The following is a 60,948-nucleotide window of genomic DNA, read 5'->3' as shown; positions in this document are numbered from 1 at the left end:
CCTCATTATAATCAATATTATCAAAACATATTTTTTAAATAAGTAATTAAATAATTATTCATCCATATTTGTTTTAAATAAGTAGTTAAACAAATATTCATCCACGAATATTTCATTTGAAAGCACAATCTCTTTTTAACATTCATTGAGAAAAGTCTAGCCACATTCGCCTAGTGAAGAGCATTTTGGAGAAAGACCTTATGAAAATCGTCAGAATAAGTGACTGTATAAGAGAAGAGATGCTTTGATGTAATGAAAGATAACCAAAACGCTTAAATTAAGGTTTAAATTTTTAATTCGTTTAAACAGTGGAAGAGACAATCTTTATCCCTCGTATAGTATTTACTGGAATTAAGGTTTCATGCTTTCAAGAGAGATGGGCAAGCATCTCTTGAAAAATAATGAGCATATTATATAACATTGTAAATCCATATTTTATTTTATTTTAAATGCTATATCAACATTCATTACTTCAAAACCAGATTCAAAATCACACTTACGCTGAAGCAGCAGAACTAACCGAAATCTTTGAATTACAAAACATTAGTAAACAAACATTAAACAAAATCTTTTGTGCCTTGTTTGGTTTCAAAGTAAGATTTTAAAATATCATTTTAACTTAATTATATCCACAACAAAATAAAATAACTCATACAAAGTTAAATGGTGGATCCCATTTATACCACTCTTTTTCAAGATCAAAATCAAATAACTCATACAAAATCAAAAGGTGAGGTCCATACATAACCATTTATACCACTCTTTTTCAAAATTAAAATCTAATTTTAAAACGTTATTTATAAACCAAACGCAGCATTATATTTCTAGAGATATATGTCACAATCTATTATTGCCAGATCACCAGGGACCGAGAGATGAGCCGGATGGAATTCCACTTTTCAAATATGAACTGCATTGCAAACACTTCAAGGTAGAGATTGGCTGTTCAATTCCATCTCCGGAGGAGGAGGTTGATTTTGTTTTTGATTCTGGCTCTGGTTGAGGTTCCTCTTCTTGGTGTGCTTGATCTCTCCGTAGAAGTAAGAAACGAATCCCCAAAGAGACAGGACGAGCGAGACTCCTTTCTCTGCAGTCAACTTCTCCTTGAAGAAGATGACGGCGAGAACTTCAGTCATGGGAAGCATAACCGCGATGATAATCCCAGATGACAAGGACGAGGCACAGAATATGACTCCAATGGCTCCTAGGAAGAAGCATTGCCATATGATGGCACTGCAAACTATTATCATGTAGTACTTGAACTCTCCAAGGCCAAATTCCTTTGCTTCTCTTGGAATCACCTGCAAAAAATAATTTTACGGAGAGATTAGTTATATATCTTTTAAGGTAATGAAGAACTACGGATAAAGAAATTACAATCGATTTACTGGCGGCCGGATCAAATATATATCTAACTAGGTTTTTTATTTGCTCCACATCGAATCATATGATTCCCATGTTAATAAGCCAACTTTCCATCTTATGGGTCCCATAATAAGCCATGTTTAACAACTTGCTCCCATATTTATTGTCATGAAATTTCATTGTTCAGTTACATCAGAGACACATCCGCACATGCGTTCAGTACAATAAAATAAAAATCCTAATAACTAATAAATGAGCACAGGTAAAGGTGTCCACCACTATATTATAACTTTTTATTATTGTCAGGAAATTTCCTTGTCTTGGTGATTTGATAAAAGCAGCAAACCAAGCAAAACAGTTTTTTTTTTTGGGTAGGAAACGAGGGCAAATGCCCATTACAAAAGGATAATTTACATACTACCGATAGGGACGGACCCAAGGTTTGAACTTAAGAGGGATGATATTCTAGAGAGGGCAAATTATATGATGGTTTTCCCGAGTTGAGGGGCGAATATAAGAAATTTCATTAAAATATGAATGACTGTATGTAAATTTCTTTAAGATGTGAAAATTCTAGGGGGGTTATTGCCTCCCTCAGCCTCTCCTTGGTCCATCACTGACTACAGAAGCGGTAAGACGAGCTTAAAAAATCACCAAACAACAGTGGTCCAATACCAAAGGAGGGAACCGCTAAATGTGAGACCCTATAGGCAATTATAAAGCTTTCCGAGCCAACCAATCGGAGCATGCATTGCCTTCTCTATATATTAGATCAATTTTAAGTACTTTTAGTTATTAAAGTCAGTATATATTTATACTTTCAAAATACTAAGTGATCAAACCATCAAAATAAGTATTTAGAATTTTTAGTTCTTTAACTGCTGATGAAGTGCCGACTTTTGTACTTTTTTTTATTGATATTAGTATTTACTTGTACTCCCAAAATACTAAAGGTTTGGATTTAAATACTAAATACTTGAAAATTGCAATACTTCAAGTGCTATTGTAATACTGAAATTAGATTGAGTTAGTCCTTTTAGTTATGCTATTTATGTAATAACTAAAAATAGTAAAATCATTCTAATTTCAGTACTTTAATAGTACATGAAGTACTACAATTTACAAAAAAAAGTTTAGCATTTTAATTCAACGTTCAATATTTTGTAGGTACACGCAAATAATAACATAATAACTAAAATTACTAAAACCATTATAATTTCAGTAATTCATTAATATTTGAAATAGTGCAGTTTTTAAATATTTAATAATTTAAACGTTTAGTATCTTGTAAACATGTCTAAATACTAACATTAATTACTAAAAGGACTAAAATTTGTCGAATTTCAGGACATGAATTTTTATTTGAAAGTAGAAAAATCTAAAAATGTTCATTTCTTTAAATTATTTTTAATAATAAAAAATAATTTATAAAAAAGGGGAGGAATCAGATGAATGGCAGAGGAAAGGAAGGGGGCGGCCGGGGAATGACGGTGCTGCTCGATGGCGCCACAACCCACCTGTGCAATGTCACCAGTGGATTCAGAGGACACCAGTCACCTCGAACTTGATGGTGGTCGCCATCGATGACCCCATCCCCCTCAAATTAGTCGACATCTCAACTTTTTAGTTGCCAATCGCTTGAGGGGGTGAAACCCTCGCCCGACCTCTGTGGTCTTCGGCGACAACGAGCGGCTGGGTGGTGGCACCGGCGAGCACGACTTCCCCCCTCTTCTTCCTCTTCCTTTGTCGTTTCTTCGATCTTTTTTATCCTATTTTTTAATGTTTTCTTTTTTAGAAAAATGGGGTGACCGATTGCATTGGCTTTCTCACCCACAAATCGACAAAACTGTGTCTTACAATGTCATCCTAGACGAACCGAGAAAACCAAGATTAATTTGTAGAAACCTGACAAAATTGTCAAAAGAGAAAGAAAGAAAGACAAGGACACATTTAATTTATTAGTCATATGTCGCATGAGTCACAGGTTTTTGACAGCAGCAGACGAGATTGACGATTGTACAGCCTGGACCTTTGTCTCCGTTGCGTTTGGAAGTACCCCTTCTCATACATATATTAGCTAAACCTTTGACCAGCAAAAATTCTTCCATTTGTCTGAACCTAAGTCATATATTTATGCATATATCATATATGGAAACTTCTGTGCGTAGGCGAGGAATATTAATCTCAATTCAACACGTGCGACATAAAAATCTTCTTTGGTGCGTGAAAAACTTTGTATAATTCGAGAATGGACAGTCAGAGGATAAAAAAAAAAAGAAAAAGAAAAATCAAATCGAGACCAATTCTAAAAATCAAAATTCTGCAAATATGGTTTGATTGTTTGGTTTTTCCTGAAATTTGGGACCTGGTTTGCTTTCGGTTAATCTTATCAAAATCCAAATTGGACCCTATTTCTTTTAGGATTAATAATAAAAAAAGTACAAACTTTCGATATAATAATAATTTTAGCACGGCGTCAAATTTTTTGTTAATTTGAACGGAATCATGACCACAAACGGCGCTGACGGCCCCAACCAGGGGGAGGTCGCCGGCGACCCCAATCGGGGGATGGTGGCTAGAATCGAATCCCCCACCTTCCGGAATCGGGAGAACCCTCAAATTGGGGATTATTCCGATTCTTGTGGGTGGAGCCACGATCCCGATCATCATCCCCCGACTGGAGTCGTCGGCGCCCTCTGTGATCTCGATTCCGTTCAAATTAACGAAAAATTTGATGCCGTGCTAGAATTGTTATCAAATCGAAAGTTTGTGCATTTAGGTTAAGAAAAAAAGTTGGTGTTAGAATTATTTAAATGTGAAAATTTTGTATTTTTTTTTATTACCAACCCTTTATTTTACGTTATTTAGTGGTCTAGTGTCTGTCTTTTTTTGGGAGGCATGATGTTTACTGAGTTTATTATTAACTATGTTGTTGTTAGAGTGGATCTAGTTTTGGTTGTTTAGGAGGCATGATGTTTACTGAGTTTATTACCATTATTTTTTTATAAAGAATATTCATGGATCTAATATAATGAAATAAAAATCATAATAACTAATAAATGTACTTAATTCATCAAAAATAAAAGAAATAGAGGGGCACGTGTAATCCCATCAAGTTTTTGATGACTAAGTTTATTATTAACTATACGTTGTTGTTGGAGTGAATCTTGCAACTTCGTTAATTATGAATTTTCTAGTTTTTTGGTCATGTCGTTGTTGGTTATATGTTTTATTTCTTAATGAAATTAGCATTTATCAAATTGGTTTCATTAGTCAATTTGCAAATTAAGTGACCTATAATATATTATGGCTCAATACGATAGAAAAGAGAATTTGGTTATTCGGCTGACCGAACTAGAAAAGTCGAGTTTCACGGTTTTTTAAAATGTTTTAAAATTTTTTTTATATAAAAAGTGGTTTGAATATTAATAAGGATTTTCATTATTTTTAAAAAAATTATGATTGAACTTTATGTAACATATGCCATGACATTTATAATAAGCCAACAGTTGTTCAACATGTCAGAACAGTTGATTATAAATCTGTAATATAATACCGTGTAAGGAAAAAATAAATAAAACTTTTTTCTTGAATTTTATGACATATCATATGGTAATACCGGTTATGTATCTATTTGGGTTACGTTTAAATATGTCACATGGTGCATATATATATATATATATATCAATAGAGGTGTTCGGGTCCGAGTACTCTATTTTTTTCACGGTACTCGGACCTACCCTGTAAGGGACAAGTTCCTAGATTTTGGAACTGGATCATACTTTGTTGAATCATGGAACCGGAACTTTTATTATACCATAGGTTCCGGGTACCCTGTTGGAACATGTAAATTTTTTTTCCTGCTAAATAAAACCAAATAATGTTTCATTTATAATTAATAATCACGCAAAACAGAATGTCGACATAGATTTAGATTAATCCACAATACATTAGGAATGGAGAAGATAGCGGGTAGTGGCTAGGTTTGAAGAGCTCAGATTAGAAATTGAGAAGGAGAAGGAGAAAGGGGGAAATTGAGCTAAGATTATGTTTGGAGAGCTTAGACAGAGAGGAGAACGATGGGGTGTGTTTTGGTTAGGTTTGGTTTCAGACTTTCGGTTCAGTAGGTTGCTTTTTTTTTTAATTAGTGAATCCGGGTCTGGGTACCGATTCCGATTCCGGTTTTTGGTATCCTATATGCAATACCCGGAATTGGAATATGTTTTTACCGATTCTTTATTTTAATACTCGGACCCTACTCTATTTTCAATACGAGCTATCCGGACCTACCCTAACGGGTAGGTTCCGACCGGTTCCGGGTATACCCGGTATCCGTGCATACCCCTATATATCAACAACGGCTTCACTTTTGCCAGAATGATCTGGGTGATATTGTCAAGACTGAGCAAATTGAGTCTAGTTGAACCGAATGAGAATTAATTTGAATGGTAATTAAACACAGCGCGTCAGCGCTTATAATAAAATGTACCTGAAAGTCTTTGTTGATAAGCATGCCCACTGTGCAGAAAGCCGTCGCGAAGAAGCACATGACAAGCTGATACTCCAACACCAGCGAATAGGTTATGGTCTGCTTGCCCTTCTGGTAGCACAACTCCACCAGCGGCAGTATGAAGCCATAGAAAGCCGCCGCCGCCACAGTCATCATGAACCCCACTGCGTAAACCCTGTCCGACTCCCCCTCCGGCCTGTCACTTCCTGCGTGAAGCCCCAGCACCACCGCCGCCAGTGTCAGCAGGAACACCGAGTTTATCGAGTACGACGTAAACCTGCATGTATATATCCCCAGCTTGTACGAGTTAAGAGAATGATACATGTTGTCATAATGATCTAAATTGTAAGGTTTTGAATCCGTAGAGGAACCTCTGCTTCACGAGGAGGAATGCGAAGCCAGCAGTGAATGCGAGCTGGCTGGCGATGATGAGGGATGAGGTCGAGACGGGGAGTCTGGCAGCACCATAGGCATAGAGGTAGTCGTCAAGCCCAGTGAGAATCCCAACAACGGCAGAGGCGACGAAGAGGAAGGGCTTCATCAGGACTGGCCTTGGAGGAAGGCCGCTGCTCGCCCCCTTTGCAGTGGCGGCGGCCCATTGGCGACGGCGATAGATGTAGGAGATGGCGAGGGGAGCAATATTGATGGGCCAGCCGGCCGTCTCGAGCCAGCTCGAGAGCCAAACTCGCTTGCCACCATGGATGAAGTAGAGGCGCATGATGAGGGGCCCACCGGTTGTCCCTATGGAGAGGATGATGATGCTGAGGACTAGGAGGATCTTCTTGAGAGTTGTGTTGTCAGGGATTGCTTCGTGTTCTCCCATGGCAGGAAGAGAGCTGTAATATAACCTAGTCTCCCTGTGGTTGATGATGACGATGATCTCTCCCCAGAGCTCTTTGTGGGGGTGTGCAGGGTGTGTTGTATTCCCTTATATATCATACAAATATTAGTGTTTTAGATCAAACCTGGGTGCAGTGCAGTGGCGCTCGCTTTCGTCTGGTAAGTAAAAGGTTTAAAGCTCGATAATCAGTGAGAGTATCATTGCCCTTTTATTATTAAAATTTCTATTTTATTGTACTAAGCCACGGGTCTTCCTTGTAACGAGAAATATTACTATTTTAGGTATTACGTGTCAATAAATTTGGGGTGTGTTTGTCATGGTATTTTAATTAATTAACTTTGCCATACTATGGGAGACTCATGCATATGTGACCCCATTCATCCCTTATCTTCTTAAACTACTAATTGAAAAGCTGCGCGTTGCGCAGAAAATGTTTCAAATTTTCTCAATTAAAATAATTATGTTATTATATTATATTGATAGTAATCATATTACATGTCATAATTTAATTTGTGTTGGGGAGTATGGCTTTTATTCCGCCAAATAGATAACAAACAAGTTTAATATATACAGGTTGATTTCCCCCTCACAACTTTGTATGGTTCCAGGTTAGAATTACATAATCTAAAATATTATTTTAGAAAAGAAAAACAATTGGAAAGTATATATTTGAATTGATAAAACTACTTTTTCAAATATATTACCAATACTAAGTAGAATTAAAAAATTTGTAACAATTTTTCATGATATTATGCATGGATAAGATATATCATGGTGAATTCTTTAAAAAAAATTGTATCTTCCTCAGTGGAATCTGATAAGTGAGATTTTGAGTCGTGAAAACACCAGTTTCTTCCTTATTTTGGAGCTTAGCTCCACGGAGTCGAATTCCATACTCGATCTCAAGGATACATATAGAAATTCTGTGTGAAGCCGCATTCAATGAAAGTCGTATGTACAGCTTGGAGGGAGATCTTTGGGTAGAAGAAGCAATGTTACTCGATCATTATCAAACCAACTGCAATCTTTTTCTGTCCTCGAGGATCCCACCAAAGCGCCTTCTACTTCTAATAGGCCATGAACTTTTTCAATGTTCTTCGGATTTTATTTATTGTACATCTCTAATTAAATAATAAAATAAAAAGGGTTCGAAGGATTGGAATTTGAAAGATAAATAAAATACTGAGTCATCAACAAAAATGGAAAGAGCGGGATTCGAACCTCGGTAAGAAAAGCTCAAAATAAGATCAATTCAGAATATTTTATGACTTGTAGTTGGATATATGTATATAATTATTATAGATTATGAAAAATAAACCATAAGAAGTAAGATCTGTTTGTATTCAATATTTAATGGATAGTGAATATTCGGAATTATATATCTTTAACTTCACATATATCGAATCTCGTGGAATCTTGCGCTCAGAGGTTTTTTGGGGAAATGTTGACGTCCGAACTCCACACCATCCACTCTCAGCAACCCCAGGGGCTAGGAAATCATTTCGGCTCGAACCAAGCAAATCATATCGGTCTTTCGAGTGACGTTTCAATGGTCACGAACGCCTCCCAGCAAACCTTCGGGACTCGTTTCTGACAAACGGAGATCACAGTGGTCTCTGAACACATCATAACACTTGGGAAACACTGAGAGAACCCCGTTCGCGGATTCCTAGGTCATCTTCGGTTATCGATCTTCAGCCGGGGTCGACGAGTAAACCGTTCCGCTCAATGCGAAAAATACACCGGTGCGAGCCTTACAACACGCAGAAGTGCAAATAGGCGTCAGAAGCGGACAACTTCGCTCCGATCATCCAAACGAAGCAAAACCGACTTTCGAGTTCCCGAGTCACCCGAGCATTCGCTTACAAGAAGCATGTCAATATTAGGCTCATTAAAACCGTATTCGTGCGCACATTGATAATTCGTCGTTCAAGCGAACCACGGAAATCGAACGCACGATCAATCGAGCCCTGAACTTCTTCCGGCTTTCTTCCTAGTCAAGTGGGATCCTTGAGCTAGTCAAGCCAAGCCGCAAGCATGGCTCTACTCCAGAGTTGAGCCAAATGAACCTCCACCATACATTTTAAAATATCTCTTACACACTTTTCATCCATCCTTCCATCCATCAACTCTCATTTCCCTTCTCTTCCTTTCCCCACACTCAACAAGAAAACTTCCCCTCCCTAATCTTCCCTCCAAAAATTCGGATGCCCTAAGCACACTCTAATTACACTTAACTTCTCTCAATCTTGTCATTAAGTTCACCTTTATATGCTCTTGCATCATTAACCTTAATTACAACTCAATTCCCTTTCTCTTTCAAGCTTTCTCACTCTAAGAGAACCTCCCAAAGCCTCTCAACTCCCTTCATTAGCAGCTGGATGTCCAGCCCCTCCTCAGCCCGGATACAAGGCCGGTTTGCCCGAAAACTCAACCGTTTTTCGGCGACCGCCATTCAACTCAAACCAAATTTGACCAAACTTCATATCCTACATGTATTCGACCCCCCGAGTCCATTTCCGAGCTTAGTTTTTTAGTTTGAAGTGTCCAGTAGCCCGCTTTGCTCCAGCACAGAATCGGTCTCCTAGGTGCTCCCCGGGACCTAGTTGGATTCATCCGGCGTTTCCTCCTTCCCACGACTATGGCGAGTCATGCCATCACTCTTTAGGGGTTCTTTACAACCCTCACTCTCCCCTGTGACGAAGTAGTCACAGCCCGAGAGCCACGCATCCGAGCACAACCGCCATTTCTCTCATTTCTCCCTTCGCAGATTTTTTTTCCAGTTTTAATCGATTTTCCTTGCATCTTCTAGGAAAATCTAGGCATGCAATCCTCAAGAAACTACCACAGGTACGATCCTTGGTCAGTTAGGAGTCCAACGCCGCCAACCTTGTAGCGAAATACCATAGGAAGCCTCCGAGAGAGCCGTTTCTTTCCGACCTGCTCAGTCAGGACAATTCCGCCCAGTCAGGTCTGTACATTTTTTGACATTCTTCACTTTTCTTGCAGATCGGGACAACCCGAGTCACTTCTCATAAAACGACCACTACAGCCACCTCCGGGTCTCTTAGGAGTTAGGAGCCACCGACTTTGCATCAAAAGACCACCGGGAGCCTCCTGTATATTCGTTTCTTCATCGGGCGCCAGTCGAGTCTATTTTGCCCCGACTGGGTCTGTCATTTTTTACTGATCCGACTTTACTTTTGATTTTCAGAAAATCTACGCGTACAATCTTCACGAAACCATGATAGGCGTGATCCTCAGTCAATTAGGAGTCCAATGCGACCGACCTTGCATCAAAAGACCACCGGGAGCATCCCGTAGATCCGTTTTTTCATCGGGTGCCAGTCGGGTCTGTTTCACCCCGACTAGGTCTGTCATTTTTTATTGATCCGACTTTACTTTTGATTTCTCGAAAATCTACGTGTGCAATCTTCACGAAACCACCACAGGCGTGATCCTCAGTTAGTTAGGAGTCCAATGCCACCGACCTTGCATCAAAAGACCACCGAGATCCTCCTGTAGATCCGTTTCTTCATCGGGTGCTAGTCGGGTCTATTTCGCCCCGACTGGGTCTGTCATTTTTTTACTGATCCGACTTTGCTTTTGATTTTCAGAAAATCTACATGTGCAATCTTCACGAAACCAGCGCAGGCGTGATCCTTAGTCTGTTGGGAATCCAACGCAACCGACCCCACATGAAAAGGCCACCCTAATAAACCGATACAGCCCCGAAAAATCGAACTGCTAGTCGGGTCAGCCAGCCAACCCAACTTCACTAATTCGGGTTTGTTCGTTCTAGGGGGCAGAACCGACTTCCCGAACTCATTTTTTCAACCATTCTTGACTTTTTCCGCATCCCGGGGCTAGGTATAACCATTTCCGACTTAGAGAAGTTAGGTCTTTTACGTTTCCTTCGCATTTGTGGGGCGATAAGGCGGTCCATGATCTATTAGCATGCGAGTTTACATTTTTATGCCATATTATACATGTCTCCATCGTATAAAATGCTAGCATGTCGGGAAAATACTTGAATTGAAGTTGAGGAGACCGTATTGGCTCGAGCAGCCTCACTCCAAGGGAAGTTGCCGAGAGCCCCTCTTGGCTTCCTCGGGCCATGGATGGCCTCCTTCCCCCGACTTAAGTCGTTTTTCGAGTTTTTACATTTTTCCGCTTCCCATGACTCGGTGTCATTTTATCGATTCCTTTAAATATCGTGTTTGTGCTTGTTTGTATGCTTGATTGTGTTTCTAAGATCATGGCAGCCCCGGCTATGTAAAAATGTGCGTTGTTATCGTGTTTGATATTTTATGCATGCATGAAATGGTCGAAACCGATACGGGAGACAATCCATGACTTAAGCCGGGTCAAGGAGGTTTTCGGCTTCCTCCTTAGAGAGTGGCCGAATTCCTCTTGACCTCCCTCTGGTCGGAGATGGCCTCATCTATCGCTTTAAAACCAATTCTTGGAATTGATTGTAATCACATTTTCCATTTAATCATTAGTTTCACGTTAATTTGTATGTTAGGTGCGTTAATATCGAACAATCATTTCATTGATCCATAACAATTGAGGTTTAAGGCCTCAATCACTAAACCACTCCACATACGGGAAATGGGACGTATCATTCGGTTAATTAAATCATTTGGCTTAAATAAAACTATATGAATCAGCTATCAATTTGTAGGCGCGTTGACGAATCAGGAACCAATGAAAATGCCCTTTTAAAAAAAAACTCACAATTTCAAAACACCAAGTCGCGTAACGCGAATAGAGTCAAGGTCTAGGGTGGACTTGCGCACTTTGACTTGAATTCGGGCCCAATTTGAAACGGTTCAAGTCGAAGCACACAAGTCCCCTTTAGACCCCTTCCTGTCACGTGATCTAAATTTTTTCATCAACTTTTACACATTTCGCAAACCAAAGGGCATAACCGTTGTTTTGTGATTCGCCGACATTCTAGGCGTTAAGGAGATCGAAACACCTTGATCTATGGGTAGGAATGAGCAGTCCGTTCGGGTGTGAGTCTCATTCGCATGGCCTGTCTCATCCACTTTCGGTGTTTCTATCATCTTACTGTAGATTCAGTAGTTAACATTGTTATTTCTGTCACAAAACACGTAAAAATGGATTAATCATTCACTTGACTTAATCAAACATTAGATAATTGTTAGGTGAAACTCTAAGTTCCAAATCTAAAGTCAAAACACGAGTTTGGTCTATTCAGTGAAATCGTAGTGTCACTAACTTAATAAAGTCTTAAAACAAACCCACGCACATAGTTGGCCTAGAACCGCATACTAGTACATCAATTTGCTTGCCTAGGGTAGATCACTTGTTTGCCAAATAACCCCGGTTAATAATTGATTAAATCACTCAAATTCGGCCTAATACACAACTTGTCTGTATTCGTCTGTATTTATCAATTTTCATCTGTTTTCGTCAGCTTCTATTAGTTGTTCTCTGTTTTTTTGTTATTACTTGTTGATTTATTGCGGTTCGAACCTGAACCCATAAGTCATGCCTATCACTAGGTCCAACGCCCCTATACACATCGAGCGCGCGCAACCCGAGTGCGGAATGGGGTCTAGCCCCGACTCACCACCTTGCTCCAAGCAGTGTCTATGTGGGAGACACTTGAATCGGGTACGTGAATCGAGGTTAGACAATCGCCCCGGAGCTCGACTTCTCCAACGGCAGTCTTGAGAGTCCATCGACTCTTTTGCTATCCGTCGGTTCGGTCGAACCCGACCCCCTGCTCTTTGAGCCCGCGTTGCTTTAATTCATTTGTCGGTCACTCAAAATCTCACGGTGAACCGGAGCAGAATATTGGCCCCATGCAAACCGATCGGGATTCATTTACTTTATTAAGTTATACTTTGTAATTATTCGAGTGTACATTGTTACGATTTTATCTGTACATTTAGTCATTCATTTGTAAGGATCCCTGATCGGCAAGCGAGAGGTCCGAGTGTCGAACCGGTCAAGTTGGTCTATTGCTACCTAGAGATGAGTAAGCCCGAATACTCGCGGTCTCGGTTCACGCAGGGAGTCGACCGCCATGGTCTGATGAATTGTAAACACTAGGATAGTGAACCGATTCCCCGATGTGCAAAGCCTACTTATCTTTCAGGTTTTTAGCCCAACTTAATCAATTCACCGACTTTACGGTGTCAAAACAAACGAGTCAAGTGCAACCATAATTTACTCGATAAATAAACAAAACAGCAAGCCTAGCAAGCTATAGTACCGAAAGGGCGTGTGGGATTTAGGTCCGCACGTAATAGAACCTCCGAATTCGAAATTTTCGGTTCCGTACAGACCATTGCCTTAACAATTAGGTGTGCCCTGTCCCCTTAGACCCGGGTTACTCAACGGTCCTCGACCTTCGGGTCGTAAACAGTAAGTGGCGACTCCTTCTCAAGTGCGTCCGCCGCGCGTTCTCAGAAAGGTGGACACTCCTAAGCCGCGTTGGATAGGCGCGCGCATGCGCACCCCGAAGAGATTAAGATTCGGGTGCGCACAATATGTGTTTAAAAAAACGTAGTTAATGTTTAGTTCAGGATAGGCGGAGGGAAGAATAGTAAGTATGACAAAATAATTAAAATCATATGAATCCCATGACTCATACTAACATTGACCTTACTAAATTTGAATCCCATTATTCATAGCATTAGTTAGCAAATAAATAATTAACTCCTAGAATGATAATCTACCCAAATAAAATGAAATGAGATATATAACCGAAAATAGGATAATCAAGAAGTTCTCACAAATATAGCTTTTTTCATCCATCTTACATCTAATTCTCCCAATTTATTCTCTTCAAGCCTCAAGGGGCATTCTTTCGAGCACCTTGCGTTAGATGCATCGGGGGTTCTTTCCGTGCCTTAACTTATTTGAGGGCCCTTATCGGGAAAAAGGAAAAAAAAAATATATTTGAGGTACCAAAACAAGTGAGTGACAGAGTGCCATCTCCAATACCTATGATTGGTTGTTCCAGTATTCAGTGAGAACTTCATGATTTATCCTAGCACTTGCATAATTAAATTTTGGTGATAATCTACACGGATGACATTAAATGAGTGGGAATTTATAAAATGACAATTAGCCATGGTAACAGTCCGGCTGGCTCACCGATGCCAGTGGAGGCCCCACTGAAGCTCGGAAATAACATCCGTTTGTATTCAATATTTAATGGATAGTGAATATTCGGAATTATATATCTTTAACTTCACACGTATCAAATCTCGATATCGTAGATATAATGTCTAGTGCAAAATAAAATTTCCCAAACCTATACATTATCCAATAAGACAAAATAATAACCAATTCAAAATATCAAACATCAATATTTCAATATATTTATATAGTATCTCATTATTATGAAAAAAGTATTTGTGCAACAATTAAATATTAAAATAAGGAATTTTTGGAATCTTAATAAATAAAAATGTAATAATTCTATATAAAAATAATTAATTTGAACAAAATAATAATAAAATAATTGATATCAAACTATTCATACTATATTTTATTCATGTAATACAGTTATCGATATTGTAACATAAACCCTAATGAAAATTTAAGTTGTTGCCCAAAATTTGTAAGAAATATATATATATATATATATATATATATAAATTGGATCATCTTTTGTATAAATTGTTCATATGTAGGTAACACGTCATCTCATTGTAGGATAGCATCTATGAGGTCAATCAAATTCCTCATCACTTGAATATGGCGCGTGACTTGGGGAGCTTAGAACATAGTAGAGAAAATTTGCATGTGAAAGTTCATCAAAAATAAAAAAGAAGAAACAACTTTCATTTGAAAACCTACCATTTATTTATGTCAAATATAGTGAAGAAAATCCGCATGTAGCAACTCATCACAAAAAAAAAGGGGGGAAACAACATTGTTCGTGAACCTATCGTTTATTGAATCTATAGGGTCCATCGAATCCCTTACCATTGGGGCTTGGGAGCTTCAATCATAGAGGAGAAAATCTACATGTGACAATTCATTAAAAAAAGAGAAGCAAAAAAGGAAAGAAGAAACGACCTTCAATTGAGAAACTACCGTTTGTTACTTGTCAAACAAATCGAGTAGTATAACACAAATATTTATAGTCCACTAAAGAAAGATGTCTAAATTTAATAAAAGGAAATATAATATTTTAAAATACCTCAATAATATAAACATAATTGGAATAGATATATATGCATATAATATTATACGGTTTTTATTGATTCTTCGTGCGATATATATACTCCACGTTGAATTAAAAAAGCAAAATTTACAAACACACATGCTGATATGTAGATTCTAATTAAATAAAGAAGCTTTAAATACACAGACATTAACATAGATGCATCTCTCATCTTTTTCTTAATGGTGTATAATATATTCAATTATACTTATGTAATCTATATATATTCCGTTATAAATAACCTATATATTGGTCGATGTATATATTTTACTGCATATTTTCTTTCCTTATATATATTCTGTTTAGCTATTTACATATAATTTATATATTTTATTATTACATAATTAATTAATCAAATTTAAAACAAGCTATACGAGAATATTTCTTTCCTTTATAAGAATATATAATAATTTTCTTAATGTAAATCGATGATATGACAACGTGAGAGAGCTCCATTTTTTATTTTTGATGATGTAGCGGTATGAAAATTCAGGTCGAGACTTTTTTTTCTATATATAGATATAGATTATTTATTAAATGAGAGTTCCATTCTACAATTATCTCCTTATTTATCAGGTAGTTGAAAGTCGAAAATATTCTTTATTTTTTGATTTAAATATTATGCAATTTAAAATAGAAGAGAAAAACTAAAGGATAATATTGTACGTTTGACATTATTCTCTCATCTCTATTTCCTATCAAGTGTTAATCTCTACTTATTTTGCATTCTCTTCAACCTCCTGATCCCACATTCTATTGTATTATTTTTCTATTTCTTTTTCAAATTCTATCTCAAATTCTTCTTATTTTTCTTACCCTTAATTTCTTTCTATTTAAATTAATCCACCCACAAGCATATTGGAAAAATTATTACGGTTGAAGTGCGATACGTGTGGGTTAGGCTGTACTATACATGGGTAAGTTTTTAGTAAGTAAAAAGCACAAATAAAAAGCTATTTATGTATTTTATCTATAAAATGAAAAGATTTCCCTTCTGTTTTGCATGTTTTGATAATAAAAAATAAAAAAATAAGATCCTATTTGTACTTATTTCCACAGTTGGAATCCAATATACATATATATATTGTTAATTATTATATATATTTCTCTCCTTCTGCTTAATTATATAGAAGATAATAATTAACAAGCGCATGCATATTTTTCTTATCTTTTTTATTTTGGTAAGAGTTCGTGAAGCAATTAATGCTCATTGATTTGGAGTTAATTACTGCTTCTTTTAGTATCCTAAGGATAGATCGACTCCATACCTATAGTGGTGTATAATGCAAGGGGATAAATATATGCATATGTATGTATATATATGGACTAACCGTTGATCACGTGTTATATATATGTGTGTATAATTTATATATATAGGTCAGTGAAGTTGTACTTCCGGTGGTAATTAACATGTGTTAATCATTGGAGGTTAGTATCCCGATGATAGATCAACTAGATTTGTACAATACTAACGTGGATTTGTTCAAATGGTTCGACGCTTGTTCCGTTTAAGTAAGGTTTCGGATTCGAGTCCTTATGAATGCATAAATTCACACTGAGAGAGCTTTACCCCTTAGTGAGTCGACTCGGCTTGACTGAATTAGTTGGGGGTTTTTGGATACTATGGTTCACACCGAAAAAAAACTAGATAGGTATAGTGGTGTTTAATGCGTAGGAAAAAATATATAACATAAACATACATATATATACTAGATTTTTAGGTCCTTGCGATGCACAGATTTATAATTAGTGTGTTTTGTTAAATATAAATTTTAACATAAACTTTACTTTGATAAAAATATTACATTTTTTTTATTTTAACATTTAAATAAAAAGTAGCCTAAACATTATTTTAATATTTACTATCCAACCCTATTTGGTAGAGGGGGAGATAAATATAATTTTTTTCTTCTTTTAACTTTTTAATAAAAATTTACTTAAAAAATTTATTCTGATATTTACTATTTAACCTTATTTTGTCTTTTCTTTTTTATTTTTCAATAATAAATGTGCGCTTGATTTCGGAGTAGAATTATAACCCTACTCCATTTCATCAAATGAAGACAAAATAGCTAGAAGAAATTATTATTAAAAAATGATAGTAATAATTGTTAAGAAAAACTAAGTGAGAGAATTAATTACAAAATTGAAAAAAATACAAAAAAATAATGAATAGTTGAAAAAATTTTATATTAAAAAAATCACTATTATTATGACGGATTAAGAAAAAATAGATGAGATAATTTATTATTAAATCGAAGAAAAAATAAAAAGCAATTGTGCTGTTGTCTCAAAGTTCATCACGTGATAATATTTTTTATCTTAATCTTAAAACATTATAATTGGTCCATCTTCACAAGATGGAGAGTATCCCACTTTTTCATAATCTAGCATGTCTTTTTTAATTATAAAATATTAAATTTGTCCATCTTTACTAGTGAGAGTCCCAATTTTTCATAATTTAGCATGTCTTTTTTCTTTCTTTAATTTAATTCTTAAACTTTTAGCTTTTTTTTTTTACAATTTTTCTTTTTAATAGTAGGGTCCGGGTTTCGCCTCACAATTTCCACTATCTTGTAAGCCACGGGACAAATAAGTTTAACAAGCCACGTATGCCATACAAGTTGCACTACAAGAGTATTCTCCTGCATGTTTTTATGAAGTATTCTCTATATGTTCATCATCATTTCTATTTTTCTTGTATTATTAATTGTTCCTTTAAGTATTCTCTCCCCCTTCACATAAGTAGAGGAAAACACACCGGCACTACACGTGACAAGATAAAAAAATTAATGAAAAAGAATATATCATAAAATAACAATTGATTTAATGTTAATAATAACTTGGAATTATATAATAAATCATAAAGTAAGTAGAAATTAACTTATAAATTTATAGGAATGAAAGTGGCTTAATATGGACAACTACTAATAGGTAGCTCTTTTTTTTCTTTTTTTTAATATCGAAATATGTGTTCTAAGCTAACTGCGGGACACTAAAAGATGGGGAGTTTTGTGGACTATTTGAGAAGGAAGTTGATTAAGAGAAAGATGGTTATTTTGGGAGTCTTTTTTCTTATTTATTCGAAAGTTAATTAATTAAATTGAATACGTATGTGGTCTCATTTAATACTTTTATTAAAATAATAGATGTTTGACGATAATTCCGAGGGCCATATTAATTGTACTAAAAAAATGGTTTTCTAATTATTAACAATAAACAATTGACATTACATGTCATATCAAACATTGCATAAATTAGAATTATAATATTACAGGTCGAAGTAATTTCAGCCTCGCCACACAGAGCGGTTCGGCCCTACTATGTAAATATATACAGGTCAATAGTCAATGTAATTCGGTTCAATTGAATGGACGTTTGTACTTTTAGGGGTTAATAACATGGACAATCGCATGGTTTGATCTGCATTCATCTTCAGCATGCATTTCATATAATTATCTATATACTATATATAAAAGAACAAGAAATTTCTTCAATTTTCAATATTTCAAAAATACTCCCGTATTCTTCAGACTTTTTCTCTCACCTTTTCGACTTGTGACTTTTGATCGTACATTTTCACTATATATATATATATATATTAGTTGGTCTTTCTATTTAGCATCCATTTTCATTTCATTGCCTTACATCTACCTCAACTGAGTTAGCCCTTCATCACATGTACGTTTGTTGTCCCAAAATGTTTAAACATTCTGTCTTATAGTATGTTTGCTACACTATGAAGTATTAAACATGAAATCCCATACATTCCTAGATAAATTATGAATAAACTTTATTGAATTTTGACAGCAATTTCTTCCTACAGTTGGTGGGAACAAAAAGAATGATGATCAAACATGAAAATGCAAAAAATGGCGTATAATATGATGCTAAAAGTTTTAAATCTACTTCTATATATTAAAAGTGTGAAGCTGATTTGGATGTTTCTCCACATTTACATTCCAAAAATGCCCTTTTTCTTTTTCCAAATTTCATAACTACCCTTCCTCATAATAAAGTTCTCATGTCCAATCACATCTGTCTTCCATTGGTATTCTTTTAAGTTTTAAGTGGTTATTATGCCGATTCAGCTTCATTTGTCAAAACTGTATGGTTTCAATATATTATTCACCCTTAATATAGAACCCATTACACTGATCGTATTCATCATGCATGATGAATATATGCAAGAATATTTTTCCTTTCTCTTTAATTTTTCAAATCAATGAAAATTTTTTTTTTCAGAATTTCGTCAAAAGTTACTTATGATCCAATTGTTTTTCCACTTATGAATGCAGATTCTCGATTTTTGTTATGCCACCGCCGCTGGTTTTTCTCTTCGAGGAGGACGACATGCAGGATTAGTCTGCCCTTATTAATGAGGACAAAAATTTGAAATTTGGAAACAGTTATAATTTATTTGGTTATTTTTTATAATTAGTAATTGAATTAATCAATTACAAAGTATGTACATCATTAATTATAAATTTCTTGGTTACCATGATGTGGTCAAATAATATCGTTTGGGCCGTGAGACATTTTAGGAAAGGTGCTGTAGTTAGTTTTATCACTTAGAAAAATATATATTTCCGTACATAAAAGATCCATGCACTATATATATATATTGGGTGAATCGTGCACTAATCATATTCCGAAAGGCCACCATACTGTTTTTTTCTCCAGCAGACACCTTTCTAATAGATACAAATCTTATAACCGCCAATTGAAGAACCTGTCCTTTCCTCTCACCCCACGTATACTGTCGCACTCTCTCTTTCCTTCTCGCCTACCGCCATGAATGCATTACCCTTTTTTTTTTTCCTAATACTATCTTTTACCAGCTTTACGATCAATGTTCATTCAAGATACGCCGATCTCCATTTTCATCTCTTATTGTATTTGATGTCTGTTATACACATGTATCCAAATTCCTCAAATTTATATAATCATTCTTGCGAAATGCTCTTACCCTTCATTCGGAAACTCAATGGGATTTTTTTTTACAGGAGGGTTACTCGCACATTTAGTTTGGTACTTTTGCGCAATTAATTTATTCTTATACGTTCAATTATGCCTTTTTACAGTGTGTCTACATCATTTTTTCGCGACGAAACAACAGTTATATTATACCGCTCATTGAACTTTATACCTACAACATGGTTAGTTTTTCTCTTTAGCCTTACAAATCGAGAGATTCCTTAACTATGCCCAATTGCCCACCAATTGCTAGGCAAAATGCTCTTTCTTTTAGAAGGCAAAATGCCTGTTTAAGTGATAATAATGGTGTTGTGTGCTTTTCTTTGTCAATTTTCTGTCAAAAACGAGAAAATGAATGTATTATAATGACATCTGCTTTCAAATTTAATTCTTGCATATGCGATTTTCATGCCCTTATATTTTTCTTTCCTGGTATCTTTACTAAATTTATAAACCTTTCTTGTGATCGAAAAAGTTTAAGCCAAATATATTTTTAAAGAGTATATTATTTCTCCCAGATGGTTAGATTAGTCAATTTGACAAAAATCTCACCCTTATAATCCATAAAAACTTCGCAAAGTGGTAAGCCATGGTTTTTGTTTTATAGGTACTGGGTGCACTTGTCGTCGACTTCTTGTATCCTACTTCTACCGACCTTAATTCGTGCACTTAGAAAAAGAAAAGCTTTTTTTCTTTTTTTGTTGATATTTTGTTATAAGATGGCTTCCTTGACGATAAATTTTTAAGTTTCTACATTTTTGTTTGGGGTGTGTCAGCACCCAATTTTGGTCCACCGGATTCAGAGGGGCAGAATCGTCGTTTTTGCTACCCGTGAGGGAAGTATTTTCAATTAACTACTTGAGTATTCACGACTTTTTGAAAATGATATTTTCTTGATTTAACACCAATTTTATAATTTTTCAAAAATAATACTATTTGGGGACGTTTTTGAATTTCGCGTACATCGACGTCAATTTTTAAAATTCGAGACAAAATTCGAGATTGAAAATATTTTCATCGCATAATATCGATCATCAAATTTTTCGGAGCGTGATGGCGGTCTCGAATTATTTTCGGCGTCCGATCAAGAAGACGAGATTTTAAATTCGTACGCCCGTCGATTTTGAAATTCAAAAAAAAAAAAAAAAAGAAGTCAAAAGTCAGAGCCGGTCAGAAGTCAGACGACTTCTGACCGTTGCCTGACTTCTCATCATTCTTCCTCCTGTTCTTCTTCTTCCTTGTTCTTCTTTCCTTTCTTTTCTTTTTGTTTCTTTCTTTTTCCTTTTCTCTTTCTGCACCCAGACGGCGATGAACCCGAGCCCGTGACTGCACGGCGTCAGAGGCCTGCCACACGCCAAGCCCTCTGAACACGCCAACGATTTTCGACACGTAACGCCATCTCTCTCTCTCTCTCTTGGTTTTTTTTTAGAAAAAAAAAAAAAACCGGAACTCACGGAAAAAAGGGAAGGACCCTCAGCTCGAACGGGGATCGGCTCTCGGGAGGATGGGCATTATTTTTCACTCTCAGCTCGAGCTTTAAAGGAGGAGCTCGATTTTTCTGAGGAACGGGGGCTCTCTCTCTCTCTCTCTCGGCAGCTCACAATTCGGCCAGGAGTTCACGAAAAAAATCCCTCAACTCACACACGGTCTCCCATAGCTCACGGCCCGCAGCTCGATTTTTCGCGGAAACCCGGAGCCCGTTCGGTCCGGACGCTCGCAGCTCCTGATCTCGAACCCCCGCAATTCGGATCCCGGTTCTCACGCCTCCCTCCGCACATTCTCCGGCTTTTCCTCACCTCGGCTCCCTCAGCTCCCCGTTCGGCCCTCAGCTCACTCGAGCTGCCACCCGAGCCGCCCCGAACCGCCTCCCTTCTTCTCTTTCGTTTCATTATTTTTGCTAACCGTCGGCTCCTCCTCTCCGGGCCAGCACAGGTAGCCGCCCAACCGCCCAGCAGCCCAGCCATTCGGTCCGACCCAGCGGTAGCCGTCCAGCCCGGCCCAGCAGCAATCCCGTCCGGCACGGCCTGACCCACCGACGGCCCAGTCCAGCACCCAACAACCCAATCGGCCCAGTCCAAATCTCGAGGGCCCAGTCCGGCCCAATTCTCCCTCAGCAGCCCAACTCCCCGGCGAATTCTTAATTTTTTTTATTTTTTTTATTTACAGAATCACCCCTCAACTTCCCGAACTAGGTAAATCTCCGACTTAGTGGCATGTTTAGGGCTCCGATTCTGAATATTAATGCTTGCTTGGACGAATATGATGTGAAATGAGCATTATTGGGTCGTGCGGGTGATCGGATTTGTTGCGAACCCGATTTTACGAACTTTTCATTTTGTCTCATTTCAGTCCAGAGGACGCATTTTTATTTTTCTAGATCTGTCCCAAATTTTAAAATTCCTTTCAGCCAAGTCCCAGTCATTTGTACCATTTCCCATTCAGTCCTGGAATTTTTCGAATTTTTCAAGCACTCCAAGGAACTTTTCAAGTTGTTTCAATTTAGTCCCGGGGTCATTTTCGCCTTTTTCAGATCAGCCCTAAATTTTGAATTATTTCGGTTCAAGTCCCGGTCATTTTGATACTTCCAGATCAGTCCTCGAAATTTCCAGAATTTTCTAAAAAATCCGTTCCGGAACTTTTCGTGTCGTTTCAATTCAGTCCTTGGGGCATTTTTATTTACAGATCAGCCCGGACTTTCAGATTCATTCCAAAGGAGTCCTGGGGATATTTTCAGTAATTCTTACACAGTCCCCAATTTTTCAGAATTTTCAAATCAGTCCCCGAAACTTTATGCGAATTTTTAAATCAGTCCTTGTTCTTTTAAAATTATTCGAATCAGTCCCTGGACATTTTTAAGATATCCAACCCCTACTTACTTGGATCCCCGATTGACAACGTGTGTGCCCCGTTTAAATATTTTATCCTTGTAATTATTTTGCATACAACGTGATGATGCGTGCTCTTTGCATGATTTTTGCTCGCATGAGTCGGTGTCGTTTTTATCAATTTTCAACATTATGTTTGCGTGTGCTTGTATGTGTTCATCACGACCATGGCGGCACCGATTGTGTAAATTTGCATGCTCGTTGTGCTTGACATGATAATGTATTCATGATCCGTGCTAAAATGCTTTATCGTTTAAATCGAAACCTCTCATGAATCGGGTTAATCATGCAAACTCGACTTAAAATTAATTTTTAAATCCTAAGGCGATCGGGAATTAGGATTCGCATCGGACGATCCATCAATGATCGGCTCGACGGTTCGAAACCCGAATATTTAGAGCATTTGGCAAAACATTAATTAATTTAATCAATAATTTCACTAACGGGGTAATTGGACGTTCATACGATTAATTAATTCACTTGGCCCTAATAATTTTGTACGAATTGGTAATAAACCGGTAACACGCATCGATAGGTTGCAAACATGCGTTGGTGCCCTTCTCAAAACTTGCAAATTTTATAAAACTCGAGACGCGTAGTTCGATGTGACATGAATGTCTAGGAAGGACTTGCGCGTCTTGACTCGAGGCCTCACCTGATTTCAGGAAACTCAGGTCTGGACGTGGAAGTTCTTCTTAGATCACTTCCGGATAGATTAACCGATCTTTTGGCTCTTTTAGGGTTCTTGACAACCCTGGAAGGTCCAGGGATCGGTTAGCGCCGGTCACAAGCCGAGGTGGCCCGCACCGCGTAATCTCTCTTTCCCGAAAACAATTTTTATCTCAAGGGCAAAATCGTTTATTTGCAACCTAGCGACACCCCCCCTAGGGTTAGAATAAGAGAAACATGCGGTATCAGGGTAGGGATGGGCTACCTATCTAGGCGCAGGTTCATCTGCATAGCCCGCCCTATCCGACCGATAAGTTTTTGTTATTCTAGCATAGTCTCGGGTAGTTAGTTCGGGTGGATTAGCTCAAAATACAAATACCGAATTAATTGTATACTCGGCTAAGACAAAATGGGCAATAGTGGGATAGGCACTAGGTTTTAGGATGTACAGGCGGAATCAATGTTTGGTAATAACCTGTAACAACCGTAGTGTCACAACATAGAACAACCCTAAAAATAACCCACAAACACAAGGCTTGACAACAGACGTCACGTACGTCAGGTCCTCATAAAATAATGCCAAATGCGAAATACCTTCCCGAGGCGATCCTTGATCGATTCACACCTTGTACCTACTTTGTTTGTTTTAGGGTAGGATTTGTATGCCAAGATACCCCGGTTAATAATCGGTTAATTCACGTAAATTCGGCAATAACAAAATCCCGTTGTTTGCTTATTTATGCCCGTTTTGTTACATTCTTGCACTTGTTTTGTTATGCGGATCGAGCTCGATCCCTTAGGATGCGACCCATAGGGGATCCAACGCCCCACCGTAGATCACGGGGTCTACCCCCCCTAACACTGAGCGCATCTTAATTTCAATTCCGGTCTTTTCAAACCACACGGTGAGCACGAGTGGAATAATAACCGAACGCGATTCGACCGGGATTCAGTTGCTGTAATTTGTATTTTATTTATTTGAGAGGACAATGTAAGGATTTATGTTGTACATTTATTCATGTAAGAATCCCGGTTGGAGAGTGGACGGTCGGAGTGTTCCTTCGAATTTACGGTGTCAAAACGCGTAAGATGAGCGGAACCTAATTAAGCGGTAATTAAATTAAAATGGCAAGCCTAGACAAGCTAGAGTACCGATAGGGCATGCGAGATATAGGCTCGCATGTAACAGAACCCCCGAATTCGGAACTTCGGGTTTCGCAGACCATATGCCTTAGCAATTAGGTGTACCCCGTACCCCTAGACCCGGGTAACTTGCCGGCCCTCGACCTTCGGGTCGTAAAATGGCAAGTGGCGACTCCTTCTCACGTGCGTCCGTCGCGCGTCCCCGGGAAGGTGGACACTCCCAAGCCGCGTTGCATAGGCGCGCGCACGCGTGCCCCGACGAGATGAAATTCGGGTGCGCACAGCTTGGCGACTCCGCTGGGGACACTTAGAGGGTTCGGGCTCGTTCCCGCTTGCTTTGTTTGCTTGTTTATTTACCGCTTTCCGCATTTCCCGCTTATCCACTTAACGCACTTTTATTTCCCGCACATGCATTGCATATCATACTAGCTTCTAGGTACCTATGGGTCGCGTCTCACGACCGGTAATAGGAGCATAGGTTAGATAGGGGTTCGAAGTAGGGGTACGGCGCGCAGTTCGACTGCCGTTTAGGCCTTGAAAAGAATCCCGCTCGGTTTCAAGGAATTAACACCCTTGAGTCGAAAGCCCCCATCCTTACGTAGCACGGTCCCTGTAGCACTAAAACCATGCATTCTGCAGGAGCTTCATGCCATCCTCCAACTCGGCTTCAACGACAGTCCATTGAGTCGGCCTGCGCGCCATTTGAGTCTTTTCCAATTTCGAGAGACATGTACATACACCTTGTAATTCAATTAAGCCGTGGGCATTTACATTTCCGCATGCATACATCATATAATTTTCAAAATTAGGGTGTCACTCGCATTGATGAGTCCTAAGTCGATTTTCCTTTCATCTTGGTAAGGGATGTCGCGCCCGGCCTCCTTTCCGCGCCTCGACAGGATCACACCACCACTGGACGAAATCAACCGCATATGGATAAGTCTGCGCCGAATTGATCAGGACTACATCACCACCTTCGTCGGAGATGTACCTCTGTTGTCCGCTCGTCGGGTATACTGGAATTTTCTCGGAGCTGCTGTAACGTTTTGGGATCCAGCACACGCCGTCTTCAACATCCAGGGCACCGAGCTCGCGCCCACTATTGAGGAGTATAGGACCCTCATCGGCCGGACCACAGTCACTCACGGAATTATGGAGCCTAATTTCCAAACTACTCGACCAGTTCTAGTTTCGCGCCTACTCAGGGTGCAAAGGTCTTCGCTGCAGGCCGAACTCGCATATTCCGGCGGTACAGAGATAATAACTGCGAAGCTACTCCGTTTTATCGATTCACAATCACGCATGGTCCAAGGGGATCTTTTCCAAAAGAATTTGTGTCATGCAGTTTTACTTTTGATTTTTGGGACTCTTTTATTCCCTCGCGCAGTTGATCGTATAGACGCAACCTTAGCTAGCGTCGTCCTCCAAGTGGTTGGAGGCCGCGAGTATGAGGTAGGCCTAGTGGCCGAGACTATCCGGTCCCTCGACCGCATCACACGAACAGCTGATCGTAGGTTGAGAGGGTCCCCAATCCTCTTACAAATGTGGCTTCAAAGTCATGCAAACCCCTTCGGTCTCGTGAGGCCAGTCCTGTTTTTCAGTCGCTCGGGGTCGATCATTTCGCAGTTATTATCTCTGATACGTGTGGAAGAATGCAAGGTTTCCGAGTGGATCAAGATTTTTCGCGAAATACCACCTAGGGGCTTTAAGTGGCGAGCCGCGTGGATGCCACCCGGACCCGCAGCCCTTAGGTGCCCTGATTTTAACGGAGTACCACTCGTGAGTCATGCGGGGTCCACCACATATTTTCCGGCACGAGTGATGAGGCAGTTTGGCAGCCTGCAGACAGTCCCCGAGGACACGGCACGGGCTAAATTCGAACACACTTGGCGGGAGGATCAGACATCCGTGGATCGCCAAAGAGACATCGAACGGGTTTTGGACGCGTGGCGAACCGTGGTCATCGAGCGTCCGTATTTCCCCGAGCATCCAACCCTTGAAGAACAGGATTTCCAGGCTACCGAGGAATATGTCCTCCGTTTCTATCGGTGGGGTCCTACAGCACACGAGGATCTCGCCGACCCTCCACGAGCTGAAGATAACGGACCAACGGGAGCGTCTTTCACCCCGAACGTGGCCATTCAAGCAGAGCTTGCTAACCTCAGGGCCGAGAGAGATCACCTTCGTCGGGAAGTCGCAGAGAAAGACGAGCAGCTTGTGGATCAACGACAATTACAGAGAGAGCTCGCCCAGGCCCGCGCCGAGCTGCAGAGGCGCGAACAGGAGCTGGCACGAGCGAATGTCGCCTTGGAGAGGTTCAGGAAGAGAGCCCGTGGAGGTCCACGCACCCCTTAGGATAGACGCCTCCACCAGGCCCTCACCTGAATCGGTACTCTCCACGGCAACAGTCACTCGCACCCTGAGCGCGGTGGAAGAACGATTTAGGGCTTGTTTTTAATTGCATTGTATCTTAGAAACCTTTTGAATCAATGCGAGTGACAACATTAGTTTTCAAATCCATGCATCTCATGCACGTCATCCCCTTATTTATTATGTCACACGTTTTTATTTTTAGAACGTAACTCGTTTGCGTAGATATTTACACACTTGTTAATACAGGTAACCATAACTGGCGCCACACCGTTATCTCACTCGTCTGCAATAGAAGATGGCACAGAACAATCAGCTTGCTAGCTCCGAGGAGAACACTCCACCGACGCCGGTCTATTATCAACCGTCCATGACTCAAGCACTACCACCACTAACTCCTGCAGGCGCACCCCCGGTACACTCGGGAGAAATCCCGCCACCAGTCCCAACATCGGAAGCCCAAGCACCGCCACCTCTACAGAGGATGCGGCCCGCATCGTCGCACTGGAAGGCGATATCTCCACATTAAGGGGCACGGTCAATCAGATGGCTGCCGACATGGCCGAGCTCATGGCCCTACTCAGAGCTCCAAACCGCACCTCCTCGAACTCTACTCCGCCTCCGGGGTACGGGCCAACAGTCGACCCAAACCCTTGGGTCCCGCCGACCCATGCTCCGGAAGGTATTGAAGCGCCTGCGATACACGCACCGGCGGGCCTCCCAGCTAACGTCCCTCCGCCATCGGTGACTCTCCCGGCAGCCATTCCTCTTCCACCGTCGAACCCGACTACTCTAGTACCGCCGCCGATGTCTATACCGGTTCCGGCACCGGTTTACGCGGCTCCTCCGCCGATGGTCTTCCCGGCACTGAGCCCCCACGCTCCTGCTCACACAGCCGAGCCTGTCCCATTCCAAGCTCCACAACCCCACATCAGCTTTTCTTACCCAACTCTACCTCCCCTAAACATTCCCATCCCTGAACCGGGCACGCCAACCCAGGCTGTCCCCATAGCTCCACCGACAAACTTTCTCCCGGAAATGGGGACTGAGCAGGAGCAGAGATTGAAGAAGATGGAAGAGAACATCAAAGCCTTACAATCAGGTGGTCCTCGCCTCGATGCCGGCGATTGCGATTGGAGTCTTTTTCCGGGTATGCGGCTACCCCCGAAGATTAAGGTGCCTGAATTCCAAAGGTACCATGGCACTACCGACCCCCGTCACCATCTCCGTCACTACAGGGGAAAGATGCTGCAGTACTGGGACTACGAAGAGTTCGTCATCCACACGTTCCAGGACAGTTTGGCGGGAGCAGCTCTTGATTGGTACATGTCACTGAAAGCCGCAGATATCCCTACATGAACGGACCTTTCGAGCAAATTCGTCGACCAGTACAAGTACTGTGCAGAAACGCCCCCGACCCTGTTGGAGCTCAGTATAATGGAGATGGCCGAGGATCAGGGCTTCGAGGCCTACGAAGTAAAGTGGAGGGCTAGAGCGGCGAAACATGTCCCCCCGATCAGTGAGGCGCAGCAGATCCAATTATTCCACTCTACCCTCAAAGGGGCCTACTACTTGCACCTGTTGGCTCACACATCTTCGTTCTCCAACCTTATCGACGCCGGGAAGAGGCTTGATATCGGCGTTAAGCTCGGCAAGATAGAAGGACCGGCCGAGAAGAAAGAGGGAGAGTCCTCGAAGAAGGTTGCTACTGGGACACCCTCCGCGGGAAACAGGAGAGGAAAAGACGCGTCCGTCAATGCTGTTAACTCAGGGCGCCAAGCCCCCCAACAGTATTCCATCAATTACACGCCCGCACCACCGACCACTCAGGCGTATGCCCCACCTCCGGTGCATTATCAGCAGCAACTCCCAGCGTAACAAGTATATTATTCCGCTCCGCCGGCCTCCTTTCCGTTGCCGGCCCCGCACAATTACGTCCCTATTCCCCCTCCGATCCAACAAAGCAGGCCTCCGGCTTCGAGAACAACTCAGCCGGTGCAACGGGCTCCGGCCCCGCAGGACCAACAAAGCACTGCGCCGCGGCGCAGACAATTCACACCCTTTCCGGCCCCGCTCTCCCACATATACCGGCAACTCCTCGCAGGCAATAGGATTAAATCAGTAGCACCTAACATCGATTTCGACCCCACCATTCAGGATCAGAGTCGGCACTGCGAGTACCATCAGGGCGCACCCGGTCACACCACCGACGATTGTTGGAAGCTGCGGGAGAAGATCCAAGCTATGATTGATGGCAAACAACTCACGTTCAACGCCGTCAAACCTCCGAACGTGCAAGTTAATCCTCTTCCCGATCACGGGTCAAGCTCGGGACCCAGCATTAACATGATCAGTGTTTGCGCCATAGGGGAGTACGAGACCGGGCAGGAGCCATCCGCCCCGTTCGTAATCGAATATGTGCCTGCGGAAACCGGTATAGGGTACGCGGGGTTTGATGCCACGCTCGCCCCATTCGTGATAGATGTCCCCGCACGAGAGCCATATCAAGATAGCAAGGTTCCGTGGACCTACGAAGGGAGTGTCGGGAACCTCGAGCGTCAATTCAGCGTCATGGGCGTGACGCGCTCGGGACGAGTGTATGAAAACCCGGAGGTCGCGAACAAAGGAAAGGCGCCTGCTGCGACATTAGGAATCGCCCCGGAAGCTACGCCGATCCCACAAAAGAAGGTGACCGAAGAGGAAGCCGAGGCTTTTATGAAGATCATCAAGGCAAGCGAGTATAAGGTTGTTGAACAAATGGGCAAATCTCCGGCCTACATTTCACTACTCGCCCTTCTCTTAAGTTCGGAGCCACATCGTGAAGCGCTCCTGAAGGTCCTGACGGCGGCACAGGTCCCCAAGGAGACGGCTCCAGATCTCATTGAAGAAACCGTTGGTTCGATATTCTCCAACAATATTTCATTCTCGGATGACGAGCTTCCCTCCGAAGGGTACGCACACTCGCGGGCGTTGCACATCGTCTGTAAGTGCAATAACTTCGTGGTAGGCCGGGTCATGATCGACAATGGTTCGGCTCTCAATGTATGCCCTGTTTCCACCCTGAAGCAGATGAATGTGGATCTGAATCGTATTCGTCCAAGCAAGACAGCGGTTCGAGCCTTCGATGGCTCGCGGAGAGAGGTGAACGGAGAGATCGACCTTCTGATCAAGGTAGGTCCATGTTCATTCAATGTCACTTTTCAGGTGCTCGACATCCCCAATGCCTTCAGCTTGCTGCTCGGGAGGCCATGGATCCATTTTGCGGGCGCAGTCCCCTCCACCTTGCACCAAAAGCTTAAGTTCATCGTGGAAGAGCGACTCATCACGGTCAAAGGTGAGGAGGACTATGCGATTTATAAGGAGACGGCTGTCCCCTATATCAGTATTGGGGACGATCAGAACCTCCCCTTCCATTCGTTCGACACCATCTCCGTCATCCGAGACTACGGAAAGGCCGGTCCGTCCCGCGCCGACCGCATGGTGGGGAAGATCTTGCTGCGCCATAATTACATTCCGGGTTCCGGACTCGGAGCACGTGGGTAAGGGATCAACCGCCCAATCGAGATCGAAGAGTACAAGAACAGGAGGGGACTCGGTTTTCGCCCTTCCTGCCACGAGATTATTGAAGCCCGTAGAGGCAAGCGCCTCCACCGTCTCGCAGCGTACTACGGGAAGATCAACAGGGGCACCCCAGTTCCGCCACTCTCCCACTTCTTTTCAGGATCACAGCACATCGTCGGAGGTACTCTTGACGGCCCCTCCTCGGATTTAGACGACGCGCTTGTCGATCTGCCAGGCATATACGCCGTCACCGAGGAGACTCATTCAGGGGTCTACATCCGCCTCGCGCAGGAGAATGAGGAGCTCAACAACTGGACCTCAGTCCCGCGCTACTCGGCTGTAATCGCCGATGTGTAAGGCTATCTTTGTAGACGGTGTTTCCCGCGTGTCGGCAAAGTCATAAGCCACACGACGGAAGAGGGGTTTTTGTTATGGCATCAATGTTCCCACCTTCAATGAAATCCCTACATGCATTTTGAATTCTCGTGTCTCCTTCGTTTCCTTCTCTCTTACTCATTCGCAGCACTTTAAATATTTCTAAGACGACTCGTTTAAATTTCCAGGCTCCACTCGAATCCAAATCTTCGACGCGTCGATTCGAACCCATCCGAAGAACTCCTCGAAGAGCCCCAACCCATATACTTCGGGGAAGGGCTCGACGAGGACGGTCGAGTGCCTGAGATAGAGGAGAGTTTGCACCGCCTCGAGAACCGTCAACTCACCTCAGTTGAGCCAACAGAAGAAATCAACATAGGCACTGAAGAGGAACCTCGCACGCTAAAGATCGGGACGGGCCTCGATCCAACACAACGAGCTCGGATGATCGATTTCTTGAAGGAGTACCAAGAGGTCTTTGCCTGGTCCTACGCCGACATGCCGGGCTTAGATCCGTCGATAGTCAAGCACTCTCTCCCACTCGATACAGAGAACTTCCCGCCCAAACGGCAACACCTACGGCGGCAGCGAGCCGGCCTTCTCCTCCGCATCAAGGAGGAGGTCGTCAAGCAGATAAATGCGGGATTCCTAGAAGTCTGCAATTACTCTGAATGGGTGGCAAATATCGTGCCCGTGGAGAAAAAGGACGGAAGGGTCAGGGTTTGCGTCGACTATCGGGACCTCAACAAGGCTAGTCCTAAAGACAACTTCCCTCTGCCTCACATCGACGTCTTGGTCGACAACACCGCGCGCCACAATCAGTTCTCCTTCATGGATGGCTTTTCGGGGTATAACCAAATCCGGATGGCTGAAGACGACAAGATCAAAACGACTTTCATCACGATGTGGGGCACGTTTTGCTACAAGGTCATGCCCTTCGGGCTCAAAAATGCCGGGGCAACCTACCAACGGGCAATGGTTACGCTCTTCCACGACATGATGCATAAGGAGATCGAGGTCTACGTCGACGACATGATCGCAAAGTCCAAGGAGGGAGAGGATCTCCTCGTCAATCTGAGGCGTCTCTTCGAACGTCTCAAGAAGTACAAGCTTAGGCTCAACCCGGCCAAGTGCACATTCGGCGCGAAATCCGGAAAACTGCTAGGATTTGTGGTCAGCGAACGAGGCATCGAGGTCGATCCTGACAAGGTGAAAGCGATTAGGGAGTTACCTCCGCCATCAACAGTGCGCGAGGTACGGAGCTTCTTAGGACGACTGAACTACATCGCGCGTTTCATCGCGAACTTATCAGATAAGTGTCAACCCCTCTTCCGGCTGCTTCGTAAAAATGCAGCAATTGAATGGGACGACGATTGTCAGAAGGCCTTTGACGATATTAAGACATACTTAGTTCAGTCGCCGGTGTTGGTCCCGCCCACGCCAGGTCGACCTCTCATTCTTTACCTGACGGTGCGCCGACAATCATTGGGGTGCATGCTGGGACAAGAAGATGAGTCTACACGCGCAGAACATGCCATCTACTATCTGAGCAAGAAGTTTACTGAAGGGGAATCCAATTACCCGGAGATTGAGAAGATGTGCTGCGCACTGGTGTGGGTCATGCAGAGACTTCAACAGTACACCCTCTATCACACTATCCGCTTGCTGTCGAAAGCGGATCCCCTGAAATATCTACTTGGTAGCTGATAAGGGCATATCATACTCATATTTTATTGTGCAATTCATGTTAAATTATTATTAATTTTATAAAAATTATAAGAAGTCGGTGCTTAATTATGTGTAATTTGATATTGTAGGTCTTTGAGGACTTAGATGGAATTACGAGCAATATTGAGGAGTTTTGCGCAATTTGGAGCCAGCATATATCTTTCGGAAATCTTTTTTTTTGTTGTGGATATAAATACTCCTCATAACAAGATTAGGAAACCCTAGGGGGGGAGCCATCTTTCACCATTCTTTTAACCTAGAGAGTTTTTGGAGAGGGTCTTGTCTGGAGCCGTCACCTGGATCAATTGATTTGAAGCGAAGAATTGTGGAAGAGATAATTCCTTAAAGGAATTGTTGGGTTTTTGTTTTAGGATTCAATATCTTGAGTTTACTGCTGAATATGAATTCTATTGCAATGACTCCTTGGAATTATAATTGTGTTTTCAATTCCATGATATTCTAAGCTTCTTTTGTGGGAATATGATGAAACCCTAGGTAGCTAATATGATGATTGTCGCCATGTTATAGGATTAATAGATGTGTTGATGATTCATGATTGCAATTCCTATAATTTCAATTTTAATTCTTAATTGGTTATAATTGTTAGAAACACTATTGATACGGGAGTTGATATAGTGTTTGTTAGGAATTCTTGATTAGACTAATTAGTTAAATGCGATAGCTGCGTTAATTAGTTTAATTAGAGATTATCCAGGGATTAATGCAATGTTTCTAGTTAGTTATTCGCTAAGACATTAGGGATAATTAATTTAGGGCATTAGACAATCATAGCACTGGAAGGTGTATGATTATAATTTAGAGTCCACTATTAATTAGAGATGCGGGAGCTGATTGATTAATTAGAGGTTTAAGACTTTAATTTTAAAGGCTTGATAAACTCACTTGAATAATCACATAGCTATCAGTCTATATAACATGATGGCAATCTGATTAGTGAAACTAGGGTGGATTCTGTTTTTCCCACTTTCAATTGATATATTTTCGTACAATTCTCTTTCTGCTCTTTGTGACGATTTAGGTTGATTAGTAGTTAATTAGTTAATTCTCTTAATTTGATTGCTTAGATAATAATAGAATCTAATATAGGTTTAGTACTTAATTAATCCTTGTGGGATCGACACTCTATTCATCACTATATTACTTGATCTGACCCAGTACACTTGCTGGTAGAATTTGAGCTTATTTTTATATATATTTGCAAAGGGATCAAGTTTTTGGCGCCGTTGCCGGGGATTAACTTAATATTAGACCACCTTTAGTTCTATTGTTAATTTAGGCGCACTTTACTGTGTGTTTATTTCTTGTTCTCTTTGCAGGTATTCTATGCGCAGGAGTAGAAGTGCTGAACTTCTACCATTAGATCCTGAGATAGAGCGCACCTTGCATCGGTTGAGAAGAGAGAACAGAAGAAGGGAAGAATTGCAGGTAGTTGAGATGGCAGATGATGACATCAACCGCCAAATACAGGGTGCTGCCAGAGCACTTCGAGACTATGCAGTACCTACTATTATGGGTTCTGCGATCAGAAGGCCCACTATTCCAGCTAATAACTTTGAACTGAAGCCAGCACTCATCCAGATGGTTCAATCAAATCAGTTTGGAGGATATCCCAACGAGAGTCCTGATGAGCATATTGCAGGATTCCTCCAATACTGTAACACGGTAAAGATGAATAATGTCACTGATGATGTTATTAGATTACAACTTTTTCCTTTCTCGCTTAGGGATAAAGCGAGAGCCTGGTTCAATTCACTGCCACAAGAGTCCATCACCACCTGGGCCGACCTTTCATCTAAGTTTCTCAGGAGATTTTTCCCACCAGCTAGGACTGCAAGATTGAGGAACGAAATCACTAACTTCACCAAGTTCAATGGTGAATCACTTTATGAGGCATGGGAGAGATTCAAGGAGGCAATCAGAAAGTGCCCACATCACGGATTGCCAGATAATCTCCTAATTGAGGTCTTCTATCTTAGCCTGGATGATACATTGAGGTCTCTAGTAGATGCTGCAGCAGGAGGCGCACTGATGGGTAAGAATTATGATGAAGCAAGTGCTTTGATAGAAGAGATGGCCTCCAGTGCACATAATTGGCAGAATGAAAGAAGTAAATCAAGAGTGGCATCAGTCAATGACATGGACACTATTGCTAATTTGACAACCCAGATTTCAGCTCTCACTACCCAGGTAAGTAAACTCACCTCAGCACATTCTTTTAATACTAATCAGGTTGCTTTTTGTGAGTTGTGTTCAGGACCACATTCGACTCTTGAATGCATGTCTGGAAATCCCTCGGCTTCACCCAATGGAGAGCAAGTGAACTTTGTCAACAACTTCCAACGGAGTAATCAAGGGCCTTATTCGAACACTTACAATCCCGGGTGGCGTAATCATCCTAATTTCTCATGGAGGAATGAGAATAATGCACTTAAACCGCCACCTGGATTCCAAAAGCAAGGCCCTGCTCAGAATGCTCCACCTCAGCAAAGTCAGTCGAGAATGGAAGAGCTCATGTTGAGCTATATGCAAAAGACTGACACCATGCTACAGAATCAACAAGCCACTATTCGAAACCTAGAGGGTCAGATTAGTCAGATTTCTCAGCAATTGAGTAATAGACCATCAGGGTCTTTACCCAGCAATACTGAAGAGAACCCCAAGGGTGTCAATGCTATAATGCTGAGGAGTGGCAAGGAATTGGAAATAGTCAATAGAAAAGCTCAAACTCAGGAGGAGAGTCCGGAGAAAGACAAAGGTAAGCAAAAGGTGGAGGAACCAAGGCAGAAGTCACTAGGGGTGAAACCGTATGTTCCTCCTGTCCCTTTTCCAGGAAGATTGAAGCAACAACAGTTGGACGCCCAATTTGCTAAATTCCTAGATGTTTTTAAAAAGCTGCAAATCAACATTCCATTTGCAGAAGCACTCCAGCAGATGCCTTCATATGCTAGATTCATGAAGGATCTGCTCACTAAAAAGAGGAAGTTTGATGGGAGTGAGCCTGTGATGCTTACAGGAGAGTGTTCTATGATTCTCCAAAAGGACTTGCCTAACTTACCACGCAAACAAAGAGATCAGGGGAGTTTCACTGTTCCTTGTACTATAGGGAATTTTCATTTTGAGAACGTTCTTATTGATTCAGGTGCAAGTATAAATTTAATGCCTCTGTCTATTTTCAGGAAACTTAGACTTGGAGAATGCAAGAAAACTCATATTACCTTGCAACTTGCTGACAGGAGTATCAAATATCCAAAGGGTATTGTTGAGAATGTCCTGGTGAAGGTAGACAAATTCATATTTCCAGTCGACTTCATAGTCTTGGAGATGGAGGAGGACAGAGAGGTGCCCATGATCCTTGGCAGACCGTTCCTTGCGACAGGTAAAGCATTAATAGATGTGGAACAAGGTAAGCTCACTTTAAGAGTTATGAATGAACAAATAACTTTTAATGTTTATGACGCCATAAAGAAATTTGATGATGGCAAATCATGTTACACCATTGATATTATTGATGAGCTTATCTCTGAGTCTGTGGAGGAGAAAGCAGGTGTGGATACAATGGAATCAGTCCTTAGGGATCTGGACGATTGGAGTGATGATGATGAGCATGAGGAAGAATCTGTGGAGAAGGTATCAGAAATCAAGGCTCGCTACTATGAGGAGCTGGGCACTAGTGCGACAAAACCAGTATCATCTTTGACACAGTCCCCGGTGCTAGAACTTAAACCATTGCCTAGCCATTTAAAATATGCCTATCTTGGAATAGATGATACTTTGCCAATAATTATCTCTTCTTCCTTGACAGGTGATCAGGAGCAACAGCTCCTAAGCGTGCTGAGAGAGCACAAGGAGGCAATAGGATGGACTATTGCAGATATCAAAGGGATCAGCCCTTTGATTTGCACTCACAGGATAATGTTGGAAGCTGAGTGCAAACCCATAGTGCAACCACAGAGGCGACTTAACCCAACTCTCAAAGAGGTAGTGAAGAAAGAAGTGCTTAAACTGTTGGATGCAGGTATTATCTATCCTATCTCAGATAGTAAATGGGTTAGTCCTGTTCAAGTAGTGCCCAAAAAGGGTGGTATGACTGTGGTTAAAAATGAGGTCAATAAATTAATCCGGACTCGTACTGTGACTGGGTGGAGAGTTTGTATAGATTACAGGAAACTAAATGATGCTACCCGTAAAGACCATTTCCCCCTCCCCTTCATTGATCAGATGCTAGAAAAACTTGCAGGGCATGATTATTATTGTTTTCTAGATGGTTATTCTGGTTACAATCAGATTCATATAGTACCCGAGGACCAGGAGAAAACCACATTTACTTGTCCTTATGGCACTTTTGCCTTTAGGAGAATGCCTTTCGGTCTCTGTAATGCACCTGCCACTTTCCAGAGGTGCATGATGTCTATATTTTCTGACATGTTAGAGAATTTTATTGAAATATTTATGGATGATTTCTCTGTTTTTGGGAAGTCATTTGAATCTTGTCTGACAAATTTAGGCTGTGTGCTTAAAAGATGTAAGGAGACTAATCTGCTTCTGAACTGGGAGAAATGTCATTTTATGGTAAGAGAGGGTATAGTCTTAGGTCACAAGGTGTCAAAGAAAGGGATTGAAGTTGATCGAGCAAAAGTGGAGATAATAGAGAAGTTGCCACCACCCACTTCAACAAAAGGAGTAAGGAGCTTCTTAGGACATGCTGGCTTCTACAGGAGATTTATCAAGGACTTTTCTAAAATCTCTAGACCTCTTTGTAATTTACTTGAAAAAGATTCTGCTTTTGTTTTTAATGACAATTGTTTGCAGGCATTCAATTTATTGAAGGAGAAACTCACTTCTGCACCAGTGATCGTTGCACCTAATTGGGAGCTTCCGTTTGAGCTGATGTGTGATGCCAGCGACTATGTTGTAGGAGCAGTACTTGGGCAAAGGAGAGGTAAGGTATTTCATGCAATATACTATGCTAGTAGAACTTTAAATGAGGCCCAAAAGAACTATGCCACAACTGAAAAGGAGCTTTTAGCAGTCATATTTGCATGTGACAAGTTTCGGCCTTATCTGATAGGTTCTAAGATCATAGTATACACAGACCATGCTGCCCTGAAATATTTGTTTGCCAAAGCTGATGCTAAACCTAGGCTAATTCGTTGGATTCTACTGCTACAAGAATTTGACCTGGAAATTAGAGACACAAAGGGAACTGAAAATGTAGTGGCTGATCACTTATCCCGTTTGGAATCTGATTGTTTAGATTCACCCATTAATGAAAAGTTCCCTGATGAACAATTGCATGTAGCAGAAATCCAAGGATTACCTTGGTATGCTGATATAGTCAATTACATGGTTAGCAACATCACACCATATGGTTTGTCATCTCAACAGAAAAAGAAATTTTTGCATGATGTGAAATACTATTTTTGGGATGAACCATATCTGTTTAAATATTGTGCTGACCAAGTAATTAGACGCTGTGTGCCTGAAACTGAACAACTTAGCATAATACAACACTGTCATTCTAAGGAAGCAGGAGGCCACTTTGGTGTGGAAAGAACTGCAACTAAGATCTTATCTTGTGGATTTTATTGGCCTAGAGTATTTCATGATTGCAGGAATTACATTATGTCTTGTGCTCCATGCCAAAGAACTGGCAATATTTCTAGGAGACATGAAGTACCACAAAATAGCATTCTTGTAATTGAGCTTTTTGATGTGTGGGGAATAGACTTTATGGGTCCTTTTCCCTCTTCTTTTTCAAATAAATATATTCTTGTGGCTGTTGATTATGTTTCAAAATGGGTAGAAGCAGTTGCTCTACAAAGTAATGATGCCAGAGTTGTAATCAGATTTTTGAAAAAGAACATCTTTTCAAGATTTGGGGTACCTAGAGCCATTATAAGTGATGGGGGATCACATTTTTGCAATCGGCAATTTGAAAAATTATTATCAAAATATGGAGTTACTCATAAAATTGCCACCCCTTATCATCCACAGACTTGTGGACAGGTTGAGGTGTCCAATAGGGAAATAAAGCGTATCTTAGAGAAAACAGTCAATGCATCTAGGAAAGATTGGTCTTTAAAACTTGATGATGCATTGTGGGCTTACAGGACAGTTTTCAAAACCCCCATAGGAATGTCCCCATACAAGATTGTTTATGGTAAATCATGTCACCTACCAGTAGAGCTTGAGCACAAAGCATATTGGGCCATAAAATACCTTAACTTTGATTTACAAGCTGCAGGTGAAAAGAGATTGCTCCAATTGAATCAGATGGCTGAGATGAGAGAGGAAGCATATGAAAATGCTAGGATATACAAGGAGCGAGCCAAGCGATGGCATGATAGGAACATCCTAAAGCGAGAGTTTTTGCCTGGTCAGAAAGTCCTATTATACAACTCTCGCTTGAAGTTGTTCCCAGGTAAGTTAAAATCTCGATGGTCTGGACCATTTGTTATTTCTAATGTTTTTCCCTATGGTGCAGTTGAGCTGAAGTCAGAAGATGACCGCACTTTTAAAGTAAACGGTCATCTTCTCAAGCATTACTTTGAAGGGGAAAATATTGATGGTGATGCCACTACGGTGGATCTAGCAAATTCGGTTGAAGAATTGGAAAAGTCGAACTAGCGACTATAAACTAAGTGCTTCATGGGAGGCAGCCCATGTCTGAGAGCTAAAGTCCCTGTTGGCTCTCAATTCTTTTGCTTCATTTGTTTTATTTTGATTTGCTGTTGGTTTGTACTTTATCAAGCACCCACTTATTGGGTAGACTTGGGATATTTGCTATTTGATTGTTTTAGTTAAGATGGATTATCTGCTATTTTTGTTCTTTTTGTTGTTTTCTTTTTGTTTTTGAAGCCAGGGTGGATAACAACTGCTGACTCTCTCTATTGCTATACCAGTTGGAACTCCAATTGCTTCAACTTAATTTTTCGAAACCGGGGAAGTACTAGTATCTCTTTTTCTCTTATGTTCTTTATTTTTATTTTCGTTTTACTAGAGCTACATTAGGAACAGTGAGGACACTGTTTAATCTAAGTGTGGGGAAGGGAGATACTAAACAGATGGAGTATAAAATTGAGTATAGTGTTGATGTCTGAATTCTGTGATTTAATTTGTTACTCATGACATCTGATGCCTGTCTTTGTTGATAAATAGTTATACTTCCCTGTCACCTTGAATTATAATTGTCCTTAAGTTATCTGGCAATTGTTAGGCCAAATTCTTTTTTTTTTTTTTTAATTTTTTTTAATTATTGAAATCTAGAGATTGTACGAAGAATACTGTTGATAGCATTTGTTCAGGAATTGTTTGAAAAAAATTGACTCACTTAGGCGCCCTACTCACCACTGTTGTGATTTTTGTACTTAGTTAAAATTAATTAGTCAAATCTTTAGAAATCAAATTTACCTAGTTTTTAGCCCTAGAGTTTGAAGTTTAAGAGTCGGTCAAGTCCTTAAGTGAAAAATAAACAGGTCTACTTCTAAGCAAAGTTAGTTAGTATATCCTCTTTTTAATTATTCTAATAGCACTTTAACATTTAGTGAAAGAGGTAGAAGAAGCTTTGTACTTAGTGATTCCTATAAAAGAAGTCTGAAAAGTGTTAGTGAGCATTCAAAAAAAAAAAAAGCAAGCATAGCCTTTACTCCAATGACTCAAGAATTGAGTTATGAGTATCCTAACTTGAATGTTAGAGTGAGGAAGAGTTCGTAGGGGTCCCTTTAAAACCCGGTCACTTGGGTGATGAGCCCGGGATGTGCCGACTCAATGAACTCACTATAACGAGAAGAGCGGAAAGGCACAAGTTCAAACTAAAATTGGACTTGAAAAAAAAAAAAAATTGCTTCTTAAACAGAAAGGAAAAATTGAATGCAAAAACAAAAAATAAATTAAGACTTGTAATAAAAAGGAAGAAAACCTAGGGACGAAGCAGATACCATATGCTTTCACTACCTTGTTGACTTGCTTAGAGGGAAAATTAGAGGGATTATATGCCTGCTAACAGCTATGAAGTTTAAATGTGTATTTTTCCTTATAGGACTGAGTATTTACTTTTGAAATAGAAATCTTAGGCTAAACGCTTGGATTAAAATTTGCTTTCTCTAGATTAGCTGGTTAATTTCAACTGTAGTACTCTGATCACATGTTTCCAGTTTGGTTTGAGCAGTGGGCACCACAAAATAACGAGTAATAAATTATGAGATATCAAATGCTTAAATCAGTGAATATGAAAATTTGTACTCTCTCTGATAGATTTCTTTCCTTGGTCTTATTTATTTTGCTTGAGGACAAGCCCATTCTCCATGAGGAACATTGCAAAGTGGCGCTGTCAACTGACGGAGTACGACATCGAGTATGTGCCCCGCACATCAGTCAAGGGGCAAGCAATTGCAGACCATTTGGCGGAATTTCCCATCGAGGATGACACGCCGATCAACTCCGACTTTCCAGACGAAGGGATCCTCCGAGTAGATGAGGAGGAGGATGGGACCGCGTGGAAGATGTATTTCGACGGCGCGGTGAATTCCACCGGTTCTGGTATCGGCGCAGTGCTGATATCCCCGGACGGACGTTATTACCCGATTGCAGCAAAAGTTAATTTTCTCTGCACCAATAATGTGGCCGAATACGAGGCATGCATCCTTGGCTTGCAAGCAGCGATTGATTTCAAGGTGAAGGAGCTAGAAGTGTTCGGAGATTCGATGCTCACAATCTTCCAAACGTTAGGGCAATGGAAGACGAAAGACGCAAAGTTAGTACCATACCACGAGTATCTCGAGGAGTTAGCGGAGAACTTCGAGAAAATCTCGTTCACCTACACGCCACGTATCAAGAATCAGTTTGCAGATGCACTTGCGACACTGGCATCAATGGTGAGCATCACAAAAGAAAACCTCATCGAGCCACTTGAGATCGAGATTGCCAAAGGCCCGGCTTACTGCGACACAATCGAGGCGACCGATGAACAGCCATGGTACGAAGACATCAAACATTTTCTGCAAACTGGCCAATACCCGACATTTGCCAACCGTCGGGACCGGAAAACACTTAGGCGACTCACAGCGCATTACTTCCTGAGCGGAGAGACTCTCTACCGCCGTTCCTTCGACGCCACGCTACTCTGGTGTGTTGACGAAAACGAGGCACAACGCCTCATGGGAGAGATACATGAAGGGAGTTGTGGACCCCATATGAGCAGTCTCATGCTCACCAAGAAACTCATGCGCCTAGGTTACTTTTGGTCCACCATGGAGGCCGACTGCACCAAACACGTCAGACACTGCCACTTGTGCCAGGTCTATGCCGATCAGATCAAAGCACCCCCCAATGAGCTAGGCCCGATGGCGGCCCCGTTGCCCTTTTCAATGTGGGGCATTGACGTGATCGGCCCTATCAATCCCAAAGCATCCAATGGACACATGTTCATTTTGGTGGCAATTGACTACTTCACCAAGTGGATCGAGGCCATAACGCTCGCTTCGGTCACCGCAAATGCCGTGGCACGTTTCCTTAAGCGCGACATCATCGCCCGATATGGAGTCCCCGAAACAATCATCACCGACAATGCTAAGAACCTGAACAACAGGATCATCGATGAGCTTTGTGAGCGATTCAAAATACACCACCGCAATTCCACACCATACCGTCCCCAAATGAACGGTGCGGTGGAGGCTGCGAACAAAAACATCAAGAGGATCATCGAGAAAATGACGGTGACCTATAAGGATTGGCACGAGATGCTCCCTTTTGCGCTCTTGGCATATCGAACGTCCATCCGCACTTCAACCGGGGCAACTCCGTACTCCCTAGTCTACGGCATGGAAGCAATCCTCCCAATCGAAGTGGAGATTCCCTCCATGAGGGTCCTCGCCGAGTCCAAGCTCGAAGAAGCAGAATGGGCGAAGCAGCGCTACGAACAGCTCAATCTCATTGACGAGAAACGGCTAACAGCGCTCTGCCACGGTCAATGCTACCAACAAAGAATGGCTCGAGCGTTCAATGCAAGGGTTCGCCACCGCGAATTCCGCCCCGGTGATCTCGTCCTACGAAAGGTCTTGCACATCACACCTGACTCTCGGGGCAAGTTTGCATACAAGTATGATGGACCTTTCGTCGTCAGGGAAGTCTTCTCCGGAGGGGCAGTTATCCTAAGCGATATGGACGGGACCGAAAACACACTCCCGGTCAATGCCGATGCCCTTAAGAAGTACTACCCTTAATGGCCTCTTTGTCATCCGGCGGTTTCTTTGTGTTCTCAGAGGTTTCAGGCTACCGTCCAGGCCCTTATCTTCCTCTGTCTTCCTTTGGGCTCTGTACCATTTCACCTCACCACATTTTCTATTTATCACGCACGTGTCCTGTCCATTCAATTCTTCTCATCTAAGGATACTTCAGAGAGAAAAATAATAATTTTCCCTCTAGGTCGAAAACCTCCTTGAGGCGGCCTAGGCAAAAGTTAGGGAACGAGGGGCACGACTTAAAATCCCGCAAAGGGGGAGTCGTGGCAAAAGGAGAGCGCAAATCAATTTCTCGCTAGGCCGAAAACCCGCAAAGGGCGGTCTAGGCAAAAGTTAGAGGAACCGAGAGGTGCGATTAGACCCGGACATGGGCGATCGTAGCAAAAGGTGAGCACTCATGTGAGAAAAGTCAAATAAAATACCCCGCTAGGTCGTTACTCATCCTACGGCCTAGGCAAAAATTAGGGGCAATTGTCGGCTTGACCACGAAAGAACAGCGGCACTTCGCGTGAAGCTACAGCTAGTAGTGGGTCGGCAGTCCTCGACGCAAGCAAACTCTCTTCGACTCTCCAGGCTCGAGACATGCCTCGAAATGGGGGCGAATCGTCGTATCCTTAATTTGGAGGATCCTAAAGATCCCTCCCTTTACCTTTACTCAAAACTCTGCGGGCCATGCCCCTCCTTGTAAAAAAGCCTTTCTTTTAGTCAAGTACATGTCACATTCGGGGACACGGCCGCCCCTCAAATGGCCACTGTGTCCAAATCCCCGAAGCATCGCTACATAGATTTCCTTTGCACATCGTAATTCTAGCGGTATTGCGTGATTGACAACGACCGTTAGCCGCTATTCCTTGTATGCAGGTGTGAGCATTCGGATCCGAAAAGGTGTCTTTTCCTGACGGACTCATGTCTGCCTTATGCGACAAGGCGAAATCCCAATCCGAGCGGATGACCCTCAAGGAGACACACAACGCCCAATCCTGCGACAAGCGACGAACAACGCTTGCCACGGCATCGTCATAAGCACAATATGAGCTCGAACGGATCATGGCCTTCGCCCTCCGGCGCCCTGCGTCGTCCCCCAACATTAGTCATTGCTTCTACATTCCATCTTTACTGCTTTTCGGACTCCGTGTCCATCTTTACTGCTTTTTCGGACTCCGCGTCCAGGACTCCGTGTCCATTTTTACTGCTTTTCGGACTCCGTGTCCATCTTTACTGCTTTTCGGACTCCGCGTCCAGGACTCCGTGTCCATCTTTACTGCTTTTCGGACTCCGCGTCCAGGACTCCGTGTCCATTTTTACTGCTTTTCGGACTCCGCGTCCATCTTTACTGCTTTTCGGACTCCGCGTCCAGGACTCCGTGTCCATCTTTACTGCTTTTCGGACTCCGCGTCCAGGACTCCGTGTCCATCTTTACTGCTTTTCGGACTCCGCGTCCATCTTTACTGCTTTTCGGACTCCGCGTCCAGGACTCCGTGTCCATCTTTACTGCTTTTCGGACTCTGCGTCCAGGACTCCGCGTCCATCTTTATAGCTTTTCGGACTCCGTGTCCATCTTTACTGCTTTTCGGACTCCGCATCCATCTTTACTGCTCTTCGGACTCCGCGTCCAGGACTCCGCGTCCATCTTTACTGTTTTTCGGACTCCATGTCCAGGACTCCGTGTCCGCCTTTACGGCTTTTCGGACTCCGCGTCCAGGACTCCGTGTCCATCTTTACCGCTTTTCGGACTACGCGTCCAGGACTCCGTGTCCATCTTTACTGCTTTTCGGACTCCGCGTCCAGGACTTCGTGTCCACCTTTACTGCTTTTTAAAATTCTTGTTCACTTTTATTGCTTTCCGGACTTCGTGTCAACCTTTATCGCTTTTAGGACTTCGTGTTCCCATTTATTGCTTTACGAACTTTAGTCCTGCATTTGCTTGCCATGCCTCCTTTGTCTTTTTCCTCACACAAACAGGTCCGTTGCTTCTGAGAGAATGGCTAGGTGGTCGTCAAGACCGAACGGGTGCTTCTCATTATCTTTGCCTGCATCCTCTATTCGAGCACGCAACCAAAGAGGGGCAAGCTGTCAGCACCCAATTTTGGTCCACCGGCTTCAGAGGGGCAGAATCGTCGTTTTTGCTACTCGTGAGGGAAGTATTTCCAATTAACTACTTGAGTATTCACGACTTTTTGAAAATGATATTTTCTTGATTTAACACCAATTTTATAATTTTTCAAAAATAATACTATTTGGGGACGTTTTTGAATTTCGCGTACATCGACGTCAATTTTTAAAATTTGAGACAAAATTCGAGATTGAAAATATTTTCATCGCATAATATCGATCATCAAATTTTTCGGAGCGTGATGGCGGTCTCGAATTATTTTCCGGCGTCCGATCAAGAAGACGAGATTTTAAATTTGTACGCCCGTCGATCTTGAAATTCAAAAAAAAAAAAAAAAAGTAGTCAAAAGTCAGAGCCGGTCAGAAGTCAGACGACTTCTGACCGTTGCCTGACTTCTCATCATTCTTCCTCCTGTTCTTCTTCTTCCTTGTTCTTCTTTCCTTTCTTTTCTTTTTCTTTCTTTCTTTTTCCTTTTCTCTTTCTGCACCCAGACGGCGATGAACCCGAGCCCGTGACTGCAAGGCGTCAGAGGCCTGCCACACGCCAAGCCCTCTGAACACGCCAACGATTTTCGACACGCAACGCCATCTCTCTCTCTCTCTCTCTCTCTCTCTCTCGATTTTTTTTTTAGAAAAAAAAAAAAACCAGAACTCACGGAAAAAAGGGAAGGACCCTCAGCTCGAACGGGGATCGGCTCTCGAGAGGATGGGCATTATTTTTCACTCTCAGCTCGAGCTTTAAAGGAGGAGCTCGATTTTTCGGAGGAACGGGCTCTCTCTCTCTCTCTCTCTCGGCAGCTCACAGTTCGGCCGGGAGTTCACGAAAAAAATCCCTCAACTCACACACGGTCTCCCATAGCTCACGGCCCGCAGCTCGATTTTTCGCGGAAACCCGGAGCCCGTTCGGTCCGGACGCTCGCAGCTCCTGATCTCGAACCCCCGCAATTCGGATCCCGGTTCTCACGCCTCCCTCCGCACATTCTCCGGCTTTTCCTCACCTCGGCTCCCTCAGCTCCCCGTTCGGCCCTCAGCTCACCCGAGCTGCCACCCGAGCCGCCCCGAACCGCCTCCCTTCTTCTCCTTCGTTTCATTATTTTTGCTAACCGTCGGCTCCTCCTCTCCGGGCCAGCACAGGTAGCCGCCCAACCGCCCAGCAGCCCAGCCATTCGGTCCGACCCAGCGGTAGCCGTCCAGCCCGGCCCAGCAGCAATCCCGTCCGGCACGGCCCGACCCACCGACGGCCCAGTCCAGCACCCAACAACCCAATCGGCCCAGTCCAAATCTCGAGGGCCCAGTCCGGCCCAATTCTCCCTCAGCAGCCCAACTCCCCGGTGAATTCTTAATTTTTTTTTATTTTTTTTATTTACAGAATCACCCCTCAACTTCCCGAACTAGGTAAATCTCCGACTTAGTGGCATGTTTAGGGCTCCGATTCTGAATATTAATGCTTGCTTGGACGAATATGATGTGAAATGAGCGTTATTGGGTCGTGCGGGTGATCGGATTTGTTGCGAACCCGATTTTAAGAACTTTTCATTTTGTCTCATTTCAGTCCAGAGGACGCATTTTTATTTTTCTAGATCTGTCCCAAATTTTAAAATTCCTTTCAGCCAAGTCCCAGTCATTTGTACCATTTCCCATTCAGTCCTGGAATTTTTCGAATTTTTCAAGCACTCCAAGGAACTTTTCAAGTTGTTTCAATTTAGTCCTGGGGTCATTTTCGCCTTTTTCAGATGATCCCTAAATTTTGAATTATTTCGGTTCAAGTCCCGGTCATTTTGATACTTCCAGATCAGTCCTCGAAATTTCCAGAATTTTCTAAAAAATCCGTTCCGGAACTTTTCGTGTCGTTTCAATTCAGTCCTTGGGGCATTTTATTTACAGATCAGCCCGGACTTTCAGATTCATTCCAAAGGAGTCCTGGGGATATTTTCAGTAATTCTTACACAGTCCCCAATTTTTCAGAATTTTCAAATCAGTCCCCGAAACTTTATCCGAATTTTTAAATCAGTCCTTGTTCTTTTAAAATTATTCGAATCAGTCCCTGGACATTTTTAAGATATCCAACCCCTACTTACTTGGATCCCCGATTGACAACGTGTGTGCCCCGTTTAAATATTTTATCCTTGTAATTATTTTGCATACAACGTGATGATGCGTGCTCTTTGCATGATTTTTGCTCGCATGATTCGGTGTCGTTTTTATCAATTTTCAACATTATGTTTGCGTGTGCTTGTATGTGTTCATCACGACCATGGCGGCACCGATTGTGTAAATTTGCATGCTCGTTGTGCTTGACATGATAATGTATTCATGATCCGTGTTAAAATACTTTATCGTTTAAATCGAAACCTCTCATGAATCGGGTTAATCATGCAAACTCGACTTAAAATTAATTTTTAAATCCTAAGGCGATCGGGAATTAGGATTCGCATCGGACGATCCATCAATGATCGGCTCGACGGTCCGAAACCCGAATATTTAGAGCATTTGGCAAAACATTAATTAATTTAATCAATAATTTCACTAACGGGGTAATTGGACGTTCATACGATTAATTAATTCACTTGGCCCTAATAATTTTGTACGAATTGGTAATAAACCGGTAACACGCGTCGATAGGTTGCAAACATGCGTTGGTGCCCTTCTCAAAACTTGCAAATTTTATAAAACTCGAGACGCGTAGTTCGATGTGACATGGATGTCTAGGAAGGACTTGCGCGTCTTGACTCGAGGCCTCACCTGATTTCAGGAAACTCAGGTCTGGACGTGGAAGTTCTTCTTAGATCACTTCCGGATAGATTAACCGATCTTTTGGCTCTTTTAGGGTTCTTGACAACCCTGGAAGGTCCAGGGATCGGTTAGCGCCGGTCACAAGCCGAGGTGGCCCGCACCGCGTAATCTCTCTTTCCCGAAAACAATTTTTATCTCAAGGGCAAAATCGTCTATTTGCAACCTAGCGACACCCCCCTAGGGTTAGAATAAGAGAAACATGCGGTATCAGGGTAGGGATGGGCTACCTATCTAGGCGCAGGTTCATCTGCATAGCCCGCCCTATCTGACCGATAAGTTTTTGTTATTCTAGCATAGTCTCGGGTAGTTAGTTCGGGTGGATTAGCTCAAAATACAAATACCGAATTAATTGTATACTCGGCTAAGACAAAATGGGCAATAGTGGGATAGGCACTAGGTTTTAGGATGTACAGGCGGAATCAATGTTTGGTAATAACCTGTAACAACCGTAGTGTCACAACATAGAACAACCCTAAAAATAACCCACAAACACAAGGCTTGACAACAGACGTCACGTACGTCAGGTCCTCATAAAATAATGCCAAATGCGAAATACCTTCCCGAGGCGATCATTGATCGATTCACACCTTGTACCTACTTTGTTTGTTTTAGGGTAGGATTTGTATGCCAAGATACCCCGGTTAATAATCGGTTAATTCACGTAAATTCGGCAATAACAAAATCCCGTTGTTTGCTTATTTATGCCCGTTTTGTTACATTCTTGCACTTGTTTTGTTATGCGGATCGAGCTCGATCCCTTAGGATGCGACCCATAGGGGATCCAACGCCCCACCGTAGATCACGGGGTCTACCCCCCCTAACACTGAGCGCATCTTAATTTCAATTCCGGTCTTTTCAAACCACACGGTGAGCACGAGTGGAATAATAACCGAACGCGATTCGACCGGGATTCAGTTGCTGTAATTTGTATTTTATTTATTTGAGAGGACAATGTAAGGATTTATGTTGTACATTTATTCATGTAAGAATCCCGGTTGGAGAGTGGACGGTCGGAGTGTTCCTTCGAATTTACGGTGTCAAAACGCGTAAGATGAGCGGAACCTAATTAAGCGGTAATTAAATTAAAATGGCAAGCCTAGACAAGCTAGAGTACCGATAGGGCATGCGAGATATAGGCTCGCATGTAACAGAACCCCCGAATTCGGAACTTCGGGTTTCGCAGACCATATGCCTTAGCAATTAGGTGTACCCCGTACCCCTAGACCCGGGTAACTTGCCGGCCCTCGACCTTCGGGTCGTAAAATGGAAAGTGGCGACTCCTTCTCACGTGCGTCCGTCGCGCGTCCCCGGGAAGGTGGACACTCCCAAGCCGCGTTGCATAGGCGCGCGCACGCGTGCCCCGACGAGATGAAATTCGGGTGCGCAGAGGGTGTATATACGATTTCATCGTTTATTTCTGGAGATGTATGTTTAGTGAGCTTGATACCTTATTTTGTGTCAATAAGACCAACTCCCACCATATATTTTACTTTCTGTGATATTTCTTTCCTTTCCATGACCAATATGCATAAATCATTCTCACGAAAAGATACAGTAAATTGACATTAATTATCACGTTTAAATGGCCACATCAATATGTTATAGTGCTTTAATCAGATTGCATTGATATAACTTGAGGTAATTTTTACGTGACATGTCTACCATTTCTTATAATTTGTCTTTTCAAATTTTATTCATACTACATTAGATGCACGCTACACGTGAATTTTATTAATTTATAAGAAAAATATTACCATGCTGTTTTATTTCCTAATTTTTCGATATCCTCAATCAAGTCCATAAGCTTGGTTAGGAAAAACAAAATTAATACAATCTATACAAATTATGATCATATATAATTTTTTTAAAAAAAGAACTTCAGGTTTGAGATATATTTTTGACTAAAGGGGAGAGAGAGAGAGAGAGAAAGAAGGGAGGACTGAGAATAAAAGAAGGCAATATGTGGTCATTCTATGCAATTTACGACATTGCCCTCCATCCAACGCTTCGATTCTCTCCGGCCATGCCTCTCCTCACGCGCTGCTCCCCAGCGGACCCCACTAGCCCCAACTGCTTCTCCACCTCCCCGGCCGTGACTTCGCCTTGGTGTCCGACTAATTCGCGACATGCCTCCAGTTCCGATTTTTCGCTTCTCCACCACCACGGCCATGTCTACTCCTTCACCTCCAACTGATGGCCGCACCTTGCTATATATATATATAATATTTATTTTTTTTATTTATTATGATCTTTACAGCTTCTTAGGCAAATAATTTATTTCTTTTCTCTTTAGCACGTCGGCAAAGAAATATATCAAAAAGATTTAGGGGATTTTTAAGATGATCCCATGTCAAGGGACATGGGCCATCACTTATTGTCGTTCGCTATGCGTAGGTCCAACGAGCTGAATCGAGAAATTTAATATTATTTCGTACTTGACTTTGTTGGTACTAAACTGGCTACACTTTACTGGCCTTTCTTCTTTAGTTTACTTTTGTTTATTCCTGCTCTATAATTCAGATTTACAATATATTTGATCAAAATACTAACTCCAATTCTTCAAAAGAATGAAGACTCGCAAGATGCTCATGCAATGTACGAACACCATTATTAACTATAACCAAAGAGTTGTGATCGGGTGCTCAAGGGGCCAGATTAGGATTGTTTCAATTACTAACTTGTTTGTATTTTCATAAATATATTATCTACAAGCTGAGATACCTTATGGTCTTATCAGAATAAAATAAGAAAAAGGTATGTCTTTTCCTTTTTTATGTAATTTATGACCAGCAATCTCAATTTAGAAAATAAATCATAAATCTATATGGGTTTTTCTATTCTATGCCCTAAGGGCATATGTTAACCAATGATAACTTACCATATTGGATCAACTTGATCATTTAATGCACTGATCCGAATTTTTCAATGCCTAAAGTAAGACTTCTTATAATTTAGGCAAATAATTCACCCTAATTAATCATCTCTTCTACCCAAAAAGTATCTCTTTCTCACTACTAAATTTGATAGATACACTTTTGACGTTAAATAATCATAAAATCCTATCTAAATCCCGAAAACCAAACTCTGAAGAGTTTTAAAAATCTAACCTAGAAAATAAAACCCTATATTCCTAAAATCTAAAATCCTAAAAACAAAAAAAAAAACTCTAAAACCTTAAAATCTAAAATCCAAAACTGTAAAAGAAAAAAAAACTCAAAACCCTAAAATAATTGGGTTATGTTATGTGGTTTTAGATCTCTTAGGATTTTACAGTTATGTTTTGAATTTTTTCCCGTTTAAGATTTGACACATTTTACAATTATGTTTCTATATCATTTGACACAATTATGGATGTCCATAATAATTTCTATAATATATAGCAACAATGAATAGAGTTTAATTATTTCCAAGATTAAAGGAAGGGGTAAATTAGCCATTGAGAACTTCAAATATAAGTCAATAAATGAACAATAGATCAAATTTGGTAATTAATAATTGATTCACCTATGCCCTTAGAGCATAGAATAGAAAAACCCAATATATATAGTTTCTCCATGTCTTATATAAAGTTGTCACACCACTAAATTGTGTAAAGTTTTTATCAATGAATTTGATATGAGTAGATCACTGATTTCAGGGAAAAGGAAAATATCAAGTTATACTCCACTAATAGGATTAATTTAATGTAAGATATCCTGAAAGAGCTCTTGAATTTTCATGTAAGATATCCTGAAAGAGCTCTTGAATTTTCAACTTTCAGATCTTGTATTATGATACCTTAATTTATAATCTGTGTACGTATTGTATAAGATCTGCAAATAACATTTGTAAGCCTTAAATTTAAAATTTAAGAGCAAAAGGAACAACGGAAATTTAAAGAAAAATGATTCTCACGCGCAAAGTGCGTGTATATCTACCTGTACAAATAAGCATATGATTTGAATTTCGTCCCTACTCTAACATGATTGTCAATGCCTCTTAAAAATCCCCATTAAGTGCTCATGTGACACATTGCTGGGTTCATCTCTCATATTTGGAGGAAGAGTTAAGCTTAATTTTATTGGGTTTTAGTCCGGTGTTTAATTGGTCCAAGATTCAATGTCAAAGTGCAATGGCGTACCCCTCATCCGGTAACTAAGAAGTTCAGGGTTTCATTCTTAGTGGGATTACTGTGTATCTTTATTAGATATTAGAATTTTGATTTATTTATACTAGACCCATAAGCTTCCATTGTAACCAAGAAACAAATTCACTATCCTTTTCAATTGCGATATAAAATTGGGGCGCAGTTGATTAATCACTGATCGGGAGAATGGGACTGCTCATCAGTGAAGCTTGAGCAACAGCGGACCGATGAGTATCTTCTTCTTCCTCCTCCCCTGAATAAAGAAACCCATCAATAGAGAGCCACGAAAAAACTAAGATAATGGTTTAGGTTTAGGGTTTGTTCTGTGAAAGAACCTTTCCTGGTGTGTGGCGAAAAAGACGGGATTTGGGAGCTCCGAGCTTGCGGAGCTCGAGACAGGGACTGTTGTGTTGGAGTGAGCATACTTTGGTCATGACGCCAAGTAATTTCCATGTGTACGATGGTGGGTCAATAAACGTGCCATAAGGATTTAACTGGGATTTTTAATGCACATTGACTGTCATACTAGAATTGGAATGAGATTTAATTATATTTCTGGATTATAATGGAGATTCATAGGTTCAAAATGAATCTCCATTATAATCCAGAAATATAATTAAATCTCATAGGTTCAAAATCCTAATACATGCCCGAAGACGGGGGTAGTCGGATAGCCAAACATGACGAGTCAGGAGAAACCCATAGCCACTGCCGACAACCTGTTCGACGAAATGCCTCACTGAGTACAATCCGAAGTTTCTTTCTCCGGTCGTCTCCAGTCTGGTCGTTCAGTCTCCAGTGTTGTCTTCCTGTCGGTGGTTCCGTCTCTGCTTTAGTCTGGTCGTTCTCTTTCCAGTGTTCGGAAGCTCGATTTTGCTGCTTCTGCGTGCAAGTAAGGTGTTCGATGATATGCTCATGAGAAGTGTGCACTTGTGGAATAGTCGTCCCCTGATTCCTGCTTGCTTGCTTCCTGCCTGCCTGATTCCTGGTTCCGCCGCTGAGAGGCCTGTGGGAGGCCAAATCTTCACCAGCAATGGCGGAATCGGCTCCTCAATCAGTAACAAATGGTGTCCAGAGTCTTCCGCAACCCATCTCCGGTGAGAAATTGGCACCGAAAGGGCCATTAAACTGGAGAAAAGTTTTTCCAAAGGTAAACCAAAATCTTGAGTACTTTGAAGGAGTCGACCACTGTAATGTAAAACCTCCATCGGAGATCCTGCAGATGGGACTCGACCAATGGTGCTACACTCTTGTTGGTCGATTCTTGGGCAAGACTCCCGAATTTGGAAAGATTGCTGCTGTTGTAAACGGTTTATGGGGTAAACAAGGGAAGGTTACGGTTAGCACCATGGGCTCCCTATTTATTTTCCAGTTTCCTAATGAGGATGTCATGACATGGGTTCTAGAAACAGGACCGTGGCATGTAGAGCGCAATTTTCTGATCTTGCAAAAATGGAGTCCGACTTTCACTGAAGAGGAACTGAGTTTGAAGAAGATGCCGATGTGGGCCCAATTGCGGAGAATTCCCCTTCAGTACTTCCATCCTAAAGGCATCAGCTTTTTAGCAAGTGCGATTGGTAAACCACTCTACATGGATAGAGCTACTGCCCTACGCTCGAGACTGGATTATGCTAAAGTATGTATAGAAATTGACTTTGGGAAGAAAATTCCAAGTGTTTTGAATGTTGATTTGGGAAATGAACACACAGTAGAGGTTCTTGTGGACACCCCATGGCTGCCTGAGAAGTGTGACAAATGCAAAGTTTTCGGTCACAGTTGCAGCAACCCATCTGCAGCCACTCCAGCAATACTGACACCAACCCCTGTGGAAGGGAGTTCTCCTCGGGCTGGTGAAAAAGCTGATGCTGAACGTGCTGAACTGTCCCCTCCTGATGCTGGAATGCTCGCTGGACAGGGAGTTTGCGAGTTGGAGGTCCCCAACTCTATTACTCCCACTCCCCCCCTTGCATCAGAGCAAGGAAAAGTGGCTGAATGGAGTGACTTGCACGGGGACAATATCGAAGTCCCTTCCAAAGGAGAGTCCTCACAGGTGAATAGCAAGCAAGTTCTCTTAGAAGATGTGAAGTCTCGTTCTGATGCGATCAGCTCAGATGATGAGCTGGAGGTATCCTCGCGTCGGGGAGTTACAACACAGAATCAGAGCATTACAGTGGAGGAGGTGAAATCAACCCAGAAAGTTCAAGGCAAAAGGAAACCTAGAACGGGCAAGGGAGGTAAACCTCCTAAATTACTATCATGATAATTACCTCTTGGAATGTTAGAGGGATAAATGACCCTCTGAAACAGAAAATGGTCTTTAAGTTTGCGAAGGAACACGATATAGGGATTTTTGCTCTCATTGAGACACGGGTAAAGGAAAACAATTGTCTAAAGATAGTGAATAAATGGAAGGGCTGGTTGTTGATGGAAAATTATCAGCATGCCCATAATGGCAGATTGTGGATTCTGATACGAGAGGACTTGCAGGTGCAATTCCTTAGCAAAACTAGTCAATATATCCATTTATTGGTAAATGTTCCCAAAGGAGTTGGTTGGGTTGCTTTGACTTTTGTTTATGCTTCAAATGACTTGTCGGAAAGAAGGGTGTTATGGCATGATCTGCAGACTTTAACAGTGGGTATGAGGTATAGTTGGATGTTGATGGGTGATTTCAATGCAATTAAAGAATTAGAAGAGGCCAAAGTAGTTGGGAGGGAAATTGTTGTTGATCAAAGTATAAGAGAATTTGCAGACTTCATTAGCACATCGGAGCTTAAGGATCACCCCTATACCGGCTGTTTTTTCACATGGAGCAACAAAAGACAGGAGGGGTTTCAAGCTAGGAAGATTGACAGAGCGTTGGTTAATGACTTATGGTTTCAACGAGATATTGCCTCAACAGTGGAATTTCTTTCTCCCGGAATTTCTGATCATAGTCCTATCATGTTGAGATTTGGTGCCAAAGAGAATGCGGGCCCAAAGCCTTTTAAGTTTTTCCATTTCTGGACTGAGCATCCAGAGTACTTGAAACTTGTGGAACGTGTGTGGATGGAGGTCCAGGAAGGTAATCCTATGGCAGTGCTTTACAAGAAATTGAGGAATCTAAAGAGACATCTGAAAGATTTCAATAGATCTTACTTTGGGGATGTGCATGCTAAAGTTGACGCCTTGCAAACTCAACTCGCTCAGATCCAAACTGAAATTCTTGAAAGTAATTGCATGTCTTCTGAAATTATGGAAAAGGAAATCGCTATAAGGGTTGAGCTATTAGAAGCCATGGATAAAGAGGAGAAGCTACTGAGACAAAAGTCAAGGGTGGCATGGTTAAAAGCGGGGGATCAGAACACTTCTTTCTTTCATAAGGCAGTGAAGATAAGAAATGCAAGAACCTCCATTCGAGTACTCTACACTAACTCAGGTTCCAAGCTGGAAGATATACATCAAATAAAAGCGGAAGCAGTCAACTTTTACCAAAGCCTTCTAGGAGAAAAGGATGTAAGCGTAGCGGGCACCTCTGCGACTCAACTTTCTTCTATTCTCAAAAAGAAGATCTCTCAGGCTCAACAACAACTGCTTGTGTCTCCTATCACAGAAGAGGAAATCAAATCAGCTCTGTTCTCAATGGGAAATGATAAATCACCTGGCCCAGACGGCTTCACGGTGTATTTTTATAAGCATGCTTGGAGAATTGTTCATAAAGACTTCTTTGCTGCTGTACAACATTACTTTTCGACAGGCGAGCTGCGCAGAGAGGTGAATTCTACAATATTAGCACTTGTCCCTAAGAAGGAGAAAGCTGATCGCATGAAGGACTTCCGCCCTATCTCATGCTGCAATGTGGTGTATAAATGCATTACCAAGGTGATCACCAACAGAATGAAAGGGGTCCTTCCTGATGTTATAAGCCTAAACCAGACAACTTTTGTGCAGGGCAGGAGAATATCTGACAATGTCTTGCTTGCTCATGAGCTTGTAAGAAACTACCATAGACAAGGAATAACCCCCCGTTGTGCTATCAAAATTGACCTAATGAAAGCCTTTGACTCCTTGAACTGGGATTTTATTCTTAACTGTTTGAAGGTCATGGGATTTCCCCTATCATTTCTCAGATGGATCAAGGGATGTATTACCTCTCCTTACTTTTCAGTGGCTGTCAATGGCTCCTTATGTGGTTACTTTGCCGGCCAAAGGGGATTGCGACAAGGTGACCCCCTATCACCCTATTTGTTTGTTATTGCCATGGAGGTCTTCTCAAAGCTTTTGGACACTGCTGCAGACGAAGGCAGAATCGGCTTCCATCCTAGATGTAAGTCTATCAAGCTCACCCATCTCTGCTTTGCTGATGATCTATTCTTGTTCACAAACGGGTCCAAAGAGTCTCTTGTTGCCATTCTGGAAGTGTTGAACACCTTTTACAACTGGTCTGGGCTCAAGCTGAACCCTGAGAAATCTGAAATCTTCACGGGAGGCATCACTGAGGAAGGCATCTCTATATTGGTGAATAGCTCGGGTTTTAAGAAAGGTACTCTTCCTGTGAGATACTTGGGGCTCCCTCTTGTCTCGGGCAAGCTTTCCACGAAGAACTGCGAGGCTCTTACTGAGAGAATCCTAAAGCGTATAAGGAGTTGGTCTGTGAAACACTTGTCTTACGCGGGACGAGTACAGTTGATCAATTCAGTACTTTTCAGCATGGCCAGCTACTGGTGTATCCACTTCATTCTTCCCAAGAAAGTCATAAAGTTGGTGCAGCAGAAGTGCAGATCCTTCCTCTGGAAAGGCCTTGAGCAGCATATAGGAGGAGGAAAGCTCGGCTGGGAAACTCTATGTCTTCCAAAGTCTGATGGAGGACTCGGTATCAAGGACCTAACCCTGTGGAATAAGGTATGCGTACTCAAAAACCTTTGGTCTCTCCTCGTGCGTTCAGGGTCTCTTTGGGTGGCCTGGGTTGCTAAATATTTAATCAAAGACCGAAGTATTTGGTCTTTAAGGATACCTGGTGATTGTTCTTGGAACTGGAGAAAACTTTTGCAGCTGAGGACTTTGATGTCTCCCTATATCCGCTATTGTGTTGGCCCTGGTACGAATGTATCTTTTTGGTATGACAAGTGGTTACCGGTCGGTTCTTTAATAAACTATTGCACCAGGGGGCTCCAGTGCTTTCCGTCGATTAGGGAGCACGCAACAGTTAGTTCGATTCTGGTTGATGGATGCTGGCATTGGCCTAGAAGCTCGGATCTGCAAGCTGGCCTGCTCCGTGATCTCGCTAATGCAATTCAACTCTCTGATCGTGATAGGGTCACATGGACGGCTCACAAATCCGAGACATTTTCTGTTGCTAGTGCGTGGAAATGCTTTAGTCCCAGAAGCCAGAAGATGGAATGGAGGAACGCAATCTGGTTTGAGGGGCAGTTTCCTCGATCCTCTTTCATTAGCTGGCTTTGTATTCATAATAGATTGAGTACAAAAGATAGGCTTATGAGTTGGAGAATCTCGATTACTGCACCCGAATGCGAATTCTGTAGTTTGGAATTGGAGACCCGAAATCACCTCTTTTTTGAATGCCCTATCACCCAAGGGATTTGGAGAAGTTTATTAGACCGTGTTGGAATGAACAAACACAATGTCGACTGGAATACGGAACTTTGCTGGGTCTCCTCTCTCCGTGGAAAGAAGCTGGATATTATTTGTCTTAAACTTCTCTGGACTCACTACATTTACTGCATCTGGAGGGAGAGGAACGCCAGGCTCTACCGGAATCAAGTCTCGCCTCCAACAATTATAATACGAAGGATCTTCTCGGATGTGAAAGCAAAGTTGTCTGTTCTCCCTCGATTCTCATGCAAAATTGCACACTCTATCATTGCGAGGCATATGTTTCACCATTTTGATACTGCAACTAGTTGACTTGGGAGTAGCTCTTGGGTATTTTTTATTTTACTCCGTATAGAGGAAAATGGTATTGGTTTCTGATGTAAATTCATCTGTTATCAATGAAGTTTCATCATTTATCCAAAAAAAAATCCTAATACCTAACCTTAATTCTAGCATAAACTCTATTACTAGTAAATAAGAAGTCCTACGTCCCTTTTCCATTAATTAATTTTCTAAGTAAGAAGTCTAACGTCTGTACCTTACCTTACTTGCCATGATTCATGCTGAAAATGTGTTGGTCTACGACACACATTGATTAGATATATGAAGGTATGGTATTTTCAAATAAATTCTCAGAAAATTACTTAAAAATGTATTGAGCATAATTTTTTTTTTCAAGACTGTTGCCTAGTCAATTCATCGAAAAAAAAAGTTCCTCAATATGATACAAAGAAATGAAAAATTAAATAAAAAGCAAAGATAATCACATTAACGACAGAATCAAATATATAATATTTTAATTTTTACATAATGATACACGCCATCGCTTCTTTTATTTGAGTTAGGAAGACCATCTTTTTGGATTTGTCAACAAAAGAGAAAAGACATCATTTTGAATTTATAAAAAAAGTATCTTTTCGGGATTCGATGGAGTAGTAAATTTCACAGTGGCATGATTAGAATGCTTTGTATCCCGTAAGTAGATAATCATCCCGTTGGAAAAAAATAACTAAGCAGTCACTGATGAATGTCACATTTGCCTAAAACGCAACTTTAAGATTATGATTATTGGTGTTATCGTCGCAAACTATGATTAGAGAGAGGCAATTGGCACAAGCTAGAAGCGTCTGGCAATCCCTATCCCTGATATAATAAAATGGGTCGGCTGATTTTCAGGAATAATCTAAGAGAAATAGAGACAAATAAGACATTAAAAAAAAAGGACAAAGGAGATTTTGTAAAATGCAGTAATAGGTGTCCACAAAATTTTGCATTAGATTTTTATCAACTGAAATTCTTTTATTACTTTATTTCCTTTTATTTTTTTCGATTATAAGATAAACTATTTAATTTAGTATAATAAAATAAAATTTATAATAGCTAATAAATACAAGGATAGTCCCCTTATAAAAATCGAATTATCTGAATTTCTTATTTATCAAGAAATGATGTTTGTCGCTGCTACACCCTATTCCTCACCTTTTGTTATTCTTTTTCTTTTCCGCTGAATAAACCTTTTGTTATTCTATTATTAGCACATGAATATTCCCATTCTCGTAATTAGTAGAAAAATATATTGCATCATGAATTACAAAAGAAAAAAAAAATCCATATGCTGGTGGGTGTCAATTTTCGTAGTCATTGTCAAACTCACTTTCTGTTTCTTTTTTGTTTTTTCGTGTTTTAACTTTGTCTTTTTTCCTTGTTATGGATCACATTTTTGGCTTTTCTTTCTAGTGATGTGAAAGATGGCTTTTCGTTAGGACCATACTTAGCGTCTTTAGGTCGCTGGTTAGAAAAAATTATGACGAGGTGGGTCATGAGAACTTACTATATATAAATTTATTATTGTCCTATTCCCCGGGATCCAAATAAATTATTAGTGATTCTCGTCAAAATGATTGAGAAAACAAATTTAAATATATCCCAAGTCGTCAAATCGCAAAAAAAGGTCAGGCCTCTTTCCTGTCTGCAACTTGCCCAACCCCAATGGTCGGTCTAATTTGTCCTTGCCTTATTTCTGTTTGACCGCTACAAACTAGGGGCATGAATAATGAAATTTAATTTTCTTTATATATATATAAATATATATTTTTTCATATTCTCTCCACCTTTATTTATTCTTGAACCCATATTAAGCGTATATTTTAATATTTTCTTTACAAATATAACATTTCTCCTTTTTACATACAAGAAGGACCAAAACGATAAAATTGACTTCAGGCGTTAATCTATAAGCAATGATTTCATATAATGTGATGGTTTTTATGTTCTTAATGCTAAAGTACATCGCCTTCACTCAATCGTATTTGGAAATTTCAATATTAACACTTTTTTTTTTTTTACAAAAACAGTCATTCTATTTTCTGCTGAAGGGCTACCCATTTACGGCCTACAGGGAGCATGCATAGTCAACTTCATATAAATAATAATATCACTTAAAAAGCACATAAATAAATATAACAAAGATATACTTGAGAATATTTTACGTGATAACTTAATTATGATATATGCTCATTCTTGCCCATGATTATACTATATAACACATTTTTAACTGTCTCAGAAAAGATTACATTATGTAAATTCATTCGAAATTCGCATATTAAAAGAATAATATTATTGAAATTTGACTAATAAATAAGTATTGAATTTAGTTTGATAGCCGTAGATGAGTTCAATATAAATACAACTGGCTTTCAAGGAATGGAATATTATCAAGAACAAAATAATGATCATAAGATTATAACAATATAGATTATTCTTACGGTTTTCGAGATAGTCATATAGAAGTAAGTGAATGTTTCCATATTCTTTTTTTTCGTTCTGTCTTTTCTTTTAACGAATTCAATATAGTATGGGTAACGCTAGAACTTCAATTCACATATAAATTTTATACCTCTATATATATATATATATAAGAAAACTCAAACTCTGAATTTAAAAAATCGATATCTAATCCAATCCAAATTAATATGCAAATCCAATCCAACTCCTCCATATTATAATAAATTTGATCCTAGGCTATTTTCTAGGGGAGTCACATGATAATATAAAGATTTTTTTAATTTACTTTTATGGTTTCTTTATCCTAAAAATTCTTTTAAAAGAATGATATTTTTTATACTCGTATAATTCTATCATGCAAATATTCGATAGTCCATTCGAACCACTCCATCTGACTCTTCTACCTTCCTCACCATTAATTCTCATATTTTCTCAAAAAATTTGCCTCATAACTAAAAAAAAAAAGACATATACAACGAAAATCTATACCAACAGAAGATAGAAGCAGCAGAGCTGCAAACTTAATAAGATATAAAAATTTCAGAACAGTGAGGGAGGACTCTCAGCCTAGTGGCGTAAGACGTCGACTCGGAACAATAGATTCTGAATTCAATTATCATCGACAAGACTTATGTGTCCATTT

The 60,948-nt window shown here is 41.2% G+C and overlaps 2 protein-coding genes and 1 non-coding gene across 3 annotated transcripts; 1 reads left to right on the top strand and 2 right to left on the bottom strand.

Annotated features, from left to right (window-relative positions):
* Positions 1 to 709: 709 nt before the first annotated feature.
* Positions 710 to 6,758, bottom strand: LOC116205495 (purine permease 3-like). Its single transcript, XM_031538120.1, has 3 exons — positions 6,247 to 6,758; positions 5,855 to 6,152; positions 710 to 1,301 (listed from the first exon to the last, which is right to left on the bottom strand). The coding sequence occupies exons 1-3, from the start codon at positions 6,696 to 6,698 to the stop codon at positions 927 to 929; spliced, it is 1,125 nt and encodes a 374-aa protein (XP_031393980.1). The 5' UTR covers positions 6,699 to 6,758; the 3' UTR covers positions 710 to 926.
* Positions 6,759 to 28,412: 21,654 nt separating this feature from the next.
* LOC116202920 lies at positions 28,413 to 31,548 on the top strand. The gene is made up of 5 exons (XM_031534556.1): positions 28,413 to 28,849; positions 28,943 to 29,954; positions 30,045 to 30,357; positions 30,520 to 30,857; positions 31,462 to 31,548. Exons 1-5 carry the CDS (start codon positions 28,413 to 28,415, stop codon positions 31,546 to 31,548), a joined length of 2,187 nt encoding a protein of 728 aa, XP_031390416.1.
* A 2,945-nt stretch (positions 31,549 to 34,493) lies between these two features.
* Positions 34,494 to 34,600, bottom strand: LOC116206480. Its single transcript, XR_004156710.1, has one exon. It is a non-coding gene; the product is annotated as a small nucleolar RNA R71 (small nucleolar RNA).
* Positions 34,601 to 60,948: the final 26,348 nt, after the last annotated feature.

This window comes from Punica granatum, chromosome 4 (genome assembly GCF_007655135.1).
Source record: "Punica granatum isolate Tunisia-2019 chromosome 4, ASM765513v2, whole genome shotgun sequence".
In the NCBI taxonomy this organism is placed as follows: Eukaryota; Viridiplantae; Streptophyta; class Magnoliopsida; order Myrtales; family Lythraceae; genus Punica; species Punica granatum.
Note: the sequence above shows the minus strand (reverse complement) of the source record. Positions and strands in the feature narration are given on the sequence as shown.

Coding starts and splice junctions, on each gene's coding strand:
- LOC116202920 (XM_031534556.1), top strand. CDS start 28,413: ATGGAGATGGCCGAGGATCAGGGCTTCGAGGCCTACGAAGTAAAGTGG. Junction 29,955..30,044: donor ACTCGCGGGCGTTGCACATC/GTCTGTAAGTGC, acceptor ACCCTGAAGCAG/ATGAATGTGGATCTGAATCG. Junction 30,358..30,519: donor GACGGCTGTCCCCTATATCA/GTATTGGGGACG, acceptor CACGTGGGTAAG/GGATCAACCGCCCAATCGAG.
- LOC116205495 (XM_031538120.1), bottom strand. CDS start 6,698: ATGGGAGAACACGAAGCAATCCCTGACAACACAACTCTCAAGAAGATC. Junction 6,153..6,246: donor TTCCTCCTCGTGAAGCAGAG/GTTCCTCTACGG, acceptor ATATACATGCAG/GTTTACGTCGTACTCGATAA. Junction 1,302..5,854: donor TTATCAACAAAGACTTTCAG/GTACATTTTATT, acceptor TATTTTTTGCAG/GTGATTCCAAGAGAAGCAAA.